Raw genomic sequence first — 71,752 nt, forward strand, 5'->3', positions numbered from 1 at the left:
TCCCCTAGTTTTCAGACCTTCAGATTGATACTGACTCATATCACTGGCTTTCCTCATTCTCCAGCTTGCAGATGGCAATCTGATGAACCTTCACAATCACATGAATAAGTTCCCAAAATAAATGCCTTCCTATATATCTATATATCTCCTATTGGTTCTGTTTCTCTAGAGAACCCTGACTAGCACAGATGCCTACATGTATGCATAGTTTTCAGTGCTCAATAACAAAGTTAATAATTAGCAGATAATAAAGAAAGACAAATGAAGAAATCTGAAAAAAAACCACAAATAATTCTTTAATATCATCCTCAGCACTCAAAACAAAATGATATATTCAAATCTTGGTACATCAAAAAATTCAAAACACTCATGAAGCTCATAGTCTATCAGAGGCTGTGTGCTATAGAAAATGAACAATAATCAAGGAACTCATTGAACATACTGATGCTGATTTACATGGAAGATTCATGGAAAGGACAAGAAGCAAAAACTTCTCCTGACAAGAAGGACTGGTCAGAAACCAAAGACTCTTTCAATCCTTCATCTCTACAAAATTTTCCTCCTGTGTGTGATAGAAACAGGTCTCAGAGCTCTCCAGCTTCTGCTCCTAACTGCTACCCTAAAAACTGCTCTCTCGCAGCCTGCCCTCCTTTCTCTGTCTACAGCAATGGGGCTAGAGAGTCTAGGCTATGGGAAGAATCACCAAACTGATATTTGATTGATTATACATGTATATGAACAACAGGTAGTTTTAAATTTGTGTTCCTACAACAGATTGCATTGGAGATTAGAGATTTCTATTTGAACTCTCTAGTATAGCTATAGCATAATTATGTCTAAGACTGTACTAACATTTATTAGTCACTTATAAATGCCAAGCACTGTCTTAAGTACTTCACACTATTTCAACTATCACGAAATAATTTTCTCCATTTTAATATTGATACCATCATTTTCTCCATTTTATAAATAAGAAAACTGAGATTTAGGAATATTAAAAACTTGTTCAGGATCACAGATCACAGAAAGATACTGGGGTGGGAGGTCGAAGTGCTGGGCCACAGTGTACCTCAAACTGAGGTCCTCTAAACTTGAGCCAGCATGTTTTACTATTTAGAGGACTCCTTGGAGAATTTGATTAAAGCTTTTAAAAATTTCCTCTGATATTCAAATTAAGTTATCAACTTCTGTTAAGAGGGGTAGAAATCTGCCTTAGTCCATGCTGGTTTGACCAATTCAGGCCAGTGTGTGAATCTCTTACCTACAGTTTGGGTGAAGATAAAATCAGAGCCATTAAATGCCATGACATTAGTCGACCCTGTAAACCAGAGTTGGGGGCTGGATTTTACATATTTTTTGTATGTACACAAGAGGGACAAATATGTGTTCAAACGTTCAAGGATGGGGCAAATAGCAGGAAAGACAGCCCAGCTGTCATTCTCTGACACTGGCCTAGGGAAAGTACTTTGACTTTGTGAAATGGAAATGACCTTGACATTGTGAAAGAAACACCCAACATTGAAGCTAAAAACAAGTCTAAACTTCATATTCTCCATGAGAACAACATCTCAGCTGTCAAAAATTATCTCCAGATTGCACAAAGTTCTCCAAAATCTGTTGGGATGAACAATAATAAATCACTGGTTCCACAAATGAGTTTGCCATTCATTTTGACAGTACCAGAAAATGTATAGCCACAGTGGGGTTTGCCTGATGAGTAATACAGTGATGTTTAAAAAGAAGAAAGTAGTAATATTGATATTGCTACTTATCAAACATTTTAGCATTGTTTAGACATCACTTCCTAAAATCTCTAAGAATAGTTATGAGTAGATGTACTCAAATATGAAGAAATACTATTGCTTTTTTTATAGTCACGTATTTGGAGTCAGTTTGTTACTATGGAATCACATATGATGTCATAAATTTGACATTCTAAATGCAAACCTAGGCAGAGCAACAGAAACAACAGGAAATGGAGCTGGGGAGAGGAAAACCTGCATAACAACAAAAGAAATTCCAGTTAAAAGAAATGAGTCAAACATCTGTGAAACAGAAAAAGAAGGTGAGTGAGTTGAATGTCCTAGAATCTTGTCAAAGGGCTAAGATTATCACCTCTGGAAATGTTCAGCAACAATTAAATCATTTCAGATAATACCTGCACGTGGAGAAAGGGGAAGGAAAAGAAAGAAAATAAAGAATGGAGAAAAATGAGATTAGAGTACACAGGATCAATCTAATTATTTAGGCTTTATTGAACAGACGCTCCTGTGTCAGTGGCAAGAGGTGGAAACAGTGTTGCTATCCATGAAGAACGCACAACCTAGTAGGAAAGAGAATATATAAACAAAATACAATTCAGTGCTCAGTGAGAGTATGTGTAAAAGACACAGGCAACATGAAAGAATGTTTAACTCTGGGAACATCTCCCAGGTCACGCTGAGCTGGGTTTTGAAGAACATTAAAGAGATGAGGAGGTTACAAGGAAATAGGGTGACATGGAGGCAAATACAAGTCATTTAGCACAAGCAAACATAAGATAAAAGTGTACATTGGAGGGCGAGTTGGAGGTGGACAGGATGTGCCATGAGGCTCCTGGTCTGTCAAACCACACAAATGAAGAGTGTACCCAGAATGAAGCATAATCAGATTTATGTTTGATAAATATCACTTTATATCGATGGGGTAGGTAGATCTAGAAGTTGGGAGGATTTGAAGTTATGAAACCTGATCGAAAGTCTATAATTCTAAGAATGCAGTAACGTCTGACTTGAGATCTGGAACAAAGCAATGATACTAGGGATTGAGAAGAGGGATTGGGCTTAATATATCTTTTGCAGTTATAACTGACAGGATGTTATGGTGATGGTGTGGGGAGTGGCGAGGAGGATTTTAGGATCATTTCTAAGGACCACACAGCTCTGCCATTCTCTGCAGTCACAGACTCCATCACTCAACTAACACAGAGGCACAGTTTATGCCTAAACTGCTCCTGAGCACCCTGGTCTAAGCTAGAAGACGAGCTCTTACAACAGAAAAAAACACCAATTTTGGTCGTATAACAGCTGCCAAATTAGCATGAAACAATATAAACACATACAATGGCATGTCCTGCAATTAAAAATGAAAATATTTGACTAGTGTCCAGGACATGGATTATCTCCCTGTGCTGTTCTACACAGCCTTCCCTATCAGTTTGTTAATATGAAATGTCCTTTCACTGTAGCTGGTATAAGTAATTAGAAAATATGTACAAAAGACAGGAATCTCAATAGAGCTGCATGGGATTAAGAATTTTGATTTTAGGGTGCCTGTGTGGCTCAATCAGTTTAGTGACTGAATTCAGCTCAGGTCATGAATTCACCATTCATGGGTCAAGCCCAGGTTGGGCTCTGTGCTGACAGCTCCGAGCCTGAGGTCTGCTTCAGATTCTGTGTCTCTCTCTTCTCTCTGTTCGTCCCCAACTTGTACTCTATATCTGTCTCTCAAAAGAGAATAAAGATTTAAAAAAAAAAGAATCTTGATTTTAAAAATCAAGCTAATATTGGTGAGGCTTAGATGCATGGAATATTGGAGTTCTAGTTTGTTAAGAAAACAAACAAGAGACGTTTTAATTCTATATGACCAAAGGAAAAAGTTCCCGAAGTAGCAATCTTCAGAGGAGTGGAGAGAGGGGAAAAAAAAAAAAAGTTACTTTGTGTGAGCAATTTCACATAAATTCAAATCTGGCTGAGCCCTAGAAAATTCTCCCATAGCATTTTCTTTGTTATAATTTTTAAATGATAAATGCCTCATGCCTCAATATATAAGCCAACAAATTTCTAAATTAAAAAATTGTTTATATAGTGCTTGGATAGGTGTTATTTTTATCCATGCCTGTTAGAACAAGGAGAAAATATCTAAAATTTATATATACTTTTAAATTGGGAAAGAGACAAATTTCAAATTTTATTTATCCTTTCATTCCTAAACCCAAGGTTTCTAATGCCCCCGATACTAAAAATTAATTTAAAAAATACTTTGTTTTCATATTAAGAATGATACTGGATCGAAGAACTCAAAAGACAGCATAGACACAGAGAAAAGAAGGGATTCTGAGAAATCAGGAGTTCGTCTGGGCACACAGGTGAGCTGACCTCTTGGGAGTTGGCGAGTGAATTAAAGAGCAGGAAGCATAACAGAAAATGTAAGGGAGCAGGGAGTTCTGAGTTCTGGTAGAGAAGACTGAGCTGCCGAGATTTCTACTAAGGGAAACCTACTGTCTTCATGGAGAGTTCAAGTACAGACTGAGAGAGGCTGGTCCCTGCCTTCCCCACCAGTACACACCCCCATGCTCACATAGAATGTACGGTGTAGAAACCCCAGCTGTCTTCTCTGCTCAGCCTATGGGAGGCCACTGGTCATTGTTCAAACCAGGGAGGGAAGGGGAGTCTGGCCATCGCACTGACCGTTTTCTGCACAATCTTTCAGATGAGACGTGCAGTCAATCCGAATCCCTTGCTGAGATGTTGCCCTATGCGAGGTCACTCGTCGTGTAGACGCTGCCTTTGTGCAGCGGAGGGAACAGTACTTCTTGGCCCCTGCCGCACAATACGTGTTTATATTCACATGTGCCTGTTGTGGGAGCAGGGCCGGCAGATCACCATGATCAGGGTGAGCAGAGATCAAACGACTGATTTTGGAGGGGAGCCACAGGCAGCCGGGGTGAGGGGCAGGATATGGGGAATAAAAACTCTTCCACTTGCCTCTCCATGGTCTCCTCCATTCTTACGCCTCCCAAAGGAAATGCTAGAGTGCTCTATTCCCTCTTAGGTAGCTGTTTTGGAGCCCTGCTGCAGCCTCATTTAGGGGCCAGCTGCCATCTTTGTAGTATGGTCAAAAATGGTAAATGATGTCTTCTGAGTTTCAGCTAACAGGCTTACCCTTAAGAAAACAAGTGGGGAAAAGGGAGGGAAAAATGGTCAACTTTACTATGTTCCTTATAAGAGGAGACACAGGTGAAAAAAATAGGAGACATCAGATTTGCTTCTTAGTTTTGGATTCTCCTGCAGGCGGATCCCCACTTTTTGCCCCTCACAGAGTTTAGGATTGGGCCAGAGCTAGAATAGTACATAAGGGTCAAGGCTGAATTAATCATATATGCCAGGGACCTTCTCATTGGGCTCTGCTATATTTAGCTTGACATGGCTCTTCTGGAGGCACAGGCATGGCAGGGGTGGGTGGTAGGACATCACACCCCTGGGTCTCTTCTCTCTTCCAAAGGAATCACAAGAATTATCATCATTGAAGACTGATTCTCGGGGGCACCTTGTGCGAAATCAGTGGTCTCGAACATCACCAAGCCCATCCACCAGAGCTCCATCAGTAGACGAAAACAGAAGCAAGAGTGGCAGTCTTAAGGTAGACATGAAGATGAAATGAAGGGAACATGGTATAATAATGATAATGGTAATGATAATAATAATATTTTATTGATGCTCTCTATATGCCAGGCCCTATTCTATTCACTTTACATGTTTTAGCCATCATTAAAAAAAAAAACCTATAAGCCCTATTTTACAGTTGAGAAAATTGAAACACAGAGTAACTTGCCTAAGATCTCATATCAAGAACACTAATACAAGTAGATTAAAACCCAGTCACTAGGTCTCTAAACTGTACACTTAATGATTAAGCTCTTTGACTTCTCATTCCATTTTTTCTTCACCAATAACTGAGTACTGAAGTCTTAGAAAACGGGGTGAAAAAACCAACAAAGGAGATAAGTTGTTGAAAAGTGTAGTAGATTGTGTGGTGCTTTGGGTCCATATGGAGGTCTGGCCCCATGAGATGAAAACATTAGTTTTGAGACTAAGTTTTTGGGAACAGAGAGAGTGACACAGACCTAGATGGAGAACATGTATCCTTACCAATCCATCTATCCCTGTGAAAAGTGGCTCAATAACCTAACCAAGGCTGTCTTTTGAAACATGTGAAACAATCATCAAAACTGAAATAAAATATAGATGCTGAATAGTTTATTGCACACAGGTATAATTCATTTTTTATTTAGGAAGATGATTCTCTCCTAATCAGCTCCACTGACACAAAGTTCTGAAGGCAAGGGAGACCTATGGTTCCCCAGACCACCAACCTTCCCAGCAGTCGCTGCATTAATCAGAGGGCAAATATACAGAGCGATGCCTCCAGATGTTTTGTAGAGTCTGCTGGTGGGAACATCTGGTCTAGTCAGAGAATTATCTGGAGGTCACAAATGAAGGCAGTGGTGATAAAGTCCCTTAGTCAAGCCCTCCATCCCATCTGGAGGTCTCTGAATGTGTAATTAAAAGGAAAGCAAGCAACAGAACTTTGTGAACTATGTGTTAGCTGCCTAAGGGCAAGAAGCCCTGTTATATCTACTCCAAAACAAAATAAAACAGTGTGAGGTGCTGAGGGGGGAGGGGGAGAAATAAAAGCAATCTGTTTCTATGTCCATTTAACAGAAATACCTAATAACTGGGTTCTTGAAACATCTGAGCCCCTTCAAGCCCTACTTAAAGGAGCTGGGATGACCAGGATCCAACTAAAGGCTAAGAATGAAACAAAGGGAAGGGCAAGGGTCCTTGACCCTTGCTAGGCAGAGATGGGGAAAGGTGAGCATCTAACTCAGAATCCCACTTTCTTGCTCCAGCTCCCCCCCAGCTCCACAGCCTCCCAGGCTTCATCCACCGCCCCCAGCCAGGAAGAGTCCCAAAAAGAGCTGTCAGCTGCTGAGCCCTTGGCACCCACGCCACCCATGCCTCTCGACTCTTGCCCTCCCACTCCCCCGGAGTCCTATTCCCAGTCCCGGCGCAGCTCCAAGATGCACGAGAATCAAGAAGCCTGGGCTCATGGCATCATACGGGGCATCCGGGAATCCCGGGACTCCGCACCCCGGCGGGAATACCCTCGCACACCTCCCACCGAATGGAAGTCCTATGCCCAGCGCAGGAGCAACTATCCTATCCATCCAGACAGCGACTGTCTGTCAGAACTGCCCCGGCAATCGCAGCAAGAGGAAGAGGACGAAGTGGATGAAGCCTACTGGGCATCCGTGAGAACTCTGTATGAGAAGATCCCCAGCTGCTCTCGCCCCCGACCAGTGAGTAGGGTCCACTGACTTGATACCCGAGACCCCCCTCTCTGCAGCTCTACAGCCTGAATCTCCTCCAGCCTCCCTCCTCTCCAATGTGTAGGGAAGTCCTGCCCAGCACCCTGAGTCGCCTCCCCCTAACTCCTCACCCCTACACTCTCAGGAGTTGGGGGAGGGATGGGAATCTCAGCCCTTGGCTCTCTCTAGCATCCCAGTGCTCCAAGCAGGGGCCTAGGTGTTCTCTTTCTGCCTTGCCCTGGCACGGGCCCTTTTCCTGATCCCTTCCATCCATGTGACTATCCTCACATTGGCAACCCTCTTCTGCAGCCTAAACCCAAGCATGCCATCACCATTGCCGTGTCATCCCGTGCACTTTTCAACATGGTGGATGCCAGAAAAATCTACGAGGAAGAGGGTCTAGAAAAGTACATGGAATATCAGCTCACCAACGAGAATGTCATCCTGACCCCAGGGCCTGCATTCCGCTTTGTGAAGGTACTCTCCAAAGCTGTGTTCAGTCTGTCAGGACCCTGGATGGAGAGGGAAGGACCCAGACAGGTCCTTGGAAACTCATGGAGGTTTCCTTATAATTACCGGTCCACCTTTGTAATTCTTGCCCTTTTCAGGTTGACCCCAGGTCAATTTATGCTTTCACAGAGGGTCCCAGACTGGTGCGGAAGGGTCTCCAGTTCTAGATTTGGGAGGTTGTGATGACCCTCAGCAGAGTTCTAATGATGACGTGTGTAAGAGACACCTTTGTTCCCTTCCTGGAAGGAGAGGTATCAGGAAACAATAATGAGTTTACAATCCCAGCATTAGAAACAAAATGAAATTCACTCTAGCTGCCCCAAATATAATATAGAGATGATCTTGTTTTGTGCTTAGGTGCATGATTTTTTTAATAGAGAAAGTAAGATTCTCTGAACTTACACTGAAATGTATAGCACTTGTGATCCTATATAACACATATAAATATTAAACAATAACATTATAGCCAGACAGAAATAAATGACATCTCCACAAGTTGTGAGTAGAAGGTATTTATGGGCCATGGTACATGCATTGAAGGAAACCACTAACCTATTTTAAAGACTCATGTTTAAAAAATAGACAAAGTGCTTTGGTAGCATGTATCCTAAAATTGGAACAATGCAGAAACCATTAGCATGGCTCTTGTGCAAGGGTAACATGCAAATTCATGAAGCATTCTATATTTTCACAGTAAAAAATAACCAGATGAGCAAGAAAAGCAGATTTTATGAATAAGGAAAAAAAGACAAAGCATAAAAGGGTTAACCTGATCTTTCCATCTACCTATCCTACAGAGATAATTCTAGGAAACCAAATGTAACAGTTTTCAACAAACTTTCCCTATCTATTCAGCAAACATTAACTGATGGCCTGTGTGTAAGAGGTGGGAAATACAGGAATGAATGGAATAAACCTGCCTTAAAGGAGCCATCATCTCTCAGTGAGGAGTCTTCAGAGTTTGAATTTGACACTGATGCTATCCTTTCTCTCCAGACTCCAGACTCCAATGCCCACCTTGCCTGGCCCTCTTTACATGCATTCATGTTTGTAACCTGCAGGCATTGCAGCACGTCAACGCTAGACTCCGTGAGCTGTATCCTAATGAACAGGACTTATTTGATATTGTACTGATGACTAATAACCATGCCCAAGTGGGAGTGCGGCTTATAAACAGCGTCAATCACTATGGTAAGTAAAATAAACAACATGTGGAAGAACAGCTAGCTGCTCTGGAAGGGAGAAGCCGTGTCATTTTGCTAACTGTGGCCTAACTAATGCAGCGTCTTTGATACTGACACCCTCTTCCGAGGGAGGAATGTTTATTTGCCTATGTCAGAAAAAGAGAGGCCATGTTCATGTTTAACTTCAGCAGAGTTGGGCCCAAAGCTCCGGACTTAACTTGTCAAGTGTGAATTTCAAAGTCTTAATCCCAGCTCCTGCAATATATTTCTGTTTTATGTTTTTCACTTCTGAACCTGACTTCAAGGGGCCATCAACTCAGAAGTTTTCTCTGTGCAATCACACTTCTTGCTCACCACAGATCCATGTCTAAGGTTTACAGGTTCTCCCCTTCCCTTTCAACTCTTACAATCTGATGCTCCCTTACTTCTTTCCCCACACATACCCATGCCAGTAAAAATGTCTTTGTTCCTTTACATAGAAATTTGGATTGACTCTAGTCTCTTCATAGCATTTCCATCAACGTGTTGGATACTCTAAGAGAAAAATCCTCATTTTCCTGTTATGGAATTACCTGGCTTGTTATTTGAGGAGATTTAGCCTATCTTTAAGTGACATCCAGTCTTCTGGGTATGTCAAGTCAAAGTAAGGTTGAACTTTGGCATATTCAAGTTTTAAAGTGGGTTTAAAGTGGGAATACTTATAAATCAAAATGTATTATAAATTATGAGTTTTACATTATCATAATTATAAGGCTGATGTCTGAGACACACTTTAATAAATGCTTGCCTTTCAAAAAAGTAGCTTTCACAGTGTTATTACATGAAAAGAGAACGTATATAAAAGGCTTAGAATAGATGAGCAGCATAATCATTCAGTAACGGTGGCTATTATTTTTACAACAATCTTATTTGATTTAGTAGGTGATTTATGTCTATTGATCCCTGACCAAACTGAGTACATCATGGCTAGTAGCAGAAGGAGTCATGGTTATTTGCCTATCAATTCTGCTAATGAACTGATAGAGCTCCATCTTCTCACACAACCTTATTTGTGACATAACAACTTTTCACCTGGAAGCATTAGTCATTTCTCTTCTCTGGGTATTTAAGGGAATCTGAATCTCCTTCTGCTATGGCCTATTAAATTATAATTATCTGTTTTACATGCCTGGCTGCTCAGTGAACTATGATCTCCTTGAGAATTGGGATGATGTTTCAATCATTTCTGAAGTCCCCAGTGACAACAAATAATTTCTGATCTTTAACTTCATATTATTTAAGGGATTGTAGTGTATACTTTGATGTCACTTATGCCCAATGTTGGCTTAAGTGAAAAACAAGAGTTATTTTGTTCATACCATAGCAAACACTTCCACCTCAGCTGTCGATGGGCTCTATCTACTCTGTTGGTCCATACAGTTGAGGAGACTCAAACTTCCGCTTTACATCATGTGCAGCTACCCATCTATCATGTACTAAAAACATTTTGAATGGGTATATACTATCTCATATGCATAATGGTATACTTTATTCAACTATTCTCATATCATTAAACAGTTTTCTTCTTTTATAAATAATCCTGAGCTGAGACCTTTCCACATAAATCTTTATCAGAGTTTCAGATTATTCCCTTAAAATAAACTATGAAAAGGTCAAAAGCTATAAACTTATAAAAGCTCTGTGGTTTATGTATACAATGGAATACTACTTGACAATGAGAAAGAATGAAATCATGCCATTTGCAGCAATGTGGTTGGAACCAGAAGGTATTATGCTGAGTGAAACAAGTCAGTCAGAGGACAGATATCATATGCTTTCACTCATATGTGGATCTTGAGAAACTTAACAGAAGACCATGGGGGAAGGGAAGGGGAAAACAATAGTTACAGAGAGAGAGGGAGGCAAACCATAAGAGACTCTTACATACAGAGAACAAACAGAGTGGATGGTGGAGGTAGGGAGGAGGGGGAAATGGGTGATGGGCCGTGAGGAGGGTACCTGTTGTGATGAGCACTGGGTGTTGTATGTAAGCAATGAACCATGGAAATCTACCCCCAAAACCAAGAGCACACTTCACACACTGTATGTTAGCCAATTTGACAGTAAATTATATTTAAAAAAAAAAACTTCAGGTAATTTTAATGTGTATCCGCAGTTGAGAACCACTGATTTAGGTGCTCACTTAAGGTCTTACTGACTTAAACTCTAAGGTATCAATCAGAAAGACAACATGATTTCATGCCTGCAGAATTTAAGAAATAAAACAGATGAATATAGGGGAAAGGAAGCAAAAATAAAACAGAAAACAAAAAATAAAAACAGAGGGCGGCAAACTATAGAGAACAAACTAAGGGTTGGAGGAGAGGTGGGTGGAGGCATGAGCTAAAATGGGTGGTGGGTATTAAGGCGGGCACTTGTTTGGATGAGCACTGGGTGTTATTTGTAAGTGATGAATCACTAAATTCTATTCTTGAAACCAATACTACATGTATGACAACTAACATCAATTTCAATAAAATAAAAACATTTAAGATTTTTTAAAAAAGCCTTTGAGACATATTGTCAAGACTTTCTAGATAGCTTGTACCAATTTATACTTTCATCTAAAGTGAATATGGGCGCCTACTTTAGAAACTTAGCATTTGTTTTTTAATTGTTGTTTATGTGAAAGACATTTAATGGTATTTTAATATTTAGTCTGCTAAATACTTGCATTTAAAATTCCAAGTCAAGAAGGAGACACTTTCAGGGGCGCCTGGGGAGCTCAGTCAGTTAAGCATCCAGCTTCCAGCTTCAACTCAGGTCATGATCTCACGGTTTGTGGGTTTGAGCCCCGCATTGGGCTCTGTGCTGACAGATAGCTCAGAGCCTGGAGCCTGCTTCATATTCTGTGTCTCCCTCCCTCTCTGACCCTCCCCTACTCATGCTGTCTCTCTCTGTCTCTCAAAAATAAATTTTAAAAAAAGGAGACACTTTCAGACATTTTGTTGTTGTTTCTAGAAAACAGTTTAAATCCTGGCATTGCTTGTCATTACTATTGTATTGTTACTGAAGAAATACAGAAATGGTACTTAAAATAGAGCCACACATCAACTATCTCTTTCAACAAGTGAGGAGCCTGTGGTTGAAGGAAAAGAACTATGTTCTAGTCTAGACAAGAGTCCTTATGAACCAATGGGCTTAGACAAGTCTTTATGTTTCCATTTCCTGTTGTGTCACAGTGAGAATAATACCTGTCATAAAGTTGTTGTGAGGGTAAATTGGCATGGTTTGTGTGGACTACTTAATGAATGATCATGCACCAAACACATCCACTATTATATAAAAGTTTTTTTAATGTAATGTAGCAGTTTTTTAATATTACTGCTATGAAGGTAATTCCAAAACTTCAATAGACACTCAATTATTCCTATGATAACTTTGATTTACACTTACAGTAGGTATATTGTCTTTAGTCTCTGACATAACAAAGTCTTTCTTGCCCAAAAATAGGCTTACTAATTGACCGCTTCTGTCTGACTGGTGGAAAAAGCCCCATTGGCTATTTGAAGGCATATCTTACCAACCTGTATCTTTCTGCAGATTCTGAAAAAGTACAAGAAGCCATACAAGAAGGTATTCATTTGGTTTTATCCCTTAAGTTAATAAAAAGGTTTGAGCAAGTGTTGACTTTTTTGGGGCTTCATATTTGATTATGTGGCTTGTTAAATTTTCTGATAAGGCATTTCCACAAGTGGCAGACCCTAAGCATGTCTTTGAGAGCTCTGAGCGTCCTAGAGGTGGACATCCTCAGTGATTGTCCTACAACCCCTTTAACACTTTCCCTTCCCTTATAGAAATTGAGGTCATGTGTAAACAGTTGCTTGGAAATATGCAGTTATAAAGAACAGTTGAGTCATCAGGTGATAGCTAGAAAAAAAATATTGCAAGGTCTGGGAGTACCTTTTGTTTTCCTCTTTTTAATCATTAAAATGGTAGAAGAAACTGACACCTCTGGGAAGAGCATTAATAAATCTCCATGGTCTGCCAGGGATTGCCTCTGCAACAATGTTTGATGGAGCCAAAGACATGGCCTACTGTGACACCCAGCTCCGTGTGGCCTTTGATGGGGACGCGGTCCTCTTCTCTGATGAATCTGATTATATTGCCAATGAGCACGGACTGGACAAGTTCTTCCAACATGAAACACTATTTGAGAATAAGCCTCTCGCTCAGGTGGGTTCAGTGATTTCTAATTAATTTTGATCTACTTATTTTCCAACATATAAATATTTTAAATTATTTTAGGCAGGCGATTCCTCACTTCTTATCCTTTACACTTTGCTCCCTTTCTTTCATGAACTCCTCATTTTTAAACATCTGCTGCCGAGTTGGGTACTTTTGGTTTTTGCTTGGTTTTGCTTTTAGTTTTGTTTTAGCATTCTTTTTATCCTTTTTTGGAAATGTTTCTATGATCTTCTCGTAATAATGAGTTCACCTCCAAATTACAAGTAATAGAGGTAATATGGCTTACCAGTAAACCATTTCTACATAATAACTTCTCAGAATAGTAAAGTGATTGCGATAGGTTCAGTAAACATTTATGGACCTCTTTGACCATAAACCTCAAATTCAATAAACACATTACTTAACTGAGAAAATCTGCACAATTGAGAGCTCAGATTGAATCGAACAATGAGCCTCACACCAGTGAAAGTTATGAACACCTAATCAAAATGAAACTGAATATTTAAGCTTTTTGAATCAATCCATGAACTGAAATGTTAAAGTCACAGTGTGAAATGAACAAAGCTTACGACTCCTGAGCCAAAGGAAATCTGAAACATCAAGCTATTCTCTAAACCAAATCCGCACTGACAAATTATTTAGTTTTAACCTAAGAATTTTACCAAAGAATTTAATTACTTAATTGGTCTTTTTTTCTCAGCTCTTCTTGAACTTAGGATAAACTTAAATATTTTTATTTTTATTGTACTCATAAAAGTAGAAATAGACTAACAGAAAGTTGAAAATTTTCAGTAATTTGCCTCATGTGACAGCAACCGATATTTAAACTGTGTGTGTGAGAACACGTGCACACATGTGCACATAACTTTCATGGTCCCTGCCTTAAGAGCTTCTTTGGAAGACTTGATCCTATGTTATGAAGTTGTTCAGTGCTAACAAACTGAGAGGAAAATCCTTTGTTATATTTTAGTATGTCTGCTTTGCTTGAAATTTAGAGCCCATTGTATAGTAATCTAACTATTACTGAAATTTAGAGGATTTCCAAAAAAAGAGAACACTTATAAAATCTCATAATTATTTCAAGATAATCTTAAAATACCATTTTCTCATCTCAGGTAAATAATTCAAATTTCTTTTAAAGTTTGCATTAATTACTTTCCTTTTCCACGTTAAAGAACTTGTTCTTCCCATTAAACAATTGAAATTGTGAAGCCCAACACTAGTTTATTGCTGGAATGATCAACAATTTTCAAATGAACATACTTGTTTTCATTATGCAGTCCTTCTGGCAGGGGATAAAGATGCTATTTTTTAAATTAAAAAAAATTTTATGTTTATTTTTGAGAGAGAGATAGAGCACAAGCAGGGGAGTGGCAAGGAGAAAGAGAATCAGGAACCAGCTCCAGGCTCTGAGCTGTCAGCACAGAGCCCAATGTAGGGCTGGAACCCACAAACTGCAAGATCATGACCTGAGCTGGTCAGACACTTAACCCAGTGAACCACTCCAATTTCCCATAAAGATGCTATTTTTTACATAGAAAAGGTAGCTTTTCTATAAATACCAGGCTTTGTCAATGTGTTCCACTGATGAAAAAGAAGTACAATTGAGGTACTATTCCTAAAGAAGCCTTTCAAGTATGTTGGTCATGGGACTTGCAGGTTGGCCGTGACATTGTCCCAGTTGTCTCAAATGGAGGAGAGCTGAGAGTCATCAGCAAATCAAACCTAGAGAAGATTAACTTGGCCACTCGCTTCCAGTGTGGCCCCACAACAAGTAACAGACACTTCTTGATTTGATCCCTACCTCGTCTCACCATTCTCAAACAGTGGTCTCTAACCATGTGTGTATGTATGCGTCTGTGTGTTTTAATCATAACATCTGATGTATAACTTATATACAGTAAAGTTAATAATTTTTATTGGATGCTTCTGAGTTTTACCATGACCAAATTCAAAATACTCAATATACTCACAAAATTCCCTCATGCCTCTGTGTAGTCATCCTACTCTGCTATCTCTGGGGTCTGCGACTACTAATCTGATTTCTTTCCTCATAGTTTTGCCATTTCCAGATGCCATTTCCATGTAGTATACAATCTTCTGAATCTGACTTCTTTTATTTAGCTTAATGCATTTGAGATACATCCATGTCATTCCATGTATCAGTAGCTTCTGTTCCTTTTTTATTGCTGAGTATTCTCTTCTTGAATGTACCACTTTTTCTTTATCCATTTACCTGATGGAGAATATTTAGGCTGTTTCCACTTTTTGGCATTTATAAATAAAGCCACTTTAAGCATTTGCATACAGGGTTCAGTGCAAATATAAGATCAGATTTCTCTTGGGTAAATAACTAGGTCACATGTTAAGTATACATTTAATTTTATAAGATATTGTGAAACTATTTTCTTAAGTAACGTTACCACTTTGCATTCCCGATAGCACTAAATGAGAGATTTTTGTTGCAATACATACTTACCAGTATTTTGTACTGATAAGTTTTGTGTTTGCTTTTTTTTAAGCTGTTTGTATCTCATTATAGTTTTAATTTGAATTTTTCTAACAACAAATTATATTGAACATGTTATCAGGTGTTTATATGCCATCATATGTACCCTTTGGCAAAAATATCTGTTCAAATCTCTTGCTCATTTGTATTGGGTTTATTATTTAAGTTTGAGAGTTCTTAACATATTATGGATACAAGACCTCTATCAGATATGTTTTGCAAATATTTTCTCTCAGTCTCAAGATAAGCATGTCTTTTTATTCTCTTTATATCTTTCATTGTCTTTCAGTGATCAGAAATTTACAATTTTGATGAAGTTCAACTTATCAGTTAGTTCTTTTATGAATCATGCTTTTAAGGTCATATGTAAAAACTGTTGGCCAAAGTCACATTAATTCCCTATGTTTGTGCACAAAATTTTATAATTTTAGGTTTTTTTAAGGATCATGACCTATTGTGAATTAACTTTTGTATTTAAACACGAAGTATTGGCTAAGTTCACTTTTACTCCTTATGGATATCTTAATTGTTCAGCACTATTTGTGAAAAAGACTGGCTTTCTGTTCCTTTAATGTAGGTGTCCATGCTTTTATCAATATCACACTGTCTTGATAAGTGCAGTTTTGTAGTAAGTCTTGAGATCGGGAGGGGTGAGTTCTTCAAATTTGTTATTTTTCAAAATTCTTTTGGATATTCTGATATTTTTTTTTGCATTTTTATATAGATTTAACAACTAGCTTGTCCATTCCTGGAAAAAAATTCTGCTGGAGTTTTTAGTATGATTGTGTTGAATTTATGGCTTAAACTTAGCAGTGGGGTGGATGTCTTAATAGTAAGTCTTTCAGTCCATTGATATGGTATATCTCTCCATTTATTTAGATCATCTTTGATTACTTTCAAATATTTTTGTATATAGAAATCACACATGCTTTGTTAGATTTATACCGAAGTATTTCATAATTTTGATGGTACTTTAAAATTTTGATTTCCAATCTGTTTATCACAGATGATAAAATACTTTTGACTTTGTATGTTGTAACTTTGTTAAATACACTAGTTAGTATAGTAAAATTTTCATAGATTATTTGAGGGTTTCAACACAATGTTGACTGAATAAAAACACTTATTCTGTTTCCATTTTGTATGTCTTTTAATTATCTTTCTTGCCTTATTACCCTTGCTTGTGCATTCAGTGGAATGTTCGATAAGAGTGATAAGAGGGGACATCCTTGTCTAGTCCCTGATCTTAGGAACAGATCACTCAGTCTTTGACTCTTAAGTATAATATCTATTTTTTTTTTCAAGATGCCTTTTGCCAAGTAAAGGAGTTACTTTCTATTCCTATTTTTTGAGACTTTTTATAATAAATGCATGTTCAATTTTGTCCAATTTCTTTTCTGCATCTATTGAGAAAAGCATGTGGCTTCTCTAGTCTGTTAATATGTAAATTATATTAATGTATTTGAAAATGCTGAAGCAGATTTGCATTGCTGGTATATAAATTCAACTGGTCATGGTGTATTATCCTTTTTATATCTTGCTAAATTCAATTTGTAAAATTATAGTTTAGAATTTTTTTTTTTTGGCTTTGTGTTTCTGAAGGATATCTCCATAGCGTTGTTTTCTGGTAATATCTTACAGAATAATAGTAACTTCACAAAATAACGTGGGAAATATTTTCCCCCTGTTTAATTTTTGGAAGACTGTGTATAGTTCATATTATTTCTTCTTCAACTAGTAGGGTAGACTTTGACAGAGAAACCATTTGGGCTTGGGCTTTTCTGTGTATGAAGGCTTTTAACTAAGAATTCAATTATTTTTAATAGATACAAACTATTACTCAGATTTTCTCTTTATTGTCCTACTTTCTGGCAGTTTATGAGTTGGTGTCTTTAAAGGAAATTGCCCATTCCATTTAAGTCATGAATTCATCAGCATAAAATTTTCATATGTTATTATTTTGCTTTTCCTATTTTTAGAATTATTAGTGATATATACCTTTTCATTCCTGATATTAATAATATTTGTCTTCTCTTTTTTCTCCCTTCTTCTAGCTAGACAACAATTTTATTTATCTTCTCAATAGCCAGCTCTGAGTTTCTAAAGATGGAAATTGAGGACACTGATTTAAGACTTCTTTTCTAAAATAAGCACTTAATATATTAAAATTCTCTCTAAATGATGCTGTGATAGCATCCCACAAATTTTGATATATTGTTTGTAATATTCATTCAATTCTGAGTATTTTTAAATTTTCCACTGACTTCCTCTTTGACTTATGGGTCATTTAGAAGTTGGTTATTTGTCAAGTATTTAGAATTTTACTAGATATCTCATTCTTATAGATGCCACACAGACTTTGTTATAATCAAAACATATATTTCATATTATTTCAGTTTTTCATATTTATTGAGGAGTGTTTTATGCTCAGAATATGGTCTATCTTGTTAATGTTTCAGGTGTACTTGACAAGAATGTTGTTTCTGTATTGTTGAGTTGAGTAGTCAAAAATGTCAATTAGATTAAACTGACAGTGTATTAGTTAGGTAATATTGCCCAGGTTTTCCATATTTCAATCGTTTTTAATAGTTTTCTAACCTAATTTTAAATAATTTTCTACCTACTTCTTCTCACCACCATTGAGGAAGCAAGGCTGGAGTCTTCAAGTATATTTGAGGATTAATCTATTTCTTCTTTCAACTAGATGTGTTTGCTTCATGTATTTTTAATCTCTTCTGCTTACTGCTTAAATATTCAGGAGCGTTATATCTTCTTGGTGACATAATCCCTTTTGATTATGTAATCTCTCTCTCTCTGATAGTTATACAGCCACTCCAGCTTTCTTGATTTGCTTTGATTTGGATTTTTTTGACTGGTGTTTGTAGTATATATCTTTTCTATAATTTTTAATTTTAACCTATTTATGTTTTTACATTTATTTATTTAAATATTTTTAATGTATATTTATTTTTAAGAGAATGTTGACAGAATGTGAGTGGGGCAGGGGTAGAGAGAGGGAGACATAGAAGCAGAAGCAGGCTCCAGGCTCTGAGTTGTCAGCACGGAGTCCAACATAGGGCTCAAACTCACAAATCACAAGATCATGACCTGAGCCAAAGTCAGACACTCAACTGACTGAGCCACCCGGGCATCCCTATGTTTTTACATTTAAATTATCTCTAGAAAGGATGATATGGATACCTGTTTTGAATACGGTGACATAAACTGACTGGTCCCTATTTATTCCTTTTGGAAACTACTCAAAAGCAGTAGGAAAACTATATTTCTCCATGTTTCAAAGCCAAACTAGTTGTGAGTAGGGTGGATCCTGCCAACAGTCACCATACCCCCTTAGCTGTTGTTACCAATTTTAAAAATAGTTAATAGTTTTAGAATACCTTTAGAGAGTAAATTTTACTTGTTTTTCTTGCTGATATATGCAGCCTCAGAGAAATAATGATCTAAATAATGTTTTGATCTAAATAGACAAAAGCTAGTCTATTAAGTCATGTTTATAAATAAACAGTTTGTTTCCAGGACAGCAGAGAAGTAGGGGTCTTTTGAATTGAAAACAAGTCAGTCTTACAATACTATACTTGACCTTCCCCATAAACCCTCTAATTGTTTCCAGAAAAACCAGTCTACTTCAGTGATGAGTAATAAAAACAGAAGCAGCACAGAGTATAAACAAAGACTCTGAGAAATAGGCAAAAAAGGGCAAAATCTAAAAACAGATTTAGATCTCTCACTAGAAATAGTAGCCGAAGTATATGTAAAAATTGTGACTAAACAATTACTACGACTTTTAAAAACTTGATAAAGCTGGGTCAAGGTCATAACATGGAAATGCAAGAATCAGGGGAGAGATTATAAAATATTAATTGGTAGAACTCTGGAAATGAGTAAAATTGAAAAATAAGATTTTTACAGAGGAAAATGACAGAAATGTATCACAGGTAAAGAAAATCCAATATATGCATAATTGGAATCCCTGAAAAACACTGAAATTACATTTTGAAGGGAGAAGGAGAGGATTGTGTGTGGTAAATAAAAAGATGCAAAATTATATCAAAATATAAATCAATAAAATATTTGAAACTGTCGGGATTTTAATGCATACATTAAGCTATTAAAATATTGGGGGCACCAGGGTAGCTCTGTTGGTTAACTGTCCAACTTCGGCTCAGGTCATGATCTCACAGATGTGAGTTCAAGACCTGTGTCAGGCTCTTTGCTGACAGCTCAGAGCCTGGAGCCTGCTTGGATTTTGTGTCTCTTTCTCTCTCTCTGCCCCTCCTTGGCTCATGTTGTCTATCTCTCTCAAAAAAAAAATTAAGAAAATAAACTATTAAAAGATTAAAGATTAAAGGCCACATTATATATTGGAAATAGAACAAAATTGGAAATAGAAAAAAATTATCATCACCAATACATGCCATAGTGAAAAATTTTTGACTTAAAAGATGAAAAAGTAATTCTTTGGGCAGTCTGCACATATGAGTGGGGGGAAAATCAAGCTGTCCTCAGTTTTCTCCACAGCAGCATTCAATAGCAAAAGACAGTGGCACACTATTTATAAAATCATATGGAGAGAAAATATATATCACAGATTCTATATCTAGGCCAAAAGTTTATTCCAAGTAAAGAAAACAGAGCAACAGTTGAAAACATACTATATTCTCAGAGATTGTTAATTCCATAAGATTTTCTTGGGAAAACTAGTCTAGAAGGCACAGTTTGGCCCACATGTAGATGAATAAAAACATGGAGGCACAAATGGTTACAGAATATATTTAACCATAGAACTAAAACTAAAACAATTGTAGGGATTAGGATGAAAGGAAAGAAAGTACACATTATATGCCCTAACAATGTAGAAATTCTATCACTAATGAAAACTAGAAAAATGTGGAGGAGAAAAATCCAAGGAAGAGTAGTATGTTGATATCTTCCGTTACAATAATGATCAAAGGATAAGCTGTAAAGCTGATAAATAGAAATATAGGAAAGTTTAATAATAAAAATGTAAACAATGAGGAAGAGGAAACAAGTAAAATTGGATGGTTGCAAAAGAAATAGAAAATGAAAGATGGGTAAAGTAGTACTATAATTTCATTATTTCTCATTGTAAGAAAACAATAGGTCCTGGATTTTTAAAATAAATAAATAAACAAAAGACTAAAAGTACTATAAAAAGTTATAGTTACAAAGGTAACCAATATGAGAGAATATTACAAACCTTCCTAAATGTTAGAAGAAACACACATACATTCACAAAGGAAACAGATGCTCAGTGAATCATGAGACAGAACCATTATCACATATATTAGTAATGCCAATAAATATAAATGGCCTAAAACTCAACTTTGTTTTAAAAACTTAAGACTTCCAGATTGGATCATCTAGCAGAATCCAATTCTTGCTCTATTCCAGAGAAACAGTTAGAACTAAGTATTCAGAAAGGTGAAGATAGAAGTAAGTGTGAAGACATACAAAGGTAATTGTATCTATAAGACAAGGTTAGATTCAAGTCAAGAAGGCACTGAACTAGATATAGGAGCATACATTATAATAATGAAATGTGAAATTCACAAAAAGCAAACCAAAATAGTGCTATTGGTGATTAACCAAACTTTATTTAGAGTATCCCATTTTGCCATAATGGATAATTTATGTCTGTGGCCCTGGTTTAACTTTTTATAGAAGCTTCTTTCACTCTTAAAACATCTATGTTTAGATAATAAATTATATGGTCATCCTATACTTATTCCAGGAATGCAAGGATAGTTCCATAAAAGGAAATATATTCACATATATGCAAGGAGTTTCAGAACTTTGCCATTGGGCTTAGAATACTGCAGTTCTAATGCAGTATTATATCCTTTTATAAACTCTTATAAGCCTCTGCTTTTTCAGCATTCGCTTCCTTCAGCTCACTGGATCACAGCTGTGACATATGTTCCTTTTACAGGGTCCCTTAAAAGGCTTTCTGGAAGATTTAGGCAGACTGCAAAAGAAGTTTTATGCCAAAGACGAACGGTTACTTTGCCCTATCAGGACCTACCTGGTTACAGCCAGGAGTGCAGCCAGTTCAGGCGCTCGAGTGCTGAAAACCCTTCGCCGCTGGGGTCTAGAGATAGACGAAGCTCTTTTCCTTGCTGGAGCCCCCAAAGGTCCCATCTTGGTAAAGATAAGGCCCCACATTTTCTTTGATGATCACATGTTCCACATCGAAGGGGCACATAAATTGGGCACCATCACAGCTCATGTACCTTATGGCTTTAATCAGAAAATGAACAATTAGGGATGGGGAGGAGAAATAAACAGTGAGCCTGGTATTACAGATGCCACGTCTTGCGAATCTCTAGGGTAGTTAGATAGGTATTTCAGAAAATTGAACCTCATAACTTAGTCCATTTGGAAAGGTTTCCTCTTGATATTTTGAAAATATTTCGAACCCTCGAGTTATCTTCAAGGTACTTCTCTTTGAGCTATCAATGCTGTTGAATACCACTGCACTTACCTTTATGTGTAAGTCATATTGATGACACCTGAGGATAAGTTTAGACCCTCAATGCCTCAATACTTAAAGGGCTATCTCGGAAGTCTAGCTAGTTTTACAAAGTATTGCTCATTTTTGAATGTCGGTTGATAGAATGGACTGTTATCCATCATCATTGTAGAATATTGGTCTTCAAAGAAGGAAAGAGTAGGGTTAAATTCACTATTGAAAACTGGAGCTTTTTATTCTGTTGCCTCTGTGATCAGCCTTTTAATCAGTGCAAAATGAAAGGTCACTCCACGTGCAATTTTGACTCCTGTACCAATTTTGACACTGCTCATTCAGAAATAAATCAGCAGGTTATTTGTAGAGGGCACTTTCCATCTAAGATGAGCTCCAGACAGAATGTCCTGGGAAACGTTCTTGGAAGCTTACCTGGTCAGTGCATTACCTTAGACTACAGGGCTTCGTATTTGAAGTCTCTGGCTCTGGGCCTGACAGGTAGGTCCAGTGTTTTACATGGAAAAAAAAGCTTTGGCTATCACTTCAAGATGTGACATGAAGTGTAATATCCTAGCCTTTCCTTGTTATTATTCTTTTGTTATTTTTGTTTTGATTTCAAGAAACATCGATTGGTTATTAACCATAATCTACTGCTTAATAGGCACAGTGAGCTGGTTAGTTTCATGTTACCTAATTTTCTCATCAAACCAAATGTTTGTAACAGAATATTATTATTACCCTCATTTTTACCAATGGAGAACTTAAGACTCACAAAGAAAAAGTAGCTTGTCTAATAATGTGCAGCTAATAAATGGCAGGACTAAAATTCAAAATTAGGTCTTACTTCAGAAGCTACCTTCTATTTTCTCTGTGAATATACAGACTTCCACTTCATGTTGTTATTAATTCCATGTCCACAGAACCCACCCTGAACAGATTAGTTGTTCCATTAAGTTCTATGCTTCAACTACATAGCAGTTACACAGCAGGTCTGAGGATTTCCCTCCTCCTCTCCTCTTCATGTCCTCTCTTGCTCCTTCTAACCCCACATCTATCTCTACTGTACCCATATATACATATTTCATCCTGGCTCTAGGTAAAAAAAGACTGCTGACATACAGCTTTTGCTCTGTTTCTGAATTTGATGTAAGCTAGTCCCAAATATATCAGTTTTGACACTTACTGAGTACTTACTGTTTTCTATACATTCTCCAGTGTGAAGACAAGAGAAACTCAGACATAATCCTGTCCTTTGGGAAATTTAAAATCTTGACAGTCCCTTAGAGTAAGTCAAGCATGCAAACATATAGTCAATACCAGAAAGCTGTTTGTCCTCAGTGCCGAGAGGATCACACATGAAGTTGAGGCAGAGATCTGCATGGCCTGGAAGTGGTTAGACTACAGAGAGACCTGAGGTGAGCTTTGAAGGATGAAAAAGACACGGATAGATAGAAAAAGAAAGAGGAAACAGATGTGCTCTGGGATCAGTGTTTGAGAGGCAGCTTCAAATTACCAAAAGAGTGAAAATAAAGGCCCACCCCTGGTGATTTCTGCTCTGGTGCCTTGTCAAATCCTCAGGGACAGTGCTCCTTCCCCCTCTGTGAGCTCCATCTTCAGCACTCACGTGAAACCCTCTTCTACTGGTACTGTGCCTGCTCAGTGCATATGATATCCTTCCCAAATGTACAGGAGTGGAGGAGAATTTAACAACAGAATCTAGGGAGTTTATTTCAAACTGTACACGTCGTGTGTCTCTTCTCTCGTTCTAAAGACTCTAGAATGAGGGCCGAGGCAGGGGAGGTGTCTGTACCAGACAACAAGCACACTGAGGGAAGAAATGGTGTCCTATTTCCCTCTGACTCACACGGGGCAGGGGCCTGGCACATACTGGATGGGTGAGTAGATGAATAAATGACTTGTGAAAAGCTTGGCCTAAAGCTATGAGGTCTGCAGCTTGAAGATGGGTCCCTGTGGCAGTAAGACCTGACATTTCTGTATCATTTTTACAGTGTACGAAGCACCTTCCCTTCCATTAACACATCCAGTAGTTTCCTGGAAGGAGGGATGAAAGCACTAATGAGTGGGCTTTTCCCACTCTGTCTCTGCCAGTATCATATAAAACCATTGGAGGATGCCTTTTGCTACGGAGACCAGCTCCATAACGGTTTTCAGTTCTCAGACTGGGGTCCACAGAGCAGCATCAGAATCACTTGGAAACTTGTTAGAATTGCAAAGTCTCAGGTACCATCTGGAACCTATTGAATTCTAAAGTCTGGTACTGGGGCCCTACAATTTGGGGGTGGGGGGAGAAGTGTTGTTTCTTATGAGTCCAGCAGGGGATTCTGATACAACGCTAAACCAACCAGAACCACTGGTCCATTCTGTTTCCGACTGGTTCATATTGCTGAGTCCTTCGCCTCAGCATAATAAAAAAGAGCCCTTCCTCAGACTCCAGATGGGCAGGGACAATTCTCCCGAGAGTGAAAGGAAACTGCACTGACGGTTAACAAGTTCCATGGACCCTTACCTGAAAACACACTAAGCAAGCCCGGATGTCCGGGATTTGCAAATTCGAAATATTCATTAGGCATTCCCACGGGGTCAACCACCACTACTCTGGGGCCTGTGCTCACTCTCCGCGCTCAGGTTGGACACCTCTCCGTGGAGTCACCACGACCCAGGGCGCTGTACTCCACCAACCAATCAGATGCCCTCGGAGGCAGAACTACAAGTCCCGGCATGCCCCACGCCGTCCCGTCAGGCGGCGAAAGGCCGCGCCCCAGAGTTCTTCGCGGGCAGGTGGCACCCTAAAGTCCCTGGCGCTCGCCGCTACTCCGGAAGTCCCGCGCAGGGGCCGGTGGGCCCTCGGCCCCTGTGGCCATGGCCGTGGTGGCTACAGTAGCGGCACTCGTGGCTGCACTGGGTGGGGCCCTGTGGCTGGCGGCCCGGCGGTTCGTGGGGTCCAGTGTCCGGCACGGAGGAGGGGACCCCGGCCTCATGCACGGGAAGACTGTGCTGATCACGGGGGCGAACAGCGGTCTTGGCCGCGCCACCGCCGCCGAGCTGCTGCGCCTGGGGGCGCGGGTGATCATGGGCTGCCGCGACCGCGCGCGCGCCGAGGAGGCAGCGGGTCAGCTCCGCCGCGAGCTCCGCCAGGCGGGGGGCCCTGGGCCGGGCTCTCACGCCGGCGAGGCCGGCGAGCTCGTCGTCAAGGAGTTGGACCTCGCCTCGCTGCGCTCGGTGCGCGCCTTCTGTCAGCAGATGCTCCAGGTGTGGGGCTCCGGGAGCCAGCTGGAGCTCGGGGACGCGCGAGCGGGCGGGGCGTGGGCTGCGCGGCCGGCGGCCGCCCAGAGTCCAGGGGGTGTGACCTTGGGAAAGCCCGAGCCTAAGAGTCACCACAAACCGACGGTTTTGAGAAGGCTAGGGAGTGCAGGCTGGGAAAATTGGTAGGACTGGCCTCTGTCTTCCAAAGATGCTGAGAAAATAATGGCCCCAAGAGGAAAATAAGCCAGTTTCTGAACCTTTGTTTTGGTTATGTGAGGACCGCCCGGGAGGAGATCCGCTAAGTCATGGACTGTTTTGTTTTTGTTTTTTTTCTGTGTCCCGAGTGAGTTTGCACCAAGCCATCTTTCAGAGAACCTTAGAGCCAGGGACCTTGAAACCATTTGGCCCCTCTGCTGGGGTAGGAAGTTTAGCTCACCGCCACCAATGGACTCATTAGCACCACATCCTTAAACAGTATTTGGCCTGATTTCTAAATATTGGAGCTCTGAGTCCCAGTGGCCAAGTGCTCTAAGCGGGGACAAATAAATATAATACTTAGTATTTACTGAAGGTTTCCTATGTGCCAGGAGGTGTTCCAAGCATTCCAGATAGTAAGGTTTATAATGCAATTAAAGTGCCCTTAGCTATTACTGTCATCGAATCCTCACAGCGACCCTAGTGGGCATGTTTATCCCCAATTTACAACGCTAGGTAATGAAGGCATAGGTAGGCCAAGTAATTTGTCCAGGATCTGTCTCCAAAGTCCTTGCTTTTAGCCTCTATATTCCTGCTGCCTGCCAGTGAGGTGTAGGATTTCTTTGGTTGGCTGGTAAAATATTCCATTGCGGAGATGGCCTCTGTTGAAATTGAGGGAGAAGAGTTTCCTGCAGAGGTGACTTACAAAAGGGCATATAGAAAAGCAAATTTTTGTTTAATATTTATTTATTTATTTGAGAGAGAGAGAGAGCGTGAGCAGGGGAGGATCGGAGAGAGGGAGATACAGAATCTGAAGCAGGCTCCAGGCTCTGAGCGGTCAGCACAGAGCCCGACGGGGGAGGGGGCTCTATCCCATGAACCGTGAGATCCTGACCTGAGCCAAAGCCAGATGCTCAACCGACTGAGCCACCCAGGCGCCCCTAGAAAAGTGGAGTTAAAAATTAGCTGGCATGCAGCACGCCTGGGTAGCTCAGTAGGTTAAGCGTCCGGCTTGGGCTCAGGTCATGATCTCACGGTTCATGGGTTCCAGCTCCGCGTTGGGCTCTGTGCTGACAACTAGCTCAGAGCCTGGAGCCTGCTTCAGATTCTCCCTCTCTCTCTGACCCTCCCCTGCTAGTGCTGTCTCTCTCTCTCAAAAATAAAATAAAATAAAATAAAAATTAGCTGGCATGGGAAAAGTGCCTATATAAAATGGAGCCTCTTGAGTCCACAGCAGAGGTTCCCAAACTGATTTTTTAAAAATTTTTTTCATGATGCTGGTAGGCCAAAGGAAAATTCTGTCAGTTTATTAAGTAATTAGGTCCAAACAACCCAGTAGTTACATCCTAACAACTTAGTAGCTGTTTGAAAAAGTAATACACATAATTCAAAGAAATTCTTATTACATTGGTCAATAACCATAATTAGTAGTGGGAAATGTGCACCTGTTGTTCACTGCACCAACTTCTCAGTTCTTTGGAATCAGAATGGAAATGTCCATCCCTTTTTCTTGTTCTACATTGCTTGTTAACATTGTACTTGCATTTTGCTGACAATTCGGCTTTGCAGAGATAGGACATGACTGAAAGGAATTTAGCACAATTTAATGTTGAAGGTTATGAACCCTCTGCAGCTGGTAGTTTGAGATGCTGGGCAGGTTATCGCTTGGTTTCCCTGGAAAATATAAAATTACTCATAGAACCCTGTGGAGCTCCTTGTGAGGCTGTAGGGCACCTTGATGCATAGTTTGGGAGCTGTTGCAGATCTAGAAAGCTTTTCTTGTCTGTCTTAATGACTAGTGTTTCATTATCAGGTGAAACAGGCTAAGAAATAGTACTGATGTATAAAAGATGTTGAAGCATTAAAAGTGGGTCTTCCTAGTCATTGAAACATGGATGGGTCTGAGAATGCTTCTCATTTCTGATACTTCCGGCATTTAACTACTTTGGCCATTTGAGACAGAACTAACTAAAAGTTAAGGAGATAAACTTTATTAAGTTTCTTCCTGGCTCTGAAGTTCAACGACAATAACCATGTATATATATATATATTTTTTTTTAATGGAAGTATAAATTTCCCACAGGTTGGTATTCATGGTATTTATGTCATTTATCTTCTTGAATTAAAAAAGAAAAGCGAATGATAAAGTCTTAAAATAATACAAGCCCAGGAAAGAATGATGGCTCAGAAATGATTAATACAGGAAACTCGTCCAAAGGATTAGTGAAAAAAGAACACTCCTTTCTTCCCCCTACGGGTGAACTTTTGCCTTCTTTTTGAAGTTGACTGTTGGAAAAGCCAAAGGTGCTTAGACAGACAGAATGATAAATAGTTGATCCTCTGACAGGTAGGCTGTGATAACAGTTGTGAAATTTAACACATTTTTCTTTTTACTTAGACTTGGCAAAAGGGCCAGTGAAATCAGAAGTTTGACCTCAAATTAATTTAATCGGAGGTCATCACTGTGTCTTTACACCTGGAACATGTTGTACATTTTTTCTCTGCCCATCAGAAGAGACAGAGGAGCCAGGAAAGGGCTGGGGGAAAACCAACTTCTATGAATTAAGAAATGAAAAAGACTTCCTTTTGCGGACAGTCTAAATGTTAGCATTTTATTTGGGAGAGATGCAGGAGAGTATGGTCAAAGTGCAGAATTCTGACTATATAGATCTAGCTGGGGGTCCCTGGCAGCTTGAAAGGGGTGGATTTCATATAGGGAAAAAAGAACTGAGTTCTAGAATCCTAATAGAGGTTAAAGGTGTTTGTTGGTGCTAACTGCTCTCTAAATGTCCTTTGCTGTCATTGTGAGACTTAATGAGACTTAGTATTTGTTTCATTGCATTGTTTCTTTTTTTTTCCATTGTGTTTCTGATATTTTGATATTACCTACTTAACTATTTTCTTAATATTTCTTTGATTTATTCTTGGGGTCCCCTCCAGTCTTACTTTGGATCTTTGACCCTCCATATTGCTTGTCCCAGTTTTGAGGAGACCACTTGAAGTTGCTGTATCCCCATGGTACCATTTGCCTTTAGAAAGCTACAGAACAGAGAAATCCTCATTTGGCCCTGGTGTTGATAATAGCGGCTCTGGGAATAAACAGTGCTGACCTGCCTTCTGCTGTGTCTCCACTTTGCAGCTCACATCAGTTCTCTAGCTGTGGTTTGAAACTCCCCATTAGAAAAGCAAGCTAGCTTACTAATTAAAAATAGGGGCATCTTGGTCAGAAGATTGCATCTTCCAATTTTTATCTGCCACTGAGGAGCCCTGTTTGAAGTCCCCTAACATCGGTGCTTCAGTTTGCTCTTAGAGTGCTTGAGGGTATTAGATGAGCCAGCATGTGAGAGGCACAAGGCCAGGCCCCTGTTAAGCATGCAGGTCTCCCCCCACCCACCCTCAACTGTTGAAAACCCATAAAGGCACTTTATAGAATTTTGATAGTTTGCAAGAATTTTTTTATTTGATTTTAGGCCCGTGTTCATAATTGTCTCATTCTCTTTTTGACATTTAAAGGAAGAGCCTAGACTGGATGTCTTAATCAATAATGCAGGGATCTTCCAATGTCCTTACATGAAGACTGAAGATGGTTTTGAGATGCAGTTTGGAGTGAACCATCTGGGGCACTTCCTACTCACCAATCTTCTCCTCGGGCTCCTCAAAAGTTCAGCTCCCAGCAGAATTGTGGTGGTTTCTTCCAAACTTTATAAATATGGAGACATCAACTTTGAAGACTTGAACAGTGAAGAAAGCTATAATAAAAGCTTTTGTTATAGTCGGAGCAAACTGGCTAACATTCTGTTCACCAGAGAACTAGCCCGCCGCTTGGAAGGCACAAACGTCACCGTCAATGTGTTACACCCTGGCATTGTGCGGACGAATCTTGGCAGGCACATACACATTCCACTGTTGGTCAAACCGCTTTTCAATTTGGTGTCCTGGGCTTTTTTCAAAACCGCAGTAGAAGGTGCCCAGACTTCGGTTTATTTAGCCTCTTCACCTGAGGTGGAAGGTGTGTCGGGGAAGTACTTTGGGGATTGTAAAGAGGAAGAACTATTGCCCAAAGCTGTGGATGAGTCTGTTGCAAGAAAACTCTGGGATATCAGTGAAGTAATGGTTGGCATATTAAAATAGGAACAAGGGGTGAAAGAGAGCTATTTATAAAACTGGATGCCTTCTATCTGTAATGAGAAGTGGTGTGGCTTGCGCCCCTGCTGCTTGAAACCCCAGCTTTGGTTTTACAGTAACTGCTGAGAGGTACATAAGGATATTTTGAAGGTTCTAAAAACATTATTTTTTGGAAAACAAAGTTTCAGAAAAGTTTTAAATATATAATAAGCATAATGAATAGTGTAATGAGCAATAGTATAAAGAATGTATATTGAACAACTTTAGAAGTTATAATTGAACAAGCATGGATTATAAATATTAAAGAATGCAGTGACTTAAACACCTTGAGAAGTTTTCGAATACTTTTGAGTTTCATGGCCAAAGTGTTAAATATTTGTATTGCAGTGCCGGTTTTTGTGTGAAAATAATATGCCTGCTGTGTGCACAATTCTTACTTGGAATAAATTTAGTAAAGCAAATTCTTAATTGTGCATTTTTTTTAAAGTCTCACTGAAATGTGTCCTTTATCATCTCATTAGCCTCCACTGATCTTGGTATGCCCAGTGTCTTCCCACACATCTTGCATGCTGCATTAAGAAGCATTATTTCTAAAATCCAAATCTGTGTCCTAGTGTCATATCCCTGCTTAAAAATAGGTGGGGGTTTCCAATTGCCCATTGCAGTGGGTTTCCAGCCTTTTTTGTTGTTAACCTGCAGATCTTTCTTCAAAAGAAGTCTTTTAAGGGGTGCTTGGTGGCTGTTGGTTGAGCATCCAACTCTTGATTTCAGCTCAGGTCATGATCCTCGGGTCATGGGATCGAGCCTGTGTCAGGCTGTGCTGAGCATGGAGCCTGCTGTGATTCTCTCTCTGGACCCCTCTCTCCTGTTCTGGTTTTCTCTCTTTAAAAAGACAACACAAAACAAAACAAGTCTTAAGTAGAGAAACTGAATGGTTGAAACAAGTCATTAGGATACTCGTTAGTATTGTTTTCCCCCTGAAAGGACTTAGCAGAATATGGTAGTTTACAAACCACTTTTATTTAAAGTTTAAACTCTTTAATATACATTTGAGACTACTATGCAGGAAGTGGCACAGCCTTACCTTGTCCTCTTAGTGTTGTCCAATAGAACTTTCTGCAATGATGGAAATTTTTATGTCTGCACTATCCTATGAGGTGTACTCAAGATATGTATGGTTATTAAGTACTTAAATATAACAGACTTGCATTTCTAATATTATTTAATGTGAATTTAGATTTAAATAGGCACAGGAGCCTAGTGACTAATGTCTCAGACAGGAATCTCCCTTCATTCCATTGTATAACGGGGTCGCTAGTATAAACCAGCCACATACCCACTTGCTTCTTGGTCGTGCCTGGTATTGTTCTTTTAATTCCTGTAGGCAGAACCAGTCCTTTGTTTTAATTGATCTTGGAGGTTTACTAATTTTTTTTTTTAAATTCAGTTAGATAATTAGAAAAATTCTTCAAGGAATTTTTTAAATTTTATTATATCCTTATTCGTATTCCTTCCTCAAGTATCAAGTCGAGTACCTGATGCACCGTAAACATGGAATAATCATGTTTGAATGGATAAGTAATGGGCCAGCGGTGTGCCTAAAAATAAGTCTGAAAAAGGATATTGTAGGTATCTGTATTGTAGCATTATAAATAATTAGTATTTCTTTGTCTTACCATCTCATTGGAAAAAGAAATTAGGGCAGAAAATGATGGACTGTACTACCCTGAATTTGAGGACCATTTTGCTCAGGAATAATCCTCAATTGGTTATTACTTTTGAGACTATATTATCTGGCTTCCAGTATCAATTCTTTTTGAGAATGGCAGGACCTTGGCAGATCACACAGATCTGCTTCCTGTTGGAGTGTTGGGTTGTGTGTACGAGGGAGGCTGTGTGTGTAGCATCACAGGTGTGTCTCTGCAGGTGTAGTGGGTATGGCTGCATCACGCTCTTTGAAATGTATCATTAAAAAATAATCCACAAAGAGACTTGCTGAGCTTAGAAATATGGGCAGGAAATACACCAGCATGCAACTTGGAAAAATGGAAGCTAATAAATCTGTCCTACACCTCGACTTCATTAAAATGAGCGCCTTTTTTTTTCTTTTTTTCTTTTCTTTTTTGTTTTCCCCTTCCAGTTAATACCATCTTTTCTGGCTGCATTTTGATACCTGATGCTTTTCAGGGGAGTTGGGCCTTTTGTAAGAGTTGAGCCTTTCAGAGATCTTGTTTGCGGCACCATAATAAAATAGGATATATTAATTTATCATGATGGAGAACTAGAAACTCATCTGGAAACACCAAGTACTTAAGTAAAATGAGCTGCCATTTGGAAGATATCCTTCCCACCCCACGTTGGATGAAATCAAGGACTAATAGCTCTACTATGACTAGTTAGATTTTGAAGATTCTTATTAAACTGTACTCTTCTGCTGACTTCTAACCATTTCACTGGGCAAAGAAATAAGCAAAAGGCAATTCTGTTCCATTGATACTTATTCTCACCCTAAGCAAAATATTAGAAGTGTGCAGCGTGCCAGATAATGTAATAATTGAGTTAGAAACCCATTTTCATGTTGCTTTCTGGCTTCGTCTTTTGAAATGTTGCCTGCTACTTCAAGTGACTTGTTCTAAAAAGAAGTGAACTTGCTAGCTCTGCTGCCTCAGTTCTACTCAGAGTAACTTTTGTTTGGGGGGTTCCCAGTAGCGTTTAACTGGGAATGGGACCTCATGGCATAAACACACCACCACCTCAGCGGTTACCAGTTACACTTTTCCATTCTCCCTGAGACACGTGCAAGATACTTAACCTCCCTGAGCTTCTGTTTTCTTGGCTCCATCATTGAGATAATCCTTTAAAGGACTGCTCAGTGAATACATTAGAGTGTGTAAACAAAGCATTTACCAAAGTGCCTGGCATGTAATGGGCACTCATCCATTTCCCTGTCCCCACTGCACCAGATCATTACTATTAGTGGTAATAGTAATTAATAATAGTAATGTTTATGTGAGTTCATATGATGGAAACAAACTAAACCAAGCATCATCAAACTTTTTATAAAAGACCAGACTATAAATATTTAACATTACTAGGCCATATACAATCTGTGGTACACATTCTTTTTCTTTTATAATCCTTTAAAAATGTAAAACCCATTCTTAGCTCATGCAGGCCATACCATTACATTTATACAACAGCCCAAAGGACTAACTCTTTTTGTCTTCAAGACACTCAGGGGCATCTGGGTAGCTCAGTTAAGCGTCCAACTTCAGCTCACGTCATGATCTCATGGTCTGTGGGTTCGGGCCCCATGTCAGTCAGGCTCTGTGCTGACACCTCAGAGCCTGGAGCCTGCTTCAGATTCTGTCTATCTGTCTGTCTCTCTCTTTGCCCCTCCCTTACTCACACTCTCTCTCTCAAAAAGAAAAATAAAACATAAAAAAAATTTAAAAAAACCACTGTGTGACAGCAGTTTTTGGGTGTGCTATAACCCCAGTTTCTCAACAAGGCTCCTGCTATTTTTCTATATCATTTCTAATCATGTGTGACTATTTGTTTGCAGACCCAGGAAGGCTAGAGAGTGTATTTTTAAAAATCTCTCTCCAGCCATTGATTCCGGTGTGAGGAATCATAGCCTTCAACTCTCTCCCCTCACAAACCTGCTGAGCCTGGCCAGAGATCTGAGGGAACCTCTATTTGAATATTTAATTGATTCCAAATGTCCCAAGGAACACTGAAGAGAGAACATGTTACTAATCACCCTTCAGGAGCTTGGCCCCCACAGACAGCTTCAGATGTTTCACAAAGCTTATCTGGACAATAGGGAGTTAAATTAGTCACAGGTTAACATGGAGGAAGGTCATTTATTCCTAAAGGCAAGTTAGGTGGAGCTCCATTTTGCACAGACAGTAAGGAAGAGTTTTTGCTAAATTAAATGTATCACCAAAGTACAGAGAAGCACCTTTAGCCAAACATTGACTTACTGTAATAACTCCGTTCTTCTTGTAAAACATACTGACCAATACCCATAGCATGCAAATGCCCTAGGCTGGCAGGGACCCTCTGGCTCTTCTGCTCCCACCTGTTCTATCTGATATTTAGGAAGAGTCAGTTGTAGAGCATTCATGTATTCACTTAACAGATATTTATTGAGTGCCTATTATGTGCCAGGCATTATTTTAGGTTTTGGGGAGGCAGGGGGCAACAAAGAAACCCCAACCAAATCTGTCTGTGTGTTAGTTGTGCGGTATTATTAATCACAATAGTAGTTATGCATCATAATACAAACCAGTGAAATATGAGTACAAACAGAAAGAACTTCTATGAAAGGTAAGCTGAGCGCTTTCTTAAAATTAAATGAGGGCAGATTGCTAGGAACTGGCTGTTGAATAAAATTTCAAAACACTTGTCAAAACTCAAAATATATTTATAAAAATCTAAAAGGTGTCTATATTTACTGCTTTGCAAGTGATTTTCAACTTTGACTCCATCCTAAAGACACAAAAGCTGGAAATCACATACTATCTTATTTAAGTGAGAATAATGCAAGAAAATGGAATTCTAAGCGAACCCATACTTAGAAAAACAACGAAGAAAGGCCCTTAACCTTGTATTAGAAGATAGGCAAATAAATGAATATGCTGTATGTTTCAAGTTCGAGTAATAAATCCTGGGTACATATGATACATCTTTATGACTTCCTCCTTTAATCAACTTGTTCATGTAACCAACCAATTCCAAAGAAGAGGGCTAGTACTGTATGAAATACAGCTATCACTGACAGAAAAGTTTCAATTTGGAGGAATTGGCAATAAATGTGTTCTGCAGACCAGGTCGTACTTTCCCTAAGACTTCTAATCTAAATTGAGATATGTATATATATATACATACATATATTATTGGGTTTCTTTGATCCTAAGTTTTTGCAGCCTAAGATTTATTTTCATCATCAACCCTGTTTGTTTCTCTTCTTCATTTAAAACTCCTACTAACTGTGTTAAGTAGGTAAGTTCCTTAATATTTAATAGTTATTTTTTCAGTATGTCCTTCTGTCTTTAGAAGTTGCCATGTTACATATGATGTATGACAGCCTGGTCTGTCCCAAGTTGCAAGTTTTAATATCTATTCAAAAAAACAACAAAAAAAGAAGATGCTAACTTCATTTATAAATTCTGACTTAAGAAAATACTTTTTTTTTTGGAGGGAATATACCCTGTTGTCTACATAGTAACCCAGTCATTAGCAGAATGGTTTTAAATCCTCAAGGCAATTTTCCTGCTACTATGAGAGGAGTAAGATGAATGAGTAAATAGAAGTTATAAATATATTCAAGAGATTTTTATCTGTACAGACCTACATACAATGTTAACATTTTAGGAATATCTTGAAGTTGTACACATGGCTTGAGGAAATGCTGAGCACGGAGAAATACATAATCATTAGTTTGTGAAAAAAGCAAAGCAAGTTTCTGCCACCAACCCATGAAAGCACAGGAAATGGCTTCATGTAGTAGGTGTTGGAGTCTGAGCATTCTGTTGACAGAAGCGGGTCCTACCCAGGGGTTTTGTGTTAATGTAATCAAACACTTCAGAGCTGCAGCCTAGCAAGCTCAAGTCCACCCACCTCAGAGTTTATCTTTAGCTCATCTGGAAGAGTTTATTTTAAACATTGAACATTGTTTGCTGCTGTTGAAATGAAAGTGAGAGTTACAAGCTTTCTTCCACTGCCATCTGGCAGATTTACTGATGGATCGGGCTCTTTAATCCATGTAGCCCCGTGTGTGGGAGCTATTGTCTTTGTGTTGATCATGCAGCTGGCTTGGCTGAACTTTAAAAAGCTCACACAAAGCTAACAAAAGCCATCCTATAGATAAATGAACTTGGGGGGTGTTGCAAAAGCCAATGAGCCTTGTGCAGGAGGGTGGAGAAGGCTCGGATATAGATTTTTCGTTCTCTGAAGAGCACAGCTTAATCTATAGCTCTCTCTGTGACCTGTAAAAGAGGAAGATAACTGTATTGGAATATATGAAAATAAATAGTCATAGCCACAAAGAAGTGACTACAGCTAAATTGGAAAAGTATGCACCAGAGTCAAAAGAAAAGGAACAGCAGATTTGAGGGTCCCTAGCTCATTAAGATAAATGTGGGATGTAAGAAACCAAGTTAATGCACTCTTATTTTCAGTGGGGATTTGTCTTCTTATCATTGTTATTTTGCCCTATGGGCAATATGGGGACAAAGATACCACATACTTGATCATAACCTTTTGGGGTATGGGACAATGTAGAATCTAAGTCAGTACATTACACTGTGTATAATTTATGACTAACTCCAGTGTGTAATTCTTATCATACCCACGAATGCATACACATGTATTTAGAGTTTCCGTCTGAACCATGGGCTATGCACAGGATAGGATACCTTCTATATAACTTGCATTCAGTTTATAGAAAAACAAGAAGACAAATAGAACCAGAACTATCTTGGATATGTTACACTGGCATTCGGTTTTCTTTCCTTTTCTTTCTGCATTCAGTTTATAGAAAAACAAGAAGACAAATAGAACCAGAACTATCTTGGATATGTTACACTGGCATTCGGTTTTCTTTCCTTTGTTTCTGTGTAAGACAACTGCATTACCGGTTTTCTTTCCTTTGTTTCTGTGTAAGACAACTGCATTACACACAAAACCAGTTTCCAACAAATAGATGCCTCTACAGTGAGATTTTGAATGGATGATTAAAAGAAGGCCTTCTTCATACTGTTTTTGGTTATTTTCTGGTAGTTGTGGAAACAGAGTTGCTTCTTTTTATTCAACTTTGTTTTTGTTTTGATAATGAGAGGCAATTGAGGTAGATCCTGTAGTTCTGTTCCTCTCACTTCTCAGTGGGTGTTGAGCGGGGAATGCGGTGGTAGTAGCATCCTGATTCTGGTTTCCTGGTCCCAGAGTCAGAGCTGTGTCTTGTAACTAAGTATTTGTGTCAACAACCCCTAGACTCCACCTTCCTGACCATGCATGACAGAAGTACAAACTGAGGGCTGAAAAGGGAGAAGGAAAGGGGAAGAGGGGTGATGGTCATGGAGGGGGGCACTTGTAGGGAAGAACACTGGGTGTTATATGGAAACCAACTTGGCAATAAGCTATTAAAAAAAAAAAAGAAGTAGTAGCTTCCCTTGCAGGTCAGTTCTGCAGTATTTCTGGGATCATTCCTGTTACTATAACCTAACCCAGTATTTCAGCCCTCCCCATTATTTTGTAGGCACCTACTTCCCTACTTTAGTATACTCAATCCCCTTTTCCTTAAAATATCTGGGAGGATTCTGTTTCCTATTTAAAGGAAAAGAAGAAAGAAAAAAAGAAAGAAAGAAAGAAAGAGAGAGAGAGAGAGAAAGAAAGAGAGAGAGAGAGAGAGAAGGAAAGAAAGAAAGACAGAAAGAAAGACAGAAAGAAAGACAGAAAGAAAGAAAGAAAGAAAGAAAGAAAGAAAGAAAGAAAAGAAGGAAGAAGAGAAGAAAGTAGATTAATATGGTTACTGACCAAGGAGAAGAAACATAAAGTTTCAAATAAAAACCACCTTGCAAATAAGCAAGCAATGGCGTAGAAAGAAGACACAAAGAAATGGAGGATTACAGCTGGAAAGGGAGGGAGCTGATGAAGGAGAGGCAGCCCACTGGGCCTTTCTTTGGTGAAATCACAGAAGTACAATGCTTGGGCCCTCACTTAGCAGCCTCACATATTTGAACTTGTCAAGATGTCAATGGACAATGAGAAACTACCAAAGGAATCAGAAACCTCTTTACTTTGGGTAATACATAGTATCCCAGTGAGGAAATCCATTTGGGGAACCAAATTATAACTGAAAATGTGATTAGCTATATAGAATCAGAAGAGAGGAAGTTAATTCTGTTGGAAGTTGAAAGTCTGGTGACATTAGCAGTGATACTTGTTATTAGGTAAATTTATAAGCAGATTTATGCTCTAGATAGCTATGGCTCTTGAAGGGGAGCCTGTAAGGATGTGTTCTCTTGTTGTTGACTACCTTCTGGGTGACATTTCTTTTTTAAAATGTATGTTTATCACCTAAATATGGCTAGTCTGCCTCAGGCAACATTTCACCTCTATGATACCTCACAGAGAAGTAAAAGGGGCCAAGTGAATTAGCCACACTCAAAGACACAGGTAGGGGTAGAGGAATATATTATTCAGCATTGGAAAGGCTGACATATTAGAGAGTATCTGTGAATCTTTCCTAATATGAGATTTCTGGGGAACAGATTAATTTATCACAGCTGTTTTCCATTTAGAAAAAATGTAATAAATATTAGGCTCCCTTCAGCAGGCAATTTGATTAAGATCGTAGAATGAAGTGTGATGGATAATCCTGCCTAAGTGTTTTGGGCAGTGTGAATGGATTAGAAAGACATTCATAACAGAAACCCTGGCTACCCTAGGAATATTTATTTCTATTTATCCGCTGCAAATCAAATCAGAGAAGTAAAGATAAGGGGGATGCAGAGGTTACATGTGAGTGTTTCAGAAACAGACTATAGTGCATGGAAGACAAGGACATGTTTGAACATTTTCTTCTTGCTGCTAACATCTGGCCTGGAGCTTTAACTTATCAATTACTCAATATTAGGTTGATTATTTAATTAGTTATTTAATGATGAAAAACTAAGATGTCTACCACCTTATTGATGGCCAAGGTAGGTGGAGCTGATTTAACTGGTCTGGCAGATGGTCTCTTCCTACACCCTGGAAAATAATAAGTTGACTTTCATGGGAATAGAGGGCTCTTTGGACTTGGACAGTAATGTCGGATTGTCCTATACACTTTTACTCAAAACATGGAATGGTAGGTATGAAAGAGCCTTGAGTAAGTGTGTCATTATTTTTGTCAGCTATAGTCAACAGTCATTGAGAATTTGTAGGAGAGGAAACTAGAATGTCAACAAAGAAAGCTCATAGGCTAAAAAAAATGAATATTGCCACAGATTCCTCTGGAAACATCTATATAGTTCATTCAAATTATTGACTAGCGCCTTCCAGTTCTTTCTTCAGATTCCTGTGGCACCTAGAAAGCAGTCTGCCTTCAGTTGATGGGAGAGGATTTGCCAAAGCCAACACAATTGATTCTGCCACAAGTATGTATTTACTCTGACTCATAAATAATTTTCAAAAAAGGATATATGCATGAAAAGAAATAAAGAGGGTTTATGTTCTTTTTAAAATAATGCCACCATTCTTGCAAATCTCTAAGATCACAGATCATCAATTCAGTTAGGACAATTGAGATGTGATGAAACTCACCAGAGAAAGTTCTTTATAGAATACTTATTATTTGCAAGAAATATTTCACATATATTATCTCTAATCCTTGTAGAAACACTGCAAGGTATTCAAATTCCTAATTTGCAGATAAGGGAAGAGATTTTCAGAAAGCTAAGTGACTTGCCCAGAGAGTGATGGGCCCAGGATTTAACCAAAACTTTTCAGATTTTAGAGACTTTGGCTCCTTCATACCAGTGTGCACTTCTTTTAGTGAACTACAATAATGTACTTAGAAAAACCAACCTCTAAAACCAACACAATAGTAAATATTTCATTTTCATATTTATGATCATTATTACTCCCAGTCTTTCCTTTTAGTATATTCATTTTCTAGAGTAGATAATATTTTAAGTAAGGTTATTTCTGCCCGATAGGTCAAGAATGTGTTAAACATTTTTTTCATTGACTACTATATTTAGTTTCTCTGTCAACACAAGTTAATTGAAAAGGTTTCTGCATAATATCCCTAAGTGTAAATTATTTATCAGGGCGGTTAAAAAACCCAGTGCCCCATCCAGAATGTTGGTACCCTGCCAAAGGGATATATATCATCTTTCATGGGTTTGCAGAAATTGCACAAACAATGAAATGTCTGAGTTAAATCATAATACAATGATCAAAAGAATTGTGTTACTGCACTTTATAGTAAATGCATCCATTTCTTTTGAAATAAAACAGTTTTAACTCTCCAACATCTGCTGAAAATTCAGAGGTTATACGTATCCTATTAGCAAAAGCTCTCTAAAGATTCCAAATACTTAGAATAGTTTTTCCCACTCTGAATTGACAATACACTTGACATATCAATATTATTTCATGTAAAATTTTCTGAATAAAGTGAGACATGACAAGAAAAATACATTTTGTGTTTCGTTTTCCAAAAACATTATTTGAGGGAACTTTGGCTGCTGAAAATGACAGGTGAGTTTACTTAGACCAATACTTTAATTTAAAGACAACTGACAATTCTGGATAAAAATAGACAAAATATGCAGACAATGTGGTGAGAATTTTTAGATCAAAATCAGACAAACATGAAGTAAGAATCCTAGAAGTTAAGAGAGAAGGCAAAATTACTCTTGCCCAGAGGACATTTGTCTCCCTAGCAGAAACGATGATGAATGTGAAATTTTGTTTTGACTGCCCAGAGCCTGAAGGAGGGTAGAAGTGAAAGCCTGCACAAAATCTGGGATTTGATACACACTCACACAAATTCACATTAACCTGGGATTCTGAAGGACTCCATGCTTGTGGTAAGTGTGAGAAAGAATTAACTCTGAATTATACTCCCAACGGTCCCATGGAGCAGTGGAGTTGTCTTAACATTGAGCAGAAGAAAGAACGTATAAAAGAAGAGAAAACCCATCCCTGTAAGGAAGACTAAGCCCTGCTCCCAGGGAGAAGTGCACACTCACTTCACCAGAGCAATCCAAAAAGAGTTCAAATCATCAATTTGACCAAAAGTCTTTTAAGGGACTGGTTGTACCCTAGAGGACCAGCAGAGAAAACCCCAAATCCTCTTCCCAGGAAGGGACCTTCATAAGGGCTTGGGCATTCTCTATAAATATATATTTTTTCCAAAGTCAGTAAGCAGCTAAGCTACAAGCACGGGTACCATGGGGAAGAATCAGCTGCACTGACCCAAGGATTTCAGATACAGAATTATCAGACATAGATGATATAATAACTATGTTTATTATGCTTAAAAGAAACATGAACTTGAAAATTTCATCAGAGGGAAACTACAAAAGTGACAACTTTCAGAACTGTATAGAATTTCTAGAAATGAATTTATATATAGAATTTATAGCAAATTATAATAAATATAACAACAATGTAACAAATGAAAAGTGAGAGAGTGGTTTTAAACACAGCAGAAGAGAGAGGTAGTAAGCTAAAGAGACAGATTAGAAGAAATAATGCAAAATGGTGCAAAGAGAGACATAGAGATGGAAGTTCTAGGGGACAGATCAAGAAGTATGGTGGATAGAACATAATCTATCTATAATACTTTTTAATGTTTATTTTTGAGAGAGAGACAGACAGACAGAGTGTGAGCTGGAGAGGGGCAGAGAGAAAGGGAGACACAGAACTCCAAGCAGGCTCCATGCTCTGAGCTGTCCACACATAGCCTGAGGTGGGGCTTGAACTCACGCCATGAAATCATGACCTGAATCGAAGTCAGATACTTAAACTGACTGAGCCACCTAGGTGCCCCAGAACATAAAATATTTTTATTGGAGTTACAGAAAGAAAAAAGGATAAGAGAGACAGAGGCAATATTTGAAGGGATAATGACAGAGAATTTTCCAGAACTGATGAAAAACAATAATCCACAATTCAACAAGTCTAATTCTAAAAGGAATGTTAAAAGGCACACACTGAAAACTTATATACACACAACAAGCTGCACACAGATATTTATAGCCTTATTTTAAGTGCCCAAACTTTGAAGCAGACAAGACGTACTTCAGCAAGTAAATGGTTAAGTAAACTGTGGTACATCCAAACAATGGAATGTTATTCAGGACTAAAAAGAAATGAAATATCAAGACAAGAGAAAACATGGAGAAAACTTCAATAAATATTGTTTAGTGAGAGAAATCATTCTGAAAAGGTTGCATACAAAATATATACACATATGAAAGGTAGTAATGGACTCAATGACAATAACTGCCAACCTAGAATTCCATACTCAATCAGGGTATATATCCAGAATGTAAGTAAAATAAAAATGTTAACAAACATAAACATACCAAAATGCAGAGACCCAGCCAGAGCTGAACCCCATCAAAGGACATTCTAAACAATTCACTTCAGGCATAAGAAAAGTAATTCCAGATGGCAGTCCTGAGGAGATAAGACCAAAGAAAATACTAAGTAAAACTGATAATTATATTAGAAAATAAGAATCATATGAACATTTATTGTATAAAAATAATAATAATGTATATAAAATAATAATGTGAAAGAATGGACTTAATACAGCTGGTAAGACTTAGATTGAAATCATGAAGTGGTAAGTTGAGTTAAAATGTAAGATTAAAAAGTCAAGGTTGGTAATCAAATTTGTTAAGTCAAGGATGCATGCTGTACTATAGAGTAATCACTGAAATCATTTTTAAAAGGTGTGATCTCCAAACTAATACATCAGGGGAAAAAAAAACAGAATAAAAATAATCTTTCTAGGGGCACCTGGGTGGCTCAGTCAAATGAGCATGTGACTCTTGATCTCGGGGTTGTGAGTATGAACCCCACTTTGGATGTAGAGATAACTTAAATAAAAGGTTTTAAAAAATCTTTCTAAAAGAATATAACAAATAAGAAAAAGAGTAGAAAATGCCAGACGAACATAGGACACAATATAACATAGCAGATTTAAACCAAAATGTATAGTTATAATAAATGAAGGTGATTAAGTACTCCTATAACAAAGACAAAGATTTTTAGAGTGGTTTTTTTTTTATTAATGAGAGACAGTGTGAGCAGGGGAGGGTCAGAGAGAGGGAGACACAGAATCTGAAGCAGGCTCCAGGTTCTGAGCTGGATGTCAGCACAGAGCCCAATGTGGGACTCGAACCCAGGAACCATGAGATCATGACCTGAGCCAAAGCCGGAAGCTTAACCGACTGAGCCACCCACCTTTAGAGTGGTTTTTAGAAACTCAATTGTAGGGGCGCCTGAGTGGCTCAATTGTAGGGGCTCAGTGGCTCAGGTCATGATCTCGTGGTTCATGAGTTTGAGCCTCACATTGGGCTCTGTGCTGACAGCTGGAAGCCTGCTTCAGATTCTGTGTCTCCCTCTCTTTCTGTCCCTCCCCTGCTTGTGCTCTGTCTCTGTGTCTAAAAAATGAATAAATGTTAAAATAATTCTTTAAACCCAATTGTATATTTTAAGTATGAAGATATTGAAAGCAAAAGAAAGGAAAAGGCTGTATCAGGACGAGTCACCAAATGAAAACTGATACAACTCTATTAGGACAAAGTAAAACTTACAGCAAAAAAACATTGTTGTACATAAAGAAGGTCACTTATAATGATAAAACTTCTAATTCACCAGGAAGATATGACACATTTTTTTCAGACATGCCATGAACCCAACTGTGTAAAAATTAAAAATTATAGAGCCCCAAAACATACAAAGCCAAAAGCAAAAACTCAGATCTACTGTCATAGTATTTTTTTAACACACATTTCTCAGTGGTTGATACACAAAGCTGACCAAATGTCAGTAAGACTGTAGGATATTTGAACCATAATTTGATTAACAACGTTAATTTAATGGACAGATACAGAACACTGCACTCAACAGCTGAATAATACATAAACTTTCAAGTTTATGCAGAAGAATTTCCAAGTTATTTCATTTTATTTATTCTTTAAATGTTTATTTATTTATTTTTGAGAGAGATAGAAAGAGACAGAGAGCACATGCGCAAGCAGGGGAGGAACAGAGAAAGAGGGAGACCAAGAATCTCAAGCAGGCTTTGCTCCGGCAGCTCAAGAGTCCAATGCTGGGCTTGAACTCACTAACTGTGGGATCATGACCTGAGCTTTAATCAGGAGTCAGATCCTTAACTGACAAAGCCATCCATGCACCCCTCAAAGTGATTTTATATTGGGCTATAAAGCAAGTTCCAATATATTTCATGAATTTGAAATCATAATGTATTTCCTAATCACAATGCAGTTAAGAAAAACATCAGGAACTAAATAATAATCACAAATTCTCTTATGTTTCAAAATTAAGACATAAACTTCTAAATGTTTTAATATTTTGAGGCACCTGGTGGCTCAGTCAGTTAAGCGTCAGACTTTGGCTCAGGTCATGATCTCACGGTTCGTGAATTGAGGCCCCTCATAGTACTCCATGCTGACAGCTTGGAGCTTGGAGCCTGCTTTGGATTCTCTCTCTCTCTCTCTCTAACCCTCGCCTGCTTGCAATCTGTCTCATTCTCTCTCTCAAAAATAAGTAAACATTTAAAAATTTTTAATAAGTTTAAATATTTTGTAAGAAATGATAATGAACTAATGCCTTGAGTGAATATATTAGAAATGGAGAATAATCGGGAATCAATCAGGTATGTGTTCATTTCCAGAGGTTAAAGAAAGCACAGCAAATATTAACTCAAGAAAAGTGAAAATTAATTTTCAAGATGAGAGCAGATATTAACGAAATAGAAAATCAACTTACAATTGAGAAAATCAACAATGTTGATTCTTTGAAAAGATTTATAAAATGGGGCCTATCTATTGTAGAGAAGGCACAAATAAACAGACAAACAATGTGACTCAGTGCCCTTCCAACCCTCATTGGAAGAATCTTCTTTAAGATCTTACCTACTTGCACTAACGATCTCTGTGAGGCTCTTCCAAGTTCTGCCAGATATCTAGCACCGAAACCATGTCGCCTTTATATTCATTGATTGGTTGATTGATTTAATGCTTTTCCACTTCTAGGTATCAAAATTTGTTCTGCTTCTCCACTGCTGTGAAACAAAGCATTCTAGAACGTAGTTACTTAAAGTAATAGCCACCATGTATCTTGGTCATGAGTTGGCAGTTTGGGACCAGACTCTGTATGGAAGGCTCATCACTTTTCCTCTTGGCATTAGGGGACCCAGGTTGGTTTGAGGTACGCAGTATCTGCAGGTGCAGAGGGCCTCGTGTTCATGACTTTTTAATAATTTTGTCTTTGAATCTATGTTTTGTAAATGAAATCTCGTAGGACAATGGAACATGCAGAAAAAGCATGGAGCCTAAGGCTACATGTAGTTTTAGCTTCTGACACCTCCCAGCATCACAGGGAGGATCCCTAGCTGCCTGGATCCCGCTTTCATCAGGCACCTGCCTTAACCATCCCTATTCCTGCAGGGTGCTGAGAAACCTTTGAGGGTCGGCACTCACTTGGCATGTATCCCTGTCCCAAAGGGCGCACGGTGTGAAATAGCAAACAACAACCCAAAAAACTATGACGGATCAACCAGGAGGCCATAAATAAAAGAAAAAAGCTTTTCTCCTTCTTTAAGAACAAAGGGATCTGAATTTTTAGCCCCACACATTATGTAGCCAACCCCAAGTGGGCAACTGATCTGAAATGGAAGATCCAGCTCCAAGATGGCTCATAGGGCTGGAGAGTTGGTGCTGGCTGTCAGCTGGCTGCTCAGAAAGGGCGGTGGGGTTGGGGGAGGGGAGGCATGGTATCTCTCTTTGTGGCGCTCTCCATGTGATGGCTTGGGCTTCTTACAGCATGGCATTTGGATTTCAAGTGGCAGCTGCTGTGTCCTAAGACCTGGGCCTGGAAATGTGCATAGCATAGCATTAGATTTGTCAGACTCTATTAGTTACACTAATTGTAGGTCCCATTCAGATTCCAGGGGAGGGAACCCCACCTTTCAGTGGGAGGAGTTTCAAATGGTTTGTAATCATCTATGATCTGTGATACACATATGTGGGTGATAAAACAGTACAGCAAACTAAGAAAATAACCTCACTGGAGGCAGGATAGAGAATAACTATAGGAAGGAGGGAGAAAATTGTGATCCAGGTGTCTGGGGTGCTAGGAATGTTCTAGCCCTTGGGTGATTGGGTACGGGCATTTGAAACTATTTGCATATGTGCTATGCTTTCTTTCTTTCTTTTTTTGGGGTATATGTTATTTTTTAAAACAAACTGTGAAAAAAAAAGTAATTGAATTTAAAACTAAGGTTAATTTTCAGATGCTTACAGAATAGCTTTAATATTACTAAAATTATTGCTAAATCACAGTTGTGATTTCATATCCTAGGAATGCATCTTTTCCTGAAGTAGTTGTAAATGAAATGAAACCTCATTATTTTGGCTTAATTAATTGAGATTTTCTAATAGCATGTTTGAAGATGAAATGAGCTGCCTTCACATTCTCACAAGACAAAGCATATCTATCAAGCAAATTAGCATGCAATGCAATGTGTCCCCTGATCAAGAGAAGTTGTTTTTAAGTATATTGTTAATTGATATATCTAAAGATCATCACATTTCATTTAAAGTTTGTCTTCAGTGGACATGTACATATTTGAAACAGAATTTCTGTTTTTTGTTTGTTTATTTATTTTTGAGAGAGAGAGAGAGAGAGAGAGAGAGAGAGCAAGGGGAGGGTCAGAGAGAGGAAAGAAAGAATCCCAAGCAGGCTCCGCACTGTCAGTGCAGAGACTGACGCAAGGCTCAGTCCCATGAACCCTGAGATCATGACCTGAGCCATCAAATCAAGAGTCAGATGCCTAACCAACTGAGCCACCCAGGTGCCCCTGAAACAGAATTTCTAGTTAATAAATAATGATCCGTATTACCCTTCTGACTATTCTGAATAATTTTTATGATAATCTACTAGCCTTCCTAGAGTCATCTAAATTATAGTATTATGAAATTTAAAACTCTGATTGCTTTCACTTAGAGATATATCAGAATGATAACAAGAATTACAGACTCTGTCTCTAAAACCTGTAATCCATCTATGTTAACATCATCAGTTTCTGACAAATATCATTTTATACGTCTTTTGCACATCACAAGAAAGTTTCCCTGAAGAGCAGATTCTGAAGTGAAGACACACATGCAAGTGGCTTACTAGAGAGTACTTATTTCATATAAAGAGATTAGAAAAACACAGTTGAGAATTAGAAGTTTGAGAACTTACTTGATATGGACTGCATTTTATCAATATATTTTAAAAAATTGCTTGAGATTTGTTTTTAAATCCAAATGATAAATCAACATAAATCTCAGAATCCTAATACAGTTGAAAGTAAATTGCCCAGGACTGGATACTCACTTACTTGTTTGTGTTTGTTGAATGAATGAATGAATGAAAAAAGTATGCCGGAAACAAACAACTTATAACATCAGTTGTATGTTCCTTGGGCTTAAGCTCATTATCTCTGCGTTCAGTTATGAATCAAAATATCTCAAAGAATATAAACAAAATACTAGAAATATTACATCTAATGTCATACCAAAACAGGACCAATTAGGGATTTTATCATTTATAACTATCTGGAATCAACCATGCCTTAAAGCTACATTGGCTGTTCAGCCTAACTATACCTGGCATTCATACACCTCTAAGAAGTGTATCCTGTATGGAAATACCCATCTGACTTTACCTTGGCCTTCTGATTTTCACAATACTTTGTAAGGCCAGTATCCTCAGCCTCTTCTAAAAAAATTTTTTATAATGTTTATTTATTTTTGAGAGACAGAAACAGAGTGCAAGCTGGAAAGGGGCAGAGAAAGAGAGGGAGATAAAGAAACTGAAGCAGCCTCCAAGCTCTGAGCTGTCAGTACAGAGCCAGATGCAGGGTTTGAACCCACGAACTGTGAAATCATGACCTGAACCGAAGTCTGACGCTTAACTGACTGAGCCACCCAAGCGCCCCTGAGCCCCTTCTAGAGATGAGGAAATTGAGGCTTGGAGGTGGGAAGTGGTGGGCTGGCTTGTGTTTCCACTACCTGCCATCCTCCCATCTCACAAGCATGTTTGCCTTTCCCTCAGCAGATCCGTGAAACTCTGTCAATGTGAGCCAATAAATCTTCAGGTGAGACTCACCTCTTTCTCAATTATTTTTATTTTTTTAAGACTCTGAAAGACACAGTTGAACTATTATCTACTGGTAGAACTTCAAAACCATAAATTAAACTAGAAAGGTGGGTGGCTACCCCTAAATCCCATCCTTCTGTGCATTAATCCCAGTTACCATGGGAAAAAAATCTTGTCTGGGAGAAAAAGGCTCTGGCCTCTTTTGAAAAGTGGGGAAACCTTTTTCAACTGATCGCCATCATCTTAAAGGGCTTCCAGAACTGCATAATACCCCCAGAATTAAATAAATTACACGTGCGGTTATGAGAAAGTTAAGCACTTATTTATCCACATCATTAGTCATAGAAATTCTTGTAGGGAGTAACAGCCAGCCCCACAGGTCAGCCACTTCATGTTCCCTTAACACTTCCACTGTTTTTTAAACACCCGTGTCTTGATTTATGACTGTCCTGTGGCCTCAGCCTGGGCCTAATAACATAGCACGTACCACCCCTGAGCAGAGTGACAGACACATTCCCTCACACCAATGTAAGTCATCCCATATGTGGGCCCTTGCCTTTTATTCTGCTATCTGGAAGTTCATGAAAACAGGTGACCTGCGTTGCAAGCCAAGGACCTTCACTTCAACATGAAGACTTTCAACATAACGATAACTTACTTCTCAGCTAACTTCAGCCACTCCGTATTCTTGAAGCTTTTTTGGCTGCTTCTTATTTTCCTCCAACTGGGCCACTTACTTCTGCTGGGAATGCTTCCCCTTGTTTTCACCCTCCAAGGGCAAGGGATTGTTTTTCACTTCCTTTGTAAAATCACTAGCCGTGTGATGAACCCCAGAGCATATGCCACCTCTACAGGAAGCCTTTCCCACCTCCTTGTCCTTCCCAGCCCTGAACACACTACTGTAAATCATGTCTGTCCCTAGTTCAGACCCATGTGCATCTCTATGCCTGGCATATATTAGGCATCCAGAAAAATTCTACTGGCTTTGACTATCTATCATATTCCAGGTATTGTGCTGGGTACTGGAAATAATACATTGATGCACAAGACCAGTTTTTGCCCATCAAGATACTCCCAGTCTGGCAGGTGTAGATAAATACATGCAAAGGAAGTTGCTAAACACTAAATGATTGGATCTGTGGTAAAGAACTCATAGCACAACTGACAATACTAAGTGGGAAAGCCTTGAATAAGCATGTGGTTTGGGGCTGGCCTTGGAAGTGTGGATTTCTTGGGGAACAAAGGACAGAAGAGGATCATAGGGAGCAGCTGATGCATAGGTTGAGGCACAGGGACTTGGCCATGGCGTGGCAGGAGGGTGACACTAAGGAAGACATGGGAAAGATGGAAGAGGCAAAGGTCATGGCTGGTGTGAAGGGCATGTGAAAGACATGAATGTCACAGCTAGCTCCATATTTCAGATAGACTGTCATCACAAGCACAAGGACATTGAAATGGAGGAAGTGGTGTTGACAAACCAGTTTGGAAATTAAAGCTCTTAGTCCTAGGAAGAGCTAGTCAGAACTATTAGCTACTTTGGAAGGAGAATTGACAGCTCAGGGAGACTTATTGGATGTGGAGAGAGAGTAAGAGGGTGGAGGTGAGGAAGACCTTCAGTGGATTAAAATAATTAATTTGATTTTTGACCATTTGAATACAAGTATCCCCTTGGCACTGGCCTCACCTGAAACGAGGCCAAAGCAACTCTGATAACGTCAGGTAGAATCTTCTCTTTGGTAGATTGAGGTCATGACGATCTTCCCAAACCCACTAGAGGAGGAGAGACTAAGGAGGCAGCCATTGCCAATGAATGAAGGCCCTGTTTGTTCTGGGGAAGTACAATGCTTTCCATTCACTCACTTATTCCTTCATTCCTTTGTTTATCACATGTTTACACAGCAGCCTCCATGTGACTTCAATGAACTTGGAAAAATCAGGAAGGTAAATGGACGTTATGGGCTGAATGGGTCCCCCCCAACCAAATTCATATGTTGAGGACCTAACCTCCAGGCCCTTAGAATGTGAGTGTGTTTGTAGAGAGGACCCTTCATGAAGTCATTGAAGTAAAATGGGATTATATGGGTGTTTGTGTTTCCTAAGTCAACATGATTGGTGTCTCCACAAAAAGAGGAGGTCAGCACACAGACATCACAGACAGAGAAAAGGCCATGTGAGGACCCAGACAGAAGATGACCCCTACCTGAAAGCCAAGGAGAGAGGCCTCAGAAGAAACCAAACCTGCTGACACCTTGATCTTGGACTTTCAGCCTCCAGAACCGTGAGAAGATAAGTTTTTGTTGGTCAAGCCACTCCATCTTGGTATTTTGTTGTGGCAGCATTAGCAGACTAATAAATGGGATAACTGTGATTTTTGATGATAAGAGTGAGATAAAGTATAAACCTGGTACCATGGGGCACGAGGCAATCATGATCAATTCAGCCTGGGAGATCTAGGGGAGCAATAAATTCTTCAATGAGGCTTTCAGTTTGCTCAGCTGAGATTGAAGGATGACATCATGGACAGAGGAATTCCTTTCTGGCTCCTCAGCCCCTCTCTCCGTGTCAGTCTTCAGGTCCATTGTAAAGGTTTCATTTGCCTCAAAGGCCCCTCAGCCAGTCATTATCAACAGAGAGGACAGAAAGCCTGATCTTCCGTAAGGCTCCGGGCTCTGCTCTGCCTGCCTCTGCTGGCTTCATCCTCAGGCAAGCTGCCTACACATATATGCAAGGTGGCAGCTGATGGCGGCCTCCAGCCCAGTGGCCCCGCCAGCCTGGGCTCCTCCAAACAGGTCTGATCTCATGGGCTAGCCCTGCTTCAAGCACATGCTCACCTCTGTGCACCACCATAGCCAGGAAAGTGGTGTTTCCCGAAGAGCCAGGCTATCCCCGGTGACCGGGCGAACCCTGTGGTCAGTCATCTAAACCACAGGGAGTGGCTTTAACATGGGACGGAGCTGGTTGTTGCACATAGGAGGAATACCATGTAGGCAAAAGCAGTAGCTGCTCCTTGCAGCACTGTTACTCCTCTTTGGAGAAGAGAGCAGATTCAGAGAGGTTAAGTGGTTTGCATGCATTATTTATTCACTTATTACTTTATTACCATAATTTCTGACTATATGCTAAGCACTGTACTAGGAACTTGGACTCAATTAATGAACAAAACAAAGACTCTACCCTAATGAAGCTTGATCTAGTTGACAAGGACATCAATAAGGAATAAACTTATATGAACAACACAAATAAATCAATTGCATACCGTGAAGGTGGTAGTAAAAACCTAAGGGGCATGAAGGGGTGCCTGCCGAAATGGTAGTAATTGTAAATGACGTTCACAGGGCACTTCTCGTTAAGAGGGTAACATTTAGATAAAAACATGGAAGAAGGTGAAGCAGCCGGTCAGGCTGAGGAAAGAATATTCAAAGTGGGAACTGTGTGCAACATTGAGGAACAGCATCCAAGAGGTCAGGGCGCAAGGGGCAGGGATGAGCAAAGGGGTCATATTAGGTAGGGCCTTGGGGACACTTAAGGACTTGGATTTCAGTTAAAGGAAGTGGGGAGCTCTTGCACACTTTTGAGCAGGCTCTGGAGCTCTGAGTAGCTGTGACTCTCTTTCCTCTGATGCTCAGATCCAACTGTACACGGAGCGGCTGGAGCCCATGAATGTGGGGATGCGTATTGACAGTCTACAGTCAGACCCCCTGTACGTAGCAGCGACCATGTCTCAGTGGCCCTCCCCTGCCTCATCTTCTGACCAGGGTGTTAGCTAACCAAGAGCGCATGCCCAGGGGACGTGTGAAAGCTCTCCATCCCAGTCCAGCCCAGCCCCACCTAATTCCTGTGAGAATGAATGGATTTGATGTTTCCTCTAAGAACCCTCTTTGCTTTTTCATGCAGACATTTTTCTTACGTTCCTTTATACCCAAATGATGTCTTACAATGTATTTCATTGAAAAGAATACAAAGATCATTTAGATAAATCACACATTCAAAAGTTCTCCAACGTTCTCCCTGGAAGTTAAGTTCTTTTGTGGGAAAAGAAAGCCTGTATCTGAATGACCATTCTATACGCAAGTTGGCATAATTATTGTCAAAAACTTATCCTTTTCCTCGGGTCCAAGTCTCTACCCTCAGTGAGCTAAATATTCCTGATGACCTGGGCCAGCGCCTGCAGAAGAAGGCCCCGTCTGAGAGGTGGGGAGGCGGCCTGGTGGGAGGTGACTCAAGGAAAGCTGGCCATTAGGGTCACCTCAGATTAGAGGACCTGGGGTTAGGTGTCCTCCTGCCTTCTGATGCCACATCACCTAGGTATTTGGAAGCTGTCCAGTGTGTGGGTAAAAGCAGGGACTCTAGAGCCTGCGGTCATAGCTGCGTGCTGGAGCTGAGTCACATCACCTCTCTAAACTTGTCTCATTGACATGCAAATTGAGTGTAAGTGAGACATAAGCAAAAAACTCAGTGTTAGGCACAGCACACAGCACATAGAATATTAACTCTAGTGATATGCATTTAGACTTAAATTTAATTCTTAATGTTTATTTATTTTGAGAGACAGAGCGTGCACAGGGGAGGGGCATAGAGAGAGGGAGACACAGAATCTGAAGCAGGCTCCAGGCTTTGAGCTGTCTGCACAGTGCCCGACACAGGGCTTGAACTCACAGACCTAGAGATCATGACCTGAGCTGAAGTCAATGCTTAATCGACTGAGCCACCCAGGCGCCCCTAGATTGAGGTTTAAAAGTTAGATTTAAAAGTCCTGAACTCAAGCCCTATTCTGTCCCTTCTCAGTTTTACAAGCTGAGTTATTCTCCTCTCAGTCATCCGTGGCACGGGGTTAGCGATTCCTGACTATCTTCAAGCACTATTTTGGAGGCTGTGTGACCTCACAGATGTGCAAGTACCTTGCACGTTGTAAATGTACTGTATAAATATATGGGATTCCTATTGTTACAAAGCAAATAATCTCATGGGGACCTTGTACTTTCAAATGCTTTTGATCTGGATAAACTGACAAAGGAAAACTATGCTTCATAGACTTGGCTCAGTTAGAGCCGCAGCCAAGAACTGCGCTATTCCTATCCTGAGGCCCCCAAGCTAAAACATATTTTATACGGGGACAGCGTGTTGCGGGACCTCCACCTTCGTTTCACCGTGGAATGGGCTCCATGTGGTACCTAGGACCTCCCTGTCTGCATACGGCACTGCCCAAATTTTAGGGCACACTTACCTCACTGCCTGCAGTCCAGGCAGGAGTACGAGGAAATCTATGCCAGATGGACAGGAGGTAATTAAAGGAGAGAACGTAAACGTCAGTCCATAAGAGGATTCCATGAGGGAGTCAAGACCGACCTAGTGTGTGGAATTCCCTTCTGGACCTAGTGTTACACAAGGGTGGAGGCAAATACAAAGTCACGATAATAATGGAAATGATGAAGGGGCACCTGGGTGGCTCAGTCTGTTGAGAGTCTGATTTTGGCTCAGGTCATGATCTCCTGGTTTGTGGGTTCAAGCCCTGCTTCAGACTCTGTGCTGACAGCTCAGAGCCTGGAGCCTGCTTCTGATTCTGTGTCTCCATCTCTCTCTGCCCCTCCCCTGTTCACACTGTGTTTCTGTCTCTCAGAAATGAGAAATATTAATTTTTTTTAAATAATGGAAATGTTGAAGATTTTCTTAAGTGATTATTAAGTCAAGCATTCTTCTAAAGGTGTAAAGGCATTAATTTTCACAATAGCCCTGAGGTTGGTATTGCTATTTTTTCACTGTACAGACCAATAAACAATGCCAAGAGTTTATGTGATTTGTTCGAGATCACACACACGGGTGAAGGCTGAGCCCACATGCGTCCCCTGTCCACTTCCCAGCTCTGTAGCACTCCACTGTCATGGTCTTTGGGGCTTCGAGCTGATCTCGAGAGATATGAGAAGACAGAATGCAGTTCTGTGCCCCCTGAAGCAGGTGCTGAGAACAGCAGAGGGTGATTTTCAGAGGACAGAGAGGTCTTTATGGCTGAGATCCGTCTGGAAAGCCTTCCTGAAGTAAACCAGAGATGAGCGTTGCTGGAGTGTTGGGAAAAGATAATGAGGCCGCAGAAAGAAACTAAAACCTGAAATGATCACTATATTTGTTCCTTGTGTAGGATAAAGGGGCGGGAACACTCTCGTGCTTTTGATGTAGCCTGTTTGAGGAACTCTCCTTGACATTTCTACTGCAGGGACTGCTCCCACAGGTTAGGGCTCTGGTCCAGAGGACTCGAAGACCTGACTGAAAAATAGACCAGAGATGTGAATAGGCATTTCCAGAAAACAACCCTACAGTGCAATGAACTTAAGAACTTCACTAATAATCAAAGTAAGAAGATACACATCCATTTCCATTTGATGAGCAAGAATTAAATGGTCTCACAGCCAAACATCACCAGGGCTAGCCGTAACGTTTTATACAAACACTCATACACTGCTGAGGAAAATTTAAGTGGCTTGTCTATTTTGGAAAGCAAATTGGCAATACAAAGTAATGAAATTAAAAATGAGCATCCTCCTTGGCTTTGCAACTCCATTTCCAGATGTTTATTCTAAAGGGATTCTCAAAGATGTGCACAAGAAAACATGTGCGAGAATATTCATTGCAGTGGCCTTAACAGGGAAAATTGGAAAACACCCCAACGTCCATCTATAAATAAATAAATACAGTGTGCCATATATGTAAATTCTATTCATCTGTCGAAAAGAATGATCCAGAGCTATATATACAAATCTCAAAAACATATGTTAACCTCCACTTCTGGTCATGCTGCGGTAGCCATAGCAAACCACTGTTCTAGCCGAGAATGAGAAAAGTAGATGAAGTAAAAAAGGCAGCCGAGAGCTACTGAAGCAGCCAAGACTTTTTGGGCTGAGTTGTGTGCATGATATTTTAAACACTGTTTTGATATGGTGCGTTTGCCAATTCTTGGTGCAGGGAGAGGGGTGGGGAAGCCTGGCGGAGGGTAGTTGCTGAGAGGCAACTTCACAGCCTGGGTAGACAAACACAGGAGTCTGGAGCTGCCAAAGCAGCCTGGGCCACTAGGGGGCCACAATTCTGGAGACAGCAGAGATTCAGGGAAAGTACTGTGGGGGCCCCTGACCATAAGGGTACCCATATCACGGTATTGTCATAAAAACTGAATAAGAGGAGTGTGCCTAATACAATGGTTTCTCAGCAGTGATTTCCCCCCCAAGTCAGAGCATGTCAAATGCACTGCGATGTAAGAAAGGCTTGTTATTAGAGAATACATTGCTGAGTAAATCATATATGAAGTTTTAATCCTGATTCTAATCTTTCTTTTCCCCCTCACTCACTTCTCTGAACTTCTTTATTATTTTGTATAGTGTATAATATGGTAGAAAATCAGATGACTCTAAATGTAGTACACAAAATAATAAAAATTCAGAGTAACTCTAATCCCCAAAATTTACAAAAACTGAGAAGTGCATAATGATCAATAGTGCTGACTTAGTTGTAACCTGGGCTCACTATTGCCCACGACAACGCTGTACTTGTTGGCACGCACAAGTCCCTCCCCTGTCCATTCTGTTGTTTACCCAAAAAGGTGGGGGAAGGGAGCTCCTGGGGCCATGTCTTTCTCTACTCTGTATTCTTATCATTTAATTTTTTCCCTGTCTCTTATACCAATGTCATCGAAGGGTACACCAAGCAGCGGGGACAGTGCTTTTGCTGAGAAACATTCCTGAGAATAAAAACCTTAGAAAACAGACGTAGATGTGATAAAATACCACGAAGATAACCAAATATCTGCCAGGATAACTCAAGCAGTCGATTTAAAGACAACAAACGCAGTAGTAAATAAGCATCTCTAAGTTTCCTGCAAGTCTTTATATATTACACTATAGATTTATTTTTTAAAGTAATTCAAAGTAAAAAGAAGTCATTTTTACCATAGTTATAAATTTGTAAGTGTCAATAATGCATCCTTCTTTCCTTATGCCTATGAGAATAATTTTTGCATTATTCAAATTTGTCATTGTGGAAAGTGTCCAGAAATACATCACTAGCATAGAAGGGTGACGCCCAGTATTGACCTTCACATTGGTTCTTCTAACCCAGGCCCTGGCTCTGTGCTGGCCCCTCATCTTCCCACCTGGGGTAGTTTCCCTGTACGAGTAGTTTTCCCAGAGCCAGAGCCCCTCTCCCTGCTCAGTCATCGGAGGGCCATGGAGCGAGCAGGGCTCCCATACCTCCCAGAATCCTCACCCGGGGCCCGGGGGACAAGCCTAAGATTGCAGGGCTTCCGATGAGGCAAATAAAACTGACTGGCTAAACCTTGCGAAGTTCAAGTGTAGGAACTCGATAAGGCGGTGAAAGCTCAGTGCAAGGGACGGCTGTGCTCCAAGTCTTGATAATTTCAATATGTTTCTCAAACTTCACAGATAAGCCCGGCCCCCAGCCAGGATCTCACAATGACCTTGAAGAAAGGCAGCACTACCCTTGGATGTGCCTCTGCTGGGAGAATCAGCCGGCGGAGCCTGTGAAAGAGTTTAGGGCTGGGGGCAGTGGGGCATACATGCTTCGCGGAGTAGGGGGGCTCAGCTCACCCTTACATGTTTAACCGGGTTCTTCTTCTGGCCTCCATTTCCTCATGCACAAGAGAAAAACTGCACGAGATTACTTCTGAAACTCCAACTTTCTTTATGGGCATATGAAAATAAAAAGGTACAATTGGCCACTCCTCAAACCCCCATGAAACGGAACATAAATTTTAAGGCACAACAAACCCACACGGTCCACCTTCTCCCAGCACTGATTCTGCCACCTCGGGTCCGAAACTGCTCAGAGACCTTCCTTGTGCTTTTTGTTTTATGATTTGAACTTGACAGAGTCCAGAGAAAAGGAAGAAAATGTCTCCCTCTTCTCAGAACCCATCCCTCTGTCTGCACGTGCTCAGCTGTTAAAATGAGAATAACAATCATTACCATAAGGAAATACTTATCTCCAAGGGATATGGGGAAAGTTCATGAGATAATGGATCTTGTAGCTGCCAGTGGGGGGGGATGGTGAGGAAGGGGAGCAGCAGCCCCTGCCCCCACCCGGGGGTGTAGTAACTCTTTCAGGATCAGCAGGAACTACTCTGGGTCAGACCAAGGTGGAGCATCAGGAACGTGGCCTCGCAGCTCATGCTTTTTTAAACCTCTCAGAGCTTTGCTTCTCTGTCCTTCCTCCCTCCTGCTGAAAGATGCTGGAGCCAGAGACCCCCGGACTCCTGCCTGGGCAGCCCCTCTCCCAGGACTCCTGTACTTGACATCTGTTTGGGATCGCTGACAATACTCTGGAAGACACAATACATGGACGTTTCCGCCCCCCAGCATAACTGCTTCTGAGTTTGTATTAAAAGAGCCGACTTTTCCAAAATTAGAATTGCATTTCATTGCCCTCCTGTCATTTGCAGGCACCCACGCCAGTGTGGGGAAAGGCCGGTGTTATTTTTAGGTGTGGATACTGCCTTGCCTTTCACCCACAGAGAATCTGGATGCTTCTGGCTGGTGGCCACACAGATGTCCTCAAGACCTCACCATTGCTGTGCTCTATCAGCTCACACCTGAATCATTGCCTTCGCTGCCACCCAGGACCCTCCAGTCCCCGAGGCTGATTCCTCCCTGCACGCTTTCATCAGCAACGTGCAGAATCTCCCCAATCCTGTCATCTGTGCACATCTACCCACGTTTTCCTCTGGGCATGTGCTACTTGGGACTCTTAAGGACATCATTTTCCTTTTTTCCATCATCACATTTTGAGGGAGGTAAGCAATCCTACTATAGCCCCTATCTTAAACACAAAGAAATTGAGGCGCGGACAGTGTTTTGCCCCATCTCAGAGCATTGTGAATGTCAAGATGGGACTCAAATCCAGGATTCACGAATCCAAATCCAGGGCTCTTTATCTGCCTTCTGTCCTTTCTTCCCTTCTCAGTGAATTTCAGCCTTTGTGCAGCATCAGAGCCCTCTGTGGGGGATTAAAAAAATAATGACTGCTTCAAACCATCTTGGGAGATTCCATGGGTCTGGGGACTAGGGATATGTATTTTCACAATGGTGACCCTGTAGCTTATCTGTGGTTGACAACCATTGTCTGGTCAGGCAGAGACCTGGTTGTCCTTTCTGGTTCCCTCCCATCTCATCCCGGTCAACCGGGGGTTGGGATGGGCTGGTAAAGCCACTGCATTCGGAGTGTCCCTGTGGTACCCAGTCACTGCTCCTTTGTCCCTGTGGGACCTTCTGCCTGCAGAGTTCCTCGAAGTGCTCTCTGTCTGCTCAAGAGATCTCCCCCCAGGGCTCGGCGCAACCCTGCCACTTTCATTGAACATCCTTCAAGCGTGGGAGGCCCCAAAACTGAGTCCGAGTGGAACCTTCTGCACACTCAAAAGTACTTATTTTTGGCGTTATTATTTACCGCCTGTGTCACTGTAGACATGTTTTATAGGGGCACCTGGGTGGCTCAGTAGGTTAAGCATCCAACTTCGGCTCTGGTCATGCATGATCTCAGGGGTTCATGAGTTTGAGTCCCACGTCGGGCTCTGTGCTGACAGCTCAGAGCCTGGAGCCTGCTCCAGATTCTGTGTCTGCCTCTCTCTCTCTGCCCCTCTTCCATCGCACTCGCTCTCTCTCTCAAAAATAAGTAAAAATTAAAAAGAAAAGACGTGTTTTATAGATCACTGGGGTTGCTGCAGAAGGACTATGAGGGGCACAGGAGTGAGTGGGGTGAGGCACAAGGGGCACCGTGTTCCAAGTCCCGAGCCTTGGCTCTCAGCTGGCTCCACCAGCTACAGGCCACGTTTCTTTATTGCTATTTTAGACGCCTTTTGTTTCTGTCTTTGAGATTTTGTTATATTTCTTATAAATAGGAGCTCATAATATTGCTCAGTGATCTCAAGCTTGGCTCTCAAAAAGCACATAGCCTCACTACTGGCATCTAATAGGCTCTCAATATTTTATGGGCCTCAATCTGAGACCTCAACTTAGGCCTTCTGTCTAATTTTGTCTTCATTAAACCACCTGATTGAGAGAACTGGATTTTTAGACATAATCACTTAAAATGTGACTTCTCATCACCTCCAAAATTCAGGAGAACACCAGCCCTACAAACACCTGTAAATAGGTGTTGAACATAAGGATAAGCAAATGAAGTAAAACGGAAATTATGTAGGACAGAAGCTAAGAGGAAAAAGAGAGGGGATTACTGCATCTAGTAAGAGAGTCAGAGACCACCCCTTTGAAGATGTGCTATTTGGGTGCTGAGGTCTGAAGATACAATTAATAACTTCTCTCTTCACCGTGGGGATTCAGAACCGATGAAGCATAAGAGATGGAGTCAGACGGAGGTGCTGACCCACCGGCATTCCTCTGCTACCTCTGGATGGGAGAACAGGGCCCACGCCCCCTGCCCTTAGGTCTGCAGCCTGGGAGGCCCCTGCGAGACCAGGCCTGGGTCTGCAGAGCAGATGTGCTGAGGCTGCCTCCTGGGGGGTGACGCTGGAGCAGGCGGGTACTGCCGCAGTGGAAGGCCGTGCACAGAGACCGGGTGTAGTGACAGCTTCTAGGAGGCAGCTGGTAGGGACCAGACCAGAAGGCATTGATCTGCAGGCAGAGGGGACCCTCCAAAGAGGGATGGAGAGAGGGCTGAGCCACTGTGCTTAGGTCTTGGTCCCCCGTCATCCCTTCCCTGTGAAAGGTGGAGAGAAGGGCAGAAACGTCTCTCTCCTTTTCCTCTCCTGGAGAAGGTGTTGAGACTGTCCACCTTGCCTCTCCTGCTCTGTGGAAACAGGAGGGGTGTGTACGCATTTCTCTCTAAAAATGCTCATGAATGTAGTGGGCAGACAGTCCAGAAAATTTCAGGCAGAAGAAATGGTCCGTATAAAGGGTCAAGGCGAGGAATCGTGGAATGCGTAGGTGGGAGGGGGTGCTCCGCGGTGCCTGCAGCCTGGGGTGCTTACGAGATGGGGGAGGATAAGGCAAGGAAGATACTGCCAGATTTGGAGAGCCTCGAATTCCAGGCTTAGGACTTTGACTTTGATCATTAGGCAGTGCAAATCCATGCCTCTTATTGGAAACATAACTCCAAGCATCGCCTCCAGCAGAGCAGGGCGCGTGCCGGGTTCTGGCAGAAGGCGCTGGTTTCAACCGCCGCCTCCACTTTACCTGCCGATGAGCAAGGCTAGGTGCGCTCCCCCAGGCCCCCGGATGAAATCGCGTTGCACTCTTACCTCGAATATCGTAGAGGAAATCTGCAGCCCCCAGTCCTTGAGGTAAGGACAGAAACAGCAGCAATGCCGTGAGCAGATGACTGAAAAGGGAACCCGCTGCCAGAGGGCGGGAGGAGACAGGGCAGCCCGGTGCCTGGTGTCTGGTACCACGACTCCACGCACTACATCCCCTCTGAGGAAAGGGTAGGGCTGTGGGTGAGCACTGAGTGAGGGTCACAGCTAACATGCCAATGTGAACGTGGGGCTCCTTAGTTCAAGTAAAAAATAACGTTAGGGAGAAACAAAGGTTGACCCCTAAATGGAGGCATTATCTTCAGCTTTGGAGGGAATCATGCCAATCATCTAACTTAAGGGAGGTAATAAACCAGTATATGACTATTCCCCCGATTCCCTCCCCCAAATTGATAGAGTTGACTCTTTATTCACTCAGCACATTGCAGCTGATGAAGCCCTTTCACGTGACATCATCTCATGGGTCCACACAAACAGCCCTGTGACCTGAGGGCAGCCCAGTCCCATGAGCAGGTCTAAAATCAGGTCAGCTGCACCTCTGGCTCTGTCATAACCTTGTGGTTTTGCTGATGGGGGCTTTCTTTGAGGAAGATGGGGAAGGAACTGGTCTTCAGTTCATCAGAGGTCTGCAATCGACAATGTTTCTGTGATCCTTCATTCTATGTGATACCATATATACATATGATTTCCAAAGTGACTGTGCTAACCAGAATCCAAAGCGTGTAAATAGAATGGCAAATAAAACTATTTGTGAGCAAGGGTAGGATATTAAAATCAGGCTCAACTGGGCAGATTTGGGGCTTTCTAGACCACCAAATTAACTTTCCTCCTTTCTTGGTCTTCTAAGTAGGCATAAAACATTTAAAAGGAGGCATAAAGATACAAATCAGTAGACTTTGGCTCAGGAGATATTGAAAGTGGTGTTTTCAAGAACTGTAACTTGAACACCGAAGACAGTGTGTGTAACCTCCAGTTTAGCATGGCCCCCACCCTTTGCTAATGCCACATACTGGACCCAGGCTTATTCAGCCATTTGTTCAACACGTGTTTACTGCCACCTGCTCTGTGCCACAAATGCCCTCATAATTATGTTTGCATTACTTGCCTGGACCCTGCAGAATTTGAAAAAGTGACTGCCATCCTGCAGAAGACAGATGTGGATTAATGTTGACTAACGTGCCTTCGTTCACCTTAGTGTAACCACTGTAGCTGATGTTTGAGTCATTTTGAGCCCAGGGTATTGTAACCAGTGACCCACCACAACCTCCAGACTGGATTTTCTGAAGACTTGCTGTTTTCGTTTCCATATACCCATGACTGGTGGCAATGGTAGGCGTTCCTGTCCCCAGAGTCCAACCAGATGACCAAAGCCAGGAAACTTTCAAGGGCTTGCCCAAGCCCCGAAAGGCAGCAGTGAGGCCAGCCTGGACAACTGGTCCCCTTGATTCCAAGCTGGGGGCTAGATATCCTGTCCTTGAGGGGCTCTGGGTTTCAGAGCCTGCCTGGGAGAATGAACAAAAGAGATTTCAGTTGTCATATCTACACAGCCAGAGCCGCTCTCTTTTCTGACTTGGCTGGCTTTCCCTGTGTGCTGTTTCACATCACATACCTTCTCCCCCCTCCCCTCCGATGATTGGTTGAAATTAAATATCCTGAAATTACTTTGAAAGGGGAAGAAAAGCTAATACAAAATTTTAATCAAAACACAAGCTTAACAGTTCCCAGGCTTTGAAATGTGAAGCAGAGACTGGCTCCGTGGAGACGTCCCAACCTGTTTTCAGGTGTGAAGTTCCTTCAAGGAAGGGGCAGTCTCCCAACTAAAAGAATTACAAGGAAGCCAGCATGTAACAAAACTGGCAATTTCCAGAAACAGCTGGACCTTCCTTCTCTTTCCACAGTGTGCATGGGCAGGCCAACTCAGAACAAAATCCTGGCTGTGGACAATGGAGGAGAGGTCCACCTTTGATCCCTGCGTCTGCATCCAGGGTCTGAAGGTTACCGAAGTAAAGGACCGGACCAGGCTTCTAGGGAAGCTGAAATCCCCAGAAAACCAAGAGCGGCCCTGATTGCAAGGAGCGGGCATGGTGCGCCCTCTGGTGGAAGAGGTCCCACAAGACAACCTGAAGGATTTCTCCCTGGATTAACTCTATAAATAGACAGATGATTTATTAAACAGATTTGAAGCTCATTTGAGGCGCTGGGCCATGATTGCTTCAGGGCTCAAATAAGGGAGTGCTTAGGACCCTGCCTCTTATGCAAGCACCTGGACTCACTTAGCGAGTCACTAGCATGATCTACATTACAAGTGCATCGGACTGTTGGCTCAGCCGCTCCCAGCCGGGAGATGCCAAATTCCTCATATATAAAAGGAGCTTTAGTAACTCAAGCAAAATAAGCACACTTTTCCCCCCACCCCCTTCCCAGAGACTGAGGCGGCAGGGTTTCTGGGAGGATACACAATACCTTGTTACAAACCATGTAATGTTTTAAAAAGTATCTATCTGACAGCCTTGGCTAAAGCCAGATCTTCTATCTCGATTACTTCAATATGTCACATCCATATCACACCACGGCGTCCAGGCTTTCGGAGCCAAAGCCTCTCTGTCCTGTCCAACCTTCCCATCTGGAAGCAATGAGCTTAATATTCTGGCTCTCCCCCCATAAAAGCTATGTCACAAAAAAGTAGCAGCCTGTGAACTGCTTTATCCTCCAAAGACACACCGGGGCTCACTCTATTCAGTTACATGTAAAGACCGTCCCCAACGCCCCGCCCCCTGCTGCCCTTCAGCCCCAAATGGCCTGTAATGCTCAATACAGTACCAGGGGGACGGGAGTGAATTGACCATCATTTACACTGTAATCCCACTTTTGACATTTTGAGGGATGCAGCTTACGATATGGTGGAGGCTGAGGGACTCCCTCTGGACAAATGTGTTTGCGAAAGAAGTATCTCTTTGTAGGCAGCCTACTGTTTCTGGTGACACACCAGGGACTCAGCTTTGGAACCTGTCTTGTGCCCCTCTCCCACTGACCTGAGCTTCTCCAGCAGTATCTGAAGGGTTCCAGGTGGCCTCCGTGTTTGTAATTGACAGTGATAATGCCCTCCCCTCTTAGCTGTGCCTTATTCATTCTTTGATGTACCTCCTCATTGAGTTTGGATTGAACGACCCTTTGGCTATGCTCTCTGTTAATTACAGTGTCAGAGGGGTCTCTGGTCTTTGGGAGACTAAGTATGTGAAGGGGACAGACCCCAAATTCAGAACAGTTGGAAAGGGGCTCAAAAACAAGGAATCCTTGGGGGGCATGCGAGGCATGCCTATTTCCTGGCCCCTGCCCAGAATCATGGGAAGTAAGGCCCGGGAATGCACATAGTGGAAAAAATTCCCAGGTAACTTCCACACACAGAGGACACACTGAGTTAGGTCAGATGAGGCAGCAGATGATGAAGTGTAAAATTTGGGGAGAAATCATGTGATCCGAAATGAGAACTTAGGTCTTTGCCTGGAAATGATATAATCCTGATGCTCTAGCTCCAGTCCCAGGGTTCTGACAGATTAGTGTGAAAGGAAACCACCCCACGGCTGAGCGCCGAGGACTTTGGCGACTTGACTGCTCTCCTTTAGTTGGAAGCTTCTGGAGGCAGAGGCCAGCCTTCCTGTGCTGAGTCTTTGGGGAAGGGCCTCCATGTGCTGGAAAAGATTTGAAAGAGCAGCTTATGCAAGCTTCTTGTTTTAAAGGGAAGACACCCAGCCTGGGAAGGGAAGATGGCTGCCCAATGTCACCTAGCTTTCCAAAACACAATTACTTGGGCTAATTCTTTGATTCGGAGACATCATCAACATTTGAGAATAAACCAAGCCCATGTTTGTGAAGGCTCATATTCTCCAACTTCTGAAAGCATTGCCCACTCACTAATGTATGCTAAAGAGTTTTCAAAAGGGCTCATGTATGAGCCTTTCCACTGGCGGGTCCTTTCAGTGGCCCAGCATCTAGTGGCCACGTGCACAAAACCTGTCCCCCGGAATGCCGCCTTGCTGCACTGAAGTTAACCTCCTCTCGGCAAATTAGTTCATGACCCAGTGACAGTTAAATGAAACTGAAGGCACATCAAGAGGGGGTTATTTGTGTTCTGTCTTTTTTTAGACCAAGCCTCTGATGTGTTTATTTGGAAGCTTGGCTCCTGCTCACTATCCCCCGACTTAGAGTTAATCCTGTGTTTTCTTTGAGCCACCTTGAAATCTCTGTCAAAGGAAAAATACTGCCTGATTTTGAAGTACACTGCATTATAAAAGGAATCCCAAGGTTTATGATCTCAAATTTATTGTCAAATGTATTTACTTCTCATTTGTCTTTTTTTTCCCCCAAGTTCAATCCAGCCTAGACGGTTTTAGTGTGAGTGGTGAAAGAGCACGGTTGGAAGATGCGAGGTAGTGTGTCCTGGGAGACTATTTGTCCTAAAGAAGAGACTCACGCAGTGCTCCCCAGTGACAACCTCGTGAGGGACGAGGCGGCTTCAAGGGGCAGCCACCCTGCCTGAGTCACTCATTCCTCAGGACCTGACACATGGTTGGCGCACAGGGGCAGCCAGCAAGCGTTGGCTGGATTAATGGTCACTGAAATGGGCGTGAGGCTAGTGCCTCCATTCTTACTGGCTTTGCTTCTATCGCAATGGGATCTTAGGGAGCTGAAATATCTTTGTTATTTTCTTTTTTTATTATTTTTTAAACTTTTTAAAAATGTTTTTTATTTATTTTTGAGAGACAAAGAGAGTGCAAGCAGGGGAGGATCAGAGAGAGAGGGAGACACAGAATCTGAAGCAGCTCCAGGCTCTGAGCTAGCTGTTGGCACAGAGCCCTATGCGGGACTCGAACCCACAAACTGTGAGATCATGACCTGAGCCGAAGTCAGATGCTTAACCGACTGAGCCACCCAGGCACCCCTCTTTATTATTTTCTTATATATCCGTGAGACAAAGCAACTCACAGGGAAAAAATAATGTTCATCTTTTTAAAGGAGTTCTATATTTAGTGAAATATTTTGGGATTGCCTAAAATTGTATACATAGACACATGTATCTGATGTTTTCAACTAGTAAATACAGGGTAATACCCAGGAAAAATTTAGGTTGCTGTTTATAACAATATTTTTAAATGTATAACAAACTTTTTTTTTTCAAATCACAACTCTTGGGATGCCTGGGTGGCTCAGTTGGTTGTGTGTCTGGCTTTGGCTCAGGTCATGATTTCACGGTTCGTGGGTTCGAGCCCCACGTTGGGCTCTGTGCTGACAGCTAGCTCGGACGCTGGAGGCTGCTTCAGATTCTGTGTCTCCCTCTCTCTCTGATCCTCCCCTGCTTGTGCTGTCTCTCTGTCTCTCAAAAATATATAAACATTGTTTAAAATTTTTAAATCACAACTCTTCTTTTCTACCAGTTGTAGGACTCTGGACTGGCTGGCGTTCAGACTCTGGAGTGTCCTCAGTGGGACAGAGAAGGTCTGCGGTGTGCTCCCCAAGACTCGAGGATACATGATTTCTTGAGGCTTTCAGGTGAATCAGGTAGCCGAGACTCAGAGCGGTCCCTCTTTTCTCAGCTCTGTCGCCCTTCAAGGACCATGAGTGAGATGTACAGAGAGGAGGAAAGGCAGAAGGTGGGACATGAGCTTGCAGATACACGGGGGAGAGGGAGCAGGGAAGCCACTGCAACTCGCCTTTTCTTTTTCCAGTCACTCCTCGGACCACACACTTCAGCTCGAGATGACCTGTAAAGAGACACCGGATGCTTTTCTGGTTGGCTCATCTCAGATTCAACCCTTGAAGCTGCCGATGCGCATGGACAGATCTTACTGGGTCCTCCAACGTCTACCCCTAGACATTAGGTTTCATTGTTCCATTTGGTTCTGTATTTGTTTCCTTGAGTTGGCCTCACCTCCCAATCAGATCCCAGAACCTAAGTCTGTGCCCCTCCCATCCACTGCTGAGTGACAGGCATAGTAGGGATGTTCACTAAATGTTCACTAAATCCAAGAGGCTACTCCTTAGCTTAGTCACGCCCATCACTTCCTGTGAGCATTCTCTCCAGATTTTTCCAGGCAGGAGATGACCCAGGTACCTTTGGCACATTTAAACAGGCATTAAGAATCTGCAGAGCCCTGTAGTTAGTTGACCTCTGCACTGACTATAGATTTTGAAATAACGGTTAAAACCCACATACCTTCCTAGAAATGCGGCTAGGCTGCATTAGATTGTGAATTGGGAGGTAAATATTTTGCATGCTTCATTCTATTTACCAAGACCCTGCTTTCTGGAGCGGTGGTATTTAAGATGATTGGACTCCTGCAGGGTTAAATCGGCTCCATTTGGGTTCACTCTCAACAAGTTCACATTCCAGCCTCGCAGCCCCCGACTAGCACGTGCAGAGCCCTCGGCATGTCCCAGGCACCTTTCACATCTGAACCGTCCATCAGACATTAATGTGACAGAGCCATCACCAGACAAGTTCATCTTGCCATTAATATCCTGGAATAAGAACACCCAATATACACATCCTGAGATTTAATCTGTAAACAGAGCCCCAAGCATCTGGGGAAAGGAGGCGTGTTTATCCTTCAGCAGTGCTACTTACACACAGCTCAGTGAGACTATGTTTGGCACTAATCAGAGACATTTTCTGAATGGCTGGAGGGCACGGTCTGAGAGGATGTTGTGACCTGCTGTCCCGATGGCCAGTCAGGAGCTCCAATGCCATCCACACACCTCGGGGAGTCCCCAGAGGCTCCTGCCGGCGCAGGTGGTAGTCTTTATCTTCAGTCACCTCTGTAGGGGAGTCACGGGGATGCTTCTCTCCCTTTCTTCCAGGAAACGATGAGTCCAGTGGCAGAACGGCCCTCTGCGGTCCCAGGACTGCAAACACCGCTGTCAGCAGCTCTCGATTCAGAGAGGAAGGTCCAAAAGCAAATTTGAAAAGAGTTTGGTTATCATTTCTGAAGTACAGAAGTATGTGAGAGACTTTGACACTTAGAATCATCCAGAACAAATACTCTCCAGCTTTATCCTTTCTGCCCTATGCCAACAAATAGTCTATCCCACCTTCTGGAAGAGTACAGCTTCTGTCTCTTCTACCCAGTTCGGTGTAGGCTTTCTGGGTCAGTGGTGATGAATTTAGGATTAGGAGACATGAGAAAGGAAGAAAAATGTGTTTTCTCAAAAGGAGAAGAAGAGGAGGAGGAGGGGAAGAAGGGGGACTAGGAAGGTGGGGGGAGGGGAAGAGGAGAAAAGAGAGAGAAAGAAAGAAAACAAAATGACCACTGAAGTACGGGTGAATGAAGCCTCGCCTGACTTTGAACAGTCTTCCCTTCGGAAGAGAAGGCTCAAGCTGGCAGTCACACATCACACCCCCTCTCAGGAGTATTTTGTTTGGCCCCATCAGGGTTGGCCTGAGGAGTCCCTTTGAAACAGCGGGAAACGTTTGGCTCTGAGAAACTTACTTCCACAAATTTGCCCTCCAACACCCAGAGAGAGACACAGGTAGGCCCGTGCAGGATATTCACTCTTGGTGGCTCCGTGGTGGCACCATGTAGAGAGACGCAGCTCCTGGAGGGGTGTCATGTAGAGTCACGTGGGTGCGTGATAATTCATCACTGCTGCTTCCGTTCTTGTCTCCATTCGACGTTGATCGCCCACGCTCTTCCCTACGGCCAGGCACCCCCACCGCGCATGCGCATGCCAGCGTGTATGCGCACTTACCCACTACCCAGGGCAGCACGGGGCTGGTCTCCTTTGGACAATATTTGCTCTTCTGCTTACCAGACTCACACATGTTTATCTCTCTGGCCTTGTAGACATTGAACTTTGTAAGCAGCTCTGACACCTGCTTTGTTTTATAGTTTCCAGACTCATTTTTTTCCTCTTTACCTCTGAGATGACCTTGGGAGTCACAGTATAGCCCACCAAAAACAAGAGATCCGGTGTCAGGTCCAAGGCTGGGGCAGCCAGTGACCCGCCTGCAAGCCCACTCAGTTACTTCCAGTCTGTTCTCCCTGATCAAGGCTCCTTGTTCCCTGCAAGGGGCGATGCACAGAGCCTCTCTCGCTGGTGGACGGACACTCCATGGTTAATATCCTTTTCTGCTCTTTTAGGATCAAAAGAAAGTCTGTTTCCTCAGAGATGCTGGAAGTTCCCCATAGAGAAAAAAAATATTATCGTTTGTCTCTCATGTTCTTGCTCTCATGTGCTAACAGAGCTTCTCAAACCTCCAGGGCTCTGCTCACAATCACCAAACCAAGGGAAAAGTAGCCGGGAATCCAGCCCAGAAACGTGTTCCCAGAAGTTTAGACTGGCTCCGTCCACGGCACCTCACACATGCACAGCCTGCCTGTGTTTACTCAGAGCACATCCTCGGCCAGCTCGAGTCTGATTGTCACCACAGCCCCGGCAGTACCAGGAAAAATATTATTATCCTCCCACAGGACAGATGGTGGGATGGGACTGCTTGTCCGGAATCATCCGGTGGGTTGTGCTGGAGCTGGGACCAAAAACTCAGGTCATCTGGCCTCTTCCACGGTTTCTTGCAATTGGCAACCCAGTCTTCTGTGTGTTAAGAATCTTAAACAATCAAATAATACTACTTAATTTTAAGCTATAGATAGGGCTCTGAGCTGTAGATAGGAAGAACAGCTGTCAAATTCGTGATTTAAAAAAAAAATCGTGCTAATGGTGTAAACGATTGGTGAGGGTGAAGGATGGATGACTGGTAGGGAGGGCCAGGAGGGTAAAGGGGGAAGCAGGAAAAGAAGCCGGTTAGGCTTTTGGAAGTCTCATCACTTGGGCTCCCATTCGTCTCTGGTTGGAGGGCAAGCTGGTAACCTCATTTGGGAAAATAGTTTGGTGTAGTCTCCTAAATTTGAAGATGCACGCTGTGTGTGATCTGGTCTTTCCTCTCCTGACCGTGTGTCCCGGAGAAAGTCTCATGCATGCACACCAGGACATGTATACGCACATCCAGAGTAACACGGACTGGAAACCCCTCGTAGTACACCCACGGTAGAACAGCTAAATGCATTGGGGCACATTTCTACCAGTGGATTCTAAACCGAAAATAAAATAAATAAGCATAAGCTACATGCAAGAACACAGGTAAATCTTCAAACATAATGGTGAAAACGAACAGGTCATTAAAGTCCTGGAGGCATCCCGGGAAAACAAACTCAAGATTACGACAGTAGTGAGCATCCTGGTCACCCCTGGCACATAGGAGGGTTGACTAGCCGTAGACTCAGGGCGTCTGGGATTCTGTCAATGCTCTGTTGCTTGACTGGGTGCTGTTTTCACAAAATTTTCCCTATGTAATCATTGTGTGGGTGTGTGTATGTGTATGTGTATGTGTGTGTGTGTGTGTACGATTCACCTTTTTAAAAATTTTTAAATGCTTATTTATTGTTGAGAGAGACAGAGACAGAGCAAGGGAAGGGCAGAGAGAGAGGGAGACACAGAATCTGAAGCAGGCTGTAGGCTCTGAGCTGTCAGCACAGAGCCTGACGTGGAGCTTGAACCCATTAACCATGAGATCATGACCCGAGCTGAAGTTGGCTGCTTAATCATCTGAGCCACCCAGGGGTCCCAATTCACCTTTAAATATATGTTTTACAACATGGAAATGGAAATACTGTGAAAGAGGAAGAAGAGAGAAGGAGAAGGAGGAGAGAGCAAGGGGCAAAGGACAGGAGGAAGGAAGCTGGATGGACTTCCTGGAAGTGAATGTCCAATCCCACACTCCCCTACAGTTGTTATCTGAACTTTGGGGACTTGCTTATTGTTTGGATGACTGGACGTGTCATAATCATCCCAGATACGTTCTTCTGGAATGTTGAAGGAACCATCACTCCAAGTTGCCAGTGCAATGAAATTTTTAAATGCCAGATCCCATACAGACCCTAACCTTGCACCTCTGAGGTCGATAACTCCAAGCCAGCATTGCCTTGGACTGCAAGAACCTGAGGCCACCCTGGTCTTCTGGGAGGGAACGCCAATGTTTTGCCCTCAGGCAGAAAGGAAACCTGACTTTTTTCCCCTGACCACACCCCCAAATGTCCAGTTCCAGCAGTTAAGATCTCTCCCCTGCTGCAGTTGCTAATTAAGACCATATTCAGTCATCTCTCTGTCTTTGCCTCTGTTTCTGTCTCTCAGCCTTTCCTTCTCTCCCTTCTTTTTATAGTGATTCATTTCTGGTTGTCCTGCTCTGTGATACTGTTCAATAAGGCTGACACTTGTTTCAGATATGAAATGTCACAACCTTTTTAGTGCCTCAATCACTTCTTTATTGTGAAGATAAGGAGAGAAATATTATCTTCCAGAATTTCAAGTTGTCTGGGGATGTTTTTAGTGGCTCTCTGAGAACTGAAATAGTTTGATACCTACTTTAACATAATTTTAGCAGCAGCCCCTTCCTCACTAGCATAATTTAGAAATGAACAGACATCAGGTGAATGTGAGGAATGTGGGTATAATTCTTTGTTTCTCTGGAGTTTCTAGCATTGGGAGGTAACGGTTTGTGGACCAACTACTTACAGTCAACTCTCAACAGACCATATAATTTTAAGTAACCTCTGCACCCAGCATGGGGCTTGAACTCATGACCCCAAGATCAAGTGTGGCATGCTCTACCAAAATGGAGCCAGTCAGGCATCTCTCAACAGACCATATTAATGGAGTGAGTGAGTGTCCATGTTTCTGCCACAGAAGTAATATAAAAATAATTTCAGAACATTCTGATTTATCCACAGATATATTTTATTAGGATTTGCTCCAGCAAAAATGAAAATAATGATAATAGTTCAATTAATTATTAAGCCCCTACTATAGGTCAGGCATTGAACCAGTTGCTTAATATATACTATTAAACTTAACCATCCGTCGTTCTGAGGGATGTATGGTCTCTTCACAGCTGAGGAAACTGGGCTCAAAGAGCTGGAGTGAACTGAGCTTATGGTGAAGTTGCTGTTGCACCTTCAAAACCCAGCCCAGGTTTCTCCCTCCCCTCAGTTCCAGGAGATTCTGACTGTGCTGGCCGCAGGGCCCTCTGCTCTCTGAAAAGGAAGTTCTCATTGTCCACACCAATGCTTCCTCTGACTTCTCAGCACTCTTGCCTCATAGGGCTTCTTACTGTTTTATAACCATTCACCTCTTCATGAACACTCACCAGATCTCCCTGCCTGACTGGACAAGAGACCGTATAGCCACAGTTCCAGCTTTTATATCTTCCCATTGTTTGATTCTGAGATGGTTACAAAATGGGGAAGCAGTAGATATGATACCAAAATGGAATGTGTGTATGGAAAGATGTGACTGAAAGCACCAGTTAATTTCCGATGCGTCCATCGGAGGATAGGAAGGAAGACAGGGAACATGGGGAGCGTCTCCATGCGTCCCTTCTGCACCTAGTTCACACTTGGCCCCTTAGCAGCCATCACCAGGCCATGCTGAACTGTCCTCCATGGGATGAGCATTAGCATGTTCTTTCCTCTCAAGTGGGGAATTTTAAAATTGCATCTTGGAGGTTTAACTGTGTCAGAAATATTATTTTGAACAAAAATCAAAACATAAACTAGTGACATGGGGTGCCCGGGTGGCTCAGTCAGTGAAGCGTGTGACTTCAGCTCAGGTCATGATCTCGAGGTCTGTGCGTTCAAGCCCTGCATCGGGCTCTGTGCTGACAGCTCGGAGCCTGGAGCCTGCTTCAGATTCTGTGTCTTCCTCTCTCTACCTCTCCCCCACTCATGCTCTGCCTCTCTCTCAAAAAATAAATAAACATTAAAAGAAAAAAACCATAAACTAGTATTAGAGTTGTATAAGCCATATGGGTGCTGAAGAGGATGGGGGTAGTGGAGGTGGAAAGCTTGGAAATAAAATCCCTGGAATCACCGCGTGTTACCCTAGGAAA

General features: G+C 41.4%; 2 protein-coding genes, 1 long non-coding RNA gene and 1 other non-coding gene across 11 annotated transcripts; all 4 read left to right on the forward strand.

Moving 5' to 3' along the window:
- Window positions 1–1,955: 1,955 nt before the first annotated feature.
- Window positions 1,956–23,246, forward strand: NT5C1B (5'-nucleotidase, cytosolic IB). 7 transcript variants are annotated; one of them, XM_029938256.1, is made up of 11 exons: window positions 1,956–2,065; window positions 4,037–4,126; window positions 4,471–4,653; window positions 5,263–5,400; window positions 6,671–7,120; window positions 7,439–7,606; window positions 8,701–8,830; window positions 12,316–12,438; window positions 12,854–13,038; window positions 14,710–14,895; window positions 17,614–17,683. In XM_029938256.1, the coding sequence occupies exons 1-10, from the start codon at window positions 2,033–2,035 to the stop codon at window positions 14,845–14,847; spliced, it is 1,638 nt and encodes a 545-aa protein (XP_029794116.1). In that variant the 5' UTR covers window positions 1,956–2,032; the 3' UTR covers window positions 14,848–14,895; window positions 17,614–17,683. The 7 variants fall into 7 exon arrangements, with proteins under 7 accessions (XP_029794116.1, XP_029794117.1, XP_029794112.1 ...); XM_029938257.1 differs by having other exon boundaries at window positions 14,710–14,891; window positions 17,614–17,674; XM_029938252.1 differs by lacking the exons at window positions 14,710–14,895; window positions 17,614–17,683 and adding an exon at window positions 21,531–23,246.
- Window positions 8,227–8,329, forward strand: LOC115290929. Its single transcript, XR_003908309.1, has one exon. It is a non-coding gene; the product is annotated as a U6 spliceosomal RNA (small nuclear RNA).
- Window positions 23,247–24,863: 1,617 nt separating the features above from the next.
- Window positions 24,864–30,112, forward strand: RDH14 (retinol dehydrogenase 14). 2 transcript variants are annotated; one of them, XM_029938260.1, is made up of 2 exons: window positions 24,864–25,334; window positions 29,037–30,112. In XM_029938260.1, exons 1-2 carry the CDS (start codon window positions 24,945–24,947, stop codon window positions 29,652–29,654), a joined length of 1,008 nt encoding a protein of 335 aa, XP_029794120.1. In that variant the 5' UTR covers window positions 24,864–24,944; the 3' UTR covers window positions 29,655–30,112. The 2 variants fall into 2 exon arrangements, with proteins under 2 accessions (XP_029794120.1, XP_029794121.1); XM_029938261.1 differs by having other exon boundaries at window positions 24,864–25,304.
- Window positions 30,113–59,734: 29,622 nt separating this feature from the next.
- Window positions 59,735–66,952, forward strand: LOC115289175. Its single transcript, XR_003907438.1, has 3 exons — window positions 59,735–59,847; window positions 65,250–65,364; window positions 66,673–66,952. It is a non-coding gene; the product is annotated as an uncharacterized LOC115289175 (long non-coding RNA).
- Window positions 66,953–71,752: the final 4,800 nt, after the last annotated feature.

The sequence above is a fragment of the Suricata suricatta genome, chromosome 4 (assembly GCF_006229205.1).
Source record: "Suricata suricatta isolate VVHF042 chromosome 4, meerkat_22Aug2017_6uvM2_HiC, whole genome shotgun sequence".
In the NCBI taxonomy this organism is placed as follows: Eukaryota; Metazoa; Chordata; class Mammalia; order Carnivora; family Herpestidae; genus Suricata; species Suricata suricatta.

What these genes read in the sequence shown, in the direction of transcription:
- NT5C1B (XM_029938252.1), top strand. Translation starts at nt 2,033, where the DNA reads ATGAGTCAAACATCTGTGAAACAGAAAAAGAAG. An exon ending in GGCAGATCACCATGATCAGG is followed by an intron (nt 4,654 to 5,262) that starts GTGAGCAGAGAT and finishes TCTCTTCCAAAG; the next exon opens with GAATCACAAGAATTATCATC. An exon ending in ACAAGAAGCCATACAAGAAG is followed by an intron (nt 12,439 to 12,853) that starts GTATTCATTTGG and finishes ATGGTCTGCCAG; the next exon opens with GGATTGCCTCTGCAACAATG.
- RDH14 (XM_029938260.1), top strand. Translation starts at nt 24,945, where the DNA reads ATGGCCGTGGTGGCTACAGTAGCGGCACTCGTGGCTGCACTGGGTGGG. An exon ending in TCTGTCAGCAGATGCTCCAG is followed by an intron (nt 25,335 to 29,036) that starts GTGTGGGGCTCC and finishes TGACATTTAAAG; the next exon opens with GAAGAGCCTAGACTGGATGT.